Source organism: Ranitomeya imitator, chromosome 8, assembly GCF_032444005.1.
Source record: "Ranitomeya imitator isolate aRanImi1 chromosome 8, aRanImi1.pri, whole genome shotgun sequence".
NCBI lineage: Eukaryota > Metazoa > Chordata > Amphibia > Anura > Dendrobatidae > Ranitomeya > Ranitomeya imitator.
This window is the reverse complement of record NC_091289.1, coordinates 27,136,463-27,208,551: the sequence shown is the minus strand read 5'-3', so window position 1 is coordinate 27,208,551 and position 72,089 is coordinate 27,136,463.

Sequence of the window (72,089 nt, the reverse complement as noted above, 5' to 3'; positions counted from 1 at the left end):
CATCAGTATATAATTTTTTTTTTACACATGATAAGAGCTCATTTGTCTCCATTAATTATATAAAGGGTCATCAATGGCAGCTACTCCTGACTGTTTGATGGATTACCCATTTTAAATGATATCTAATAGGACCTAAATATGTTCTATGGAGGAAACAAGCAGGTGTCAGCTGTCCTCACCTTCTTTAGATTTCGTGTTGCTCTTTAAAGGTTTTATGCTTTACTACATAGGGTGTGAATGTTAATGAAACCTGAACACATTAGTAAATTAACAGATGCACTTTTTATTTTTAATTTATTTTAACATATTTATTTTTAATTTTTTTCTAAATATTTCTTTACTTTAAGGTGGGCTCTTTCTTATTAGTGTTTGGATTGATCAGTTCAATAAAAAAATGAAATGTTAAAAACGATCACTTAGAGTATGTATTAGAAATTAAGAAAATCGAATTACAAGATGAAATTATAAAAAGACGTATTGACTTATTGACGCGTAATATCAATGCTTTGGATTCATTCAATATACAAATGACTCATGATTGATGGGTAACACGCAAATAAATGAATGCATTCACATTAGTGTCAGGGCTTTCTTTATAACAGGGGCATGACAGCTATGTTGTGGCCATTTACAAATAGATACCAGGGATTCGAACGGGATCTGGCAAGTTTCATTTGGTGTTTTCATAATAAAAAAAAGTATAATTAATTATAAAAATAAATTTTAAAAAGTAGGGTAATTAAGGAAATGTATTTAAAAAATGCCAAATAATTCAGTAAGTTCACATTGCGTTAGTGGGTGTCTGCTGACGGAATCCGTTTCATAGCGGTACTAACGCTATGTAACGGATCCGTTAGCGCACCCATTGCCCCCAATTATGTAGCGGATCGCTAACGCATGCGGTACATTGGCATGCGTTAGTGATGCGCTGTTGTTTTGTGACGGACCCTCGAACGCTGCTTGCATCTGCGCTAGCGCGATCGCATAACGCGATCCCTTTGCGGCAATTGCATTAACGCAGTCTGTTAGCGTATGCGCTAAATGGACTGCACTAACGCAAAGTGAACCTAGCCTGAGAATCATAATTCTAGAAATAATCTAAAAATATATAAACCAACTTGCGATGCTATCAGCTTATCTAATCAAACAATAATCAAAAAGCATACTATAGAACCGGGACCGAAAGTTAATAAATATCGTCCCCCCACTTTCACTGTACACATATATTGGACTAAACGGACAACTCCAAAAGATATAGCAAACAAGAAAACAGAGTAAAACAGTCCCACAACGCATATTAATCTTCATAAAAGATAAATATTTTATTTATGCATACATAGCCAGTAAAATCAGTTCAGTGACGTGCCATCATAGCACAAACAGGAATCTTATCTATTGTAGGATGCATTGGCTATGTTAGGGAGTAACAGACAATCCCAACAAACTCTTTGGGTTTTACCAATTTCTAAATAGTATGTAAGACCAGTGGTCCTATGAAGATTTTATCCAAATTTGGCAAAAATTGTATATTTCTGGTGGAATACATTGTTGATGTTGATATAGACCACGGTTCATCAAAGCAATTGCATTGCAAATCTGGCGTAAAACACTTTGAAAAGTCTAAAAAATATTGCACAACATTTGGTGTTCCCATACCAATTTTGGAGGCAGAGCTGGGGTGGAATGGGGCATGGCAATGTCCATTCGTCTAATTTATCACAAGCTGTGGCATGCCTTATGCCACAAATTTTACTACAAGACAATAAACATGGAAGAGCACAGCATGAGAAGCACCAGGTGGTTTGATTGGGATGTTGCAATGGAAGGTTAGCCTCTCACCTGGAAGGGTTGTGCACCCCTGCACAACTCCGGTAGCGGACCTCTCCGTGCAATCCTGATCTGTTGCTCTGAGACTTCTCCTGTGCTGTGCTTCCAGGTCTGGTCACATGGGCCCAAGATCCAGTCACGTGATGCAACTTCACAGGATGTGACTTCACTTCAGGTCCTGTTGCCTGGAGATGAGCTCTATGGCCCCAAGCTGCTCCAGTCACAATCCCTCAAGGGTAGGGTTGAGCGAAACGGGTCGAACATTTTCAAAAGTCGCCGACTTTTGGCTAAGTCGGGGTTTCATGAAACCCGATCCGACCCCTGTGCGGGGTCGGCCATGCGGTACGCGACTTTCGCGCCAAAGTCGCGTTTCAATGACGCGAAAAGCGCCATTTCTCAGCCAATGAAGGTAAACGCAGAGTGTGGGCAGCGTGATGACATAGGTCCTGGTCCCCACCATCTTAGAGAAGGGCATTGCAGTGATTGGCTTGCTGTCTGCGACGTCACAGGGGCTATAAAGAGGCGTTCCCGCCGACCGCCATCTTACTGCTGCTGATCTGAGCTTAGGGAGAGGTTGCTGCCGCTTTGTCAGAAGCAGGGATAGCGTTAGGCAGGGTCCATTAACCACAAAACCGCTTGTGCTGCAGCGATTTGCACTGTCCAACACCACCCTCGGTGTGCAGGGACAGTGGAAGTTTTTTTTTTTTTTTTTTTCCCCTCAGCGCTGTAGCTCATTGGGCTGCCCTAGAAGGCTCCCTGATAGCTGCATTGCTGTGTGTACGCCGCTGTGCAAACCAACTGCTTTTTTCAAAGCACAAATCCTCTTGTTCCTTCCTTTCTGCACAGCTATCTTTTTTGTTTGTCCACACTTTTTATTTCATTTGTGCATCAGTCCACTCCTTATTGCTGCCTGCCATACCTGGCTGAGATTACTGCAGGCAGGGAGATAGTAGCTGCCTGCCATACCTGGCTGAGATTACTGCAGGCAGGGAGATAGTAATTGTAGGACATTCCCTGTTTTTTTTTTTTTTTTTTTTTTGGTGGGAGATTAAGATTGGCAATTTGGCATTTCTGCTAGAGTGCCATCCCTGTGTGTGCCATCTCTCTCACATAGTGGGCCATAGAAAGCCTTTTCATTTTTCTGTATTTTTTTTTGTGGGGTGTATAAATTCTCCCTGATAAAAATACAGTGGGAGATTAATATTGGCCTTTGGGCTTGTGTGCCAGTCCTGAGTGTGCCATCTCTCTCACAAATAGTGGGCCATAGAAAGCCTATTTATTTTTTTTTTTGGTTTTATAAATTCTCCCTGAAAAAAAGGGAGATTAATATTGGCCTCTGGGCTTGTGTGCCAGTCCTGAGCGTGCCATCTGTGCCAGCCCTGAGCGTGCCATCTCTCTCACAAATAGTGGGCCATAGAAAGCCTATTTAATTTTTTTTTTTGTTTTATAAATTTTCCCTGAAAAAAGGGAGATTAATATTGGCCTCTGGGCTTGTGTGCCAGTTGTGAGCGTGCCATCTGTGCCAGTCCTGAGCGTGCCATCTCTCTCACAAATAGTGGGCCATAGAAAGCCTATTTAAATATTTTTTTGGTTTTATAAATTCTCCCAGAAAAAAAGGGAGATTAATATTGGCCTCTGGGCTTGTGTGCCAGTCCTGAGCGTGCCATCTGTGCCAGCCAGCCCTGAGCGTGCCATCTCTCTCACAAATAGTGGGCCATAGAAAGCCTATTTAATTTTTTTTTTTGTTTTATCAATTTTCCCTGAAAAAAGGGAGATTAATATTGGCCTCTGGGCTTGTGTGCCAGTTGTGAGCGTGCCATCTGTGCCAGTCCTGAGCGTGCCATCTCTCTCACAAATAGTGGGCCATAGAAAGCCTATTTAAATATTTTTTTGGTTTTATAAATTCTCCCAGAAAAAAAGGGAGATTAATATTGGCCTCTGGGCTTGTGTGCCAGTCCTGAGCGTGCCATCTGTGCCAGCCAGCCCTGAGCGTGCCATCTCTCTCACAAATAGTGGGCCATAGAAAGCCTATTTAATTTTTTTTTTTGTTTTATCAATTTTCCCTGAAAAAAGGGAGATTAATATTGGCCTCTGGGCTTGTGTGCCAGTTGTGAGCGTGCCATCTGTGCCAGTCCTGAGCGTGCCATCTCTCTCACAAATAGTGGGCCATAGAAAGCCTATTTAAATATTTTTTTGGTTTTATAAATTCTCCCAGAAAAAAAGGGAGATTAATATTGGCCTCTGGGCTTCTGTGCCAGTCCTGAGCGTGCCATCTGTGCCAGTCCTGAGCGTCCCATCTCTCTCACAAATAGTGGGCCATAGAAAGCCTATTTTATTTTTTTTTTGGGTTTCAGAAATTCTCCCTGGAAAAAAAAAGGGAGATTAATATTGCCCTTTGGGCTTGTGTGCCAGTACTAAGCGTTCCATCTCTCTCTCTCTCTCAGTCAGTGGGCCATAGAACGCATATTTTTGGTTTTATTTGTTTTCTAAATTCTCCCTGAAAAAATCATTTTATTTTATTTGGTTTCTAAATTCTTCCTGATAAAATCATATTTTTTTTATTATTTTTATTTCTAAAGTCTCCCTGAAAAAAAAAAAAAAAAAACAACCAAAAAAACAGTGGGAGATTAATATTGGCCTTTCTGCTTGTGTGCCAGTCTTGACTCCTGGGTGTGCCATCTCTCTCTCTCTCTCTCTCTCTCTCTCTCTCTCTCTCTCTCCAATTGTGGTCCATAGAAAGCCTATATTTTTTTTCCTTGATTTGGGTTCTAAAATCTACCAGAGAAAATAACTACATCAATCATTGGTAGAAAAATATTGGCCTCTGGGTTTGTGTGCCACTCCTGACTCCTGTGTGCGTCATCTCTCAGTCAGTGGGCCATAGAACGCCTATTTTTGTTTTTATTTGTTTTATAAATTCTCCCTGAAAAAATCATTTTATTTTATTTGGTTTCTAAATTCTTCCTGATAAAATCATATTTTTTTTATTATTTTTTTTTCTAAAGTCTCCCTGAAAAAAAAAAAAAAAAAAAAAAAAACAGTGGGAGATTAATATTGGCCTTTCTGCTTGTGTGCCAGTCTTGACTCCTGGGTGTGCCATCTCTCTCTCTCTCTCTCCAATTGTGGTCCATAGAAAGCCTACATTTTTTTTCCTTGATTTGGGTTCCAAAATCTACCAGAGAAAATAACTCCATCAATCATTGGTAGAAAAATATTGGCCTCTGGGCTTGTGTGCCACTCCTGATTCCTGTGTGCGTCATCTCTCACTCAGTGGCCCATAGAAAGCATATAGTTTGTTACATTTGTTTTCTAAATTCTCCCTGCAAAAATCTATTTTTTTTTTTTGGGGGGGTTTCTAAAGTGTTCCTGAAAAAAATAAAAATAAAAAAAAAATAATAGTGTGACATTAATATTAACATTTGTGCTTCAGTGACAGTCCTGCGTGTGGGGCATCTCTCTAATTTGCAGCCACCAAAAAAAGAGTGTGTAACATTGGGCCTGATTTTCGCTGTGGTCTCACCAACCTGTAAAGGGGTAGCTAAATCATACTGAAGTTATAGCTCACCGTGTAAGTTGTGTGACTGCAACAAATAACGTTAGTTTGGTTACGTTTTTAAAACAATGAGGAAGTCTAGTGGAAGAGGTCGTGGCCGGGGGCGTTCATTGTCAGCTGGTAATGAGGGTAGTGGTAGTGGTGGAGCATCAGGTGGTCGTGGGGGAAAAAATATTGCACCTAAGTCTGGAGCTGTGGAGCCAGGTTCGTCGTCCGGCTACACAAGGCCTCGAACGCTCCCTTTTCTGGGATTAGGAAAACCGCTTTTAAAGCCGGAGCAGCAAGAGCAAGTTTTGGCTTATCTTGCTGACTCAGCCTCTAGCTCTTTTGCCTCATCTCGTGAAACTGGTAAAAGTAAAAGCAGCGCGTCGTTAGTGGATGTTCACGGTCAGGGACAAGTCACTTCCTTGTCCTCTTCAGCAAAAACAACAACAGAGAAGAATGCAGCAGGCGACACAACGGGTTACTCCATGGAGCTCTTTACACATACCGTCCCTGGCTTAGAAAGTGAAGCAGTTAACAGTCCATGCCCATTACAAATTGAATCTGACATGGAGTGCACTGACGCACAGCCACAGCCAGACTACTATGCTGGTCCTTTGACTCAGACCACAACATTGCCCTCGCAGGGTGCTGATCAAGAATCAGACCCTGATGAGACTATGTTGCCCCATCACGAACGCTATACCACCGAACGACACGGTGACACAGACGAAGTTGCGCAGGAGGTACAAGAAGAGTTATTAGATGACCCAGTTCTTGACCCCGATTGGCAGCCATTGGGGGAACAGGGTGCAGGCGGCAGCAGTTCTGAAGCAGAGGAGGAGGAGGGGCCGCAGCAGGCATCAACATCGCCACAGGTTCCATCTGCCGGGCCCGTATCTTGCCCAAAACGCGTGGCAAAGCCAAAACCTGGTGGAGGACAGCGTGGCCATCCGGTTAAAGCTCAGTCTGCAATGCCTGAAAAGGTATCCGATGCTAGAAAGAGTGCAGTCTGGCATTTTTTTAAACAACATCCAATTGATCAGCGCAAAGTCATCTGTCAAAAATGTTCTACTTCCTTAAGCAGAGGTCAGAATCTGAAAAGTCTCAATACTAGTTGCATGCATAGACATTTAACCACCATGCATTTGAAAGCTTGGACTAACTACCAAACGTCCCTTAAGGTTGTTGCACCCTCGGCCAATGAAGCTAGTCATCAACGCAACATCCCTTCCGGCAGTGTAGGACCACCATTTAGCGCACCACCTGCTGTATCTGTGCAGGTATCTTTGCCAGGCCAAAGCAGTCAGGGTCAGGGAATCACCAGTTTCGTAGTAGGAAACACTGCATCTAGGGCACCGGCGGCAACAATACCATCTCCCACCGTCTCTCAGTCTGCCATGTCCACCGGCACCCCCGCTAGTTCCACGATCTCCAGCTCTCCAGTCCAGCTCACCCTACATGAGACTATGGTTAGAAAAAGGAAATACTTAGCCTCGCATCCGCGTACACAGGGTTTGAACGCCCACATAGCTAGACTAATCTCGTTAGAGATGATGCCCTACCGGTTAGTTGAAAGCGAAGCTTTCAAAGACCTGATGGACTACGCTGTACCACGCTACGAGCTACCCAGTCGACACTTTTTTTCCAGAAAAGCCATCCCAGCCCTCCACCAGCATGTTAAAGAGCGCATCGTCCATGCACTCAGGCAATCTGTGAGCACAAAGGTGCACCTGACAACAGATGCATGGACCAGTAGGCATGGCCAGGGACGTTACGTGTCCATCACGGCACACTGGGTAAATGTGGTGGATTCAGGGTCCACAGGGGACAGCAAGTTTGGGACAGTTCTGCCTAGCCCACGGTCTAGTAAACAGTTGTCTGTAGCCGTTCGCACCCCCTCCTCCTCCTCCTCCTCGTCCTCCTGCAGAAGCAAGAGCTCGTCCACAGACCGCAGTCGCACAAACACTCCATCCGCACCTGCCACTGTTGCACACCAGGTCTCCCATTATGGGGCAGCTACTGGCATACGTCAGCAGGCTGTATTGGCTATGAAGTGTTTGGGCGACAATAGACACACCGCGGAAGTTCTGTCCGAGTTCTTGCAGCAAGAAACGCAGTCGTGGCTGGGCACTGTAGATCTTGAGGCAGGCAAGGTAGTGAGTGATAACGGAAGGAATTTCATGGCTGCCATCTCCCTTTCCCAACTGAAACACATTCCTTGCCTGGCTCACACCTTAAACCTGGTGGTGCAGTGCTTCCTGAAAAGTTATCCGGGGTTATCCGACCTGCTCCTCAAAGTGCGTGGACTTTGCGCACATATCCGCCGTTCGCCTGTACACTCCAGCCGTATGCAGACCTATCAGCGTTCTTTGAACCTTCCCCAGCATCGCCTAATCATAGACGTTGCAACAAGGTGGAACTCAACACTGCACATGCTTCAGAGACTGTGCGAACAGAGGCGGGCTGTTATGTTTTTGTGGGAGGATACACATACACGGGCAGGCAGTAGGATGGCAGACATGGAGTTGTCAGGTGTGCAGTGGTCGAAGATTCAAGACATGTGTCAAGTCCTTCAGTGTTTTGAGGAATGCACACGGCTGGTTAGTGCAGACAACGCCATAATAAGCATGAGCATCCCCCTAATGCGTCTGCTGATGCAAAGTTTGACGCACATAAAGGATCAGGCGTCTGCACCAGAGGAAGAGGAAAGCCTTGATGACAGTCAGCGATTGTCTGGTCAGGGCAGTGTACATGACGAGGTACCGGGCGAAGAGGAGGTGGAGGATGAGGAGGATGATGGGGATGAGTATATTTTTAATGAGGAAGCTTTCCCGGGGGCACGGGAAATTGGTGGCGTGGCAAGGCCGGGTTCTGGTTTTTTGAGGGACACAAGTGACGTAGATTTGCCTGCAACTGCCCCTCAACCAAGCACAACCGCAGATTTGACAACGGGAACTTTGGCCCACATGGCGGATTATGCCTTGCGTATCCTCAAAAGGGACACACGCATTACAAAAATGATGAACGATGACGATTACTGGTTGGCCTGCCTCCTTGATCCTCGCTATAAAGGCAAATTGCAAAATATTATGCCACATGAGAACTTGGAACTAATGTTAGCAACAAAACAATCAACTCTTGTTGACCGTTTGCTTCTGGCATTCCCTGCACACAGCGCCCGTGATCGTTCTCACACGAGCTCCAGGGGCCAGCAGACCAGAGGTGTTAGAGGGGCAGAAATCAGAAGTGGCGTTGGACAGAGGGGTTTTCTGACCAGGTTGTGGAGTGATTTTTCTATGACCGCAGACAGGACAGGTACTGCAGCATCAATTCAAAGTGACAGGAGACAACATTTGTCCAGTATGGTTACAAACTATTTTTCATCCCTTATCGACGTTCTCCCTCAACCGTCATTCCCATTTGATTACTGGGCATCCAAATTAGACACCTGGCCAGAATTGGCAGAATATGCATTGCAGGAGCTTGCTTGCCCGGCAGCTAGTGTCCTATCAGAAAGAGTATTCAGTGCTGCAGGTTCAATACTAACAGAAAAAAGGACTCGTCTGGCTACCCAAAATGTAGATGATCTAACCTTCATTAAAATGAACCACAACTGGATTTCAAAATCTTTTGCCCCACCCTGCCCGGCTGACACCTAGCTTTCCTATGAAAAGGTCTTGCCTGTGGACTATTCTGAATGACTTTTCCAATCTCGTAATTTTCTTCACCTGATTGTCCAGCATACGACATGTTTCCACCTCACGAAATGGCCAAACTCCCCACACGGGGCCGTGCTATCGCCACTTTGCGCTTGGACCCTTGAGAGTGCTGTTTGTCTGAAGAGGTGGGTGTGGCCGCTTTTGGTCGACGGCACTGCCACTGGGTCCCTCATAGTACAATAAAGTGTCTCTGGCGGTGGTGGTGCGCACCCAACGTCAGACACACCGTTGTAATATGAGGGGCCCTGTGCCTGTACCGCCGGCCACAAGACAGTTCCCCCCCCCAGCTCAAACAGTGCTCTACCACTAGCAAAATTATCTCTCACAGCTTCACCAATGTGTAGTCTAGCCGCTGACATCCTTCAATGCCTGGCACTGACAATACCATTGTTTTGACATTTTTGTTATGTTAGGCCTTCGAAGCCTGTCTGCGGTCCCTTCTTTCTACAACTACTACACTGACCAGGCCACTGCTGGCCGTGTTACCCTGGAACCAATTTAAAAGTGCCTACAGTCAGCCCAATTTTGTTATGTTAGGCCTTCGAAGACTGTCTGCCGTCACTCCTTCCACTAGACTTCCACTGACCATACACTGCTGCCCATGTACCCCTGGAACCAATTTAAAGTGCCTACAGCCAGCCCAATTTTGTTATGTTAGGCCTTCGAAGCCTGTCTGCGGTCACTCCTTCCACTAGACTTCCACTGACCAGACCACTGCTGCCCGTGTACCCCTGGAACCAATTTAAAAGTGCCTACAGCCAGCCCAAGTTTGTTATGTTAGGCCTTGGAAGCCTGTCTGCGGTCACTCCTTCCACTAGACTTCCACTGACCAGACCACTGCTGCCCGTGTACCCCTGGAACCAATTTAAAAGTGCCTACAGCCAGCCCAAGTTTGTTATGTTAGGCCTTGGAAGCCTGTCTGCGGTCACTCCTTCCACTAGACTTCCACTGACCAGACCACTGCTGCCCGTGTACCCCTGGAACCAATTTAAAAGTGCCTACAGCCAGCCCAAGTTTGTTATGTTAGGCCTTGGAAGCCTGTCTGCGGTCACTCCTTCCACTAGACTTCCACTGACCAGACCACTGCTGCCCGTGTACCCCTGGAACCAATTTAAAAGTGCCTACAGCCAGCCCAAGTTTGTTATGTTAGGCCTTGGAAGCCTGTCTGCGGTCACTCCTTCCACTAGACTTCCACTGACCAGACCACTGCTGCCCGTGTACCCCTGGAACCAATTTAAAAGTGCCTACAGCCAGCCCAAGTTTGTTATGTTAGGCCTTGGAAGCCTGTCTGCGGTCACTCCTTCCACTAGACTTCCACTGACCAGACCACTGCTGCCCGTGTACCCCTGGAACCAATTTAAAAGTGCCTACAGCCAGCCCAAGTTTGTTATGTTAGGCCTTGGAAGCCTGTCTGCGGTCACTCCTTCCACTAGACTTCCACTGACCAGACCACTGCTGCCCGTGTACCCCTGGAACCAATTTAAAAGTGCCTACAGCCAGCCCAAGTTTGTTATGTTAGGCCTTGGAAGCCTGTCTGCGGTCACTCCTTCCACTAGACTTCCACTGACCAGACCACTGCTGCCCGTGTACCCCTGGAACCAATTTAAAAGTGCCTACAGCCAGCCCAAGTTTGTTATGTTAGGCCTTCTAAGCCTGTCTGCGGTCCATTCTTTCAACTACTACTACACTGACCAGGTCACTGCTGCCCGTGTACCCCTGGAACCAATTTAAAATTGCCTACAGCCAGCCCAATTTTTTTATTTTAGGCCTTCGATGCCTGTCTGCGGTCCATTCTTTCAACTACTACTACACTGACCAGGTCACTGCTGTCCGTGTACCCCTGGAACCAATTTAAAATTGCCTACAGCCATGTGTTATTATTTTAGGCCTTCGATGCCTGTCTGCGGTCACTCCTTCCACTAGGCCTCCACTGACCACACCACTGCTGTCCGTGTACCCCTGGAACCAATTTAAAATTGCCTACAGCCAGCCCAATTTTTTTATTTTAGGCCTTCGATGCCTGTCTGCGGTCCATTCTTTCAACTACTACTACACTGACCAGGTCACTGCTGTCCGTGTACCCCTGTAACCAATTTAAAATTGCCTACAGCCATGTGTTATTATTTTAGGCATTCGATGCCTGTCTGCGGTCCATTTTTTCAACTACTACTACACTGACCAGGTCACTGCTGCCCGTGTACCCCTGGAACCAATTTAAAATTGCCTACAGCCATGTGTTATTATTTTAGGCCTTCGATGCCTGTCTGCGGTCACTCCTTCCACTAGGCCTCCACTGACCACACCACTGCTGCCCGTGTACCCCTGGAACCAATTTAAAATTGCCTACAGCCAGCCCAATTTTTTTATTTTAGGCCTTCGATGCCTGTCTGCGGTCCATTCTTTCAACTACTACTACACTGACCAGGTCACTGCTGCCCGTGTACCCCTGGAACCAATTTAAAATTGCCTACAGCCATGTGTTATTATTTTAGGCCTTCGATGCCTGTCTGCGGTCACTCCTTCCACTAGGCCTCCACTGACCACACCACTGCTGTCCGTGTACCCCTGGAACCAATTTAAAATTGCCTACAGCCATGTGTTATTATTTTAGGCCTTCGATGCCTGTCTGCGGTCACTCCTTCCACTAGGCCTCCACTGACCACACCACTGCTGCCCGTGTACCCCTGGAACCAATTTAAAATTGCCTACAGCCAGCCCAATTTTTTTATTTTAGGCCTTCGATGCCTGTCTGCGGTCCATTCTTTCAACTACTACTACACTGACCAGGTCACTGCTGCCCGTGTACCCCTGGAACCAATTTAAAATTGCCTACAGCCATGTGTTATTATTTTAGGCCTTCGATGCCTGTCTGCGGTCACTCCTTCCACTAGGCCTCCACTGACCACACCACTGCTGCCCGTGTACCCCTGGAACCAATTTAAAATTGCCTACAGCCAGCCCAATTTTTTTATTTTAGGCCTTCGATGCCTGTCTGCGGTCCATTCTTTCAACTACTACTACACTGACCAGGTCACTGCTGCCCGTGTACCCCTGGAACCAATTTAAAATTGCCTACAGCCATGTGTTATTATTTTAGGCCTTCGATGCCTGTCTGCGGTCACTCCTTCCACTAGGCCTCCACTGACCACACCACTGCTGTCCGTGTACCCCTGGAACCAATTTAAAATTGCCTACAGCCATGTGTTATTATTTTAGGCCTTCGATGCCTGTCTGCGGTCCATTCTTTCAACTACTACTACACTGACCAGGGCACTGCTGGCCGTGTACCCCTGGAACCAACATCAGAAAATATAAAAATAAGTATTTTGCTTATAAAAAAGAAAATACTGGTGAGATATCAAATGCAGACATTTTAACATTAAAAACAAACACACAACTCTAATCTGGTACAGTACTAAAAATGGCCACCAGCTACAATTACTTTCTCCTGCAAGTAGTTAACTGAAAGTTTTTTTAAATTGAAAACACACATATGGCATCCACCGAGTGTTGTCCTGTCGCGTCTTCTTTATATTATTGCCGAGAAGATGCAAAATAATGAAAATAATAAAATCATTAATTACCAAAATAATAGAGAAAGTCAACACCACATTGCAAATAAACATTCATTCCAAATAAAGAAGCAGGGCGCGTCCGAGGGTGAGTATATACCTAATAAGAATATAATCACCCTCGGACGCGCAATGCTTATTTCCAACAGCCTTCCTTCCTAAGAATCAGCCCTTCCGTCGTGTAGAGAGACGTTGTGTTACACTCCAAGGTGTTCCCCAGGTTGCCTTTCCTGAGCTTCGATCTTCCGGCTCTCGTTTAGTAGTTCTTGGAAACTACTCTGCATTAGGCCTTCAAATTGGGTATGGGGTGTAGAGAGATGGTGTGTTCCACTCCAAGGTGTTCCCCAGGTTGCCTTTCCTGAGCTTCGATCTTCCGGCTCTCGTTTAGTAGTTGTTGGAAACTACGCTGCATTAGGCCTTCAAATTGGGTATGGGGTGTAGCGAGAGGGTGTGTTACACTCCAAGGTGTTCCCCAGGTTGCCTTTCCTGAGCTTCGATCTTCCGGCTCTCGTTTAGTAGTTCTTGGAAACTACACTGCATTAGGCCTTCAAATTGGGTATGGGGTGTAGAGAGAGGGTGTGTTACACTCCAAGGTGTTCCCCAGGTTGCCTTTCCTGAGCTTCGATATTCCGGCTCTCGTTTAGTAGTTGTCGGAAACTACGCTGCATTAGGCCTACAAATTGGGTATGGGGCGTAGAGAGAGGGTGTGTTACACTCCAAGGTGTTCCCCAGGTTGCCTTTCCTGAGCTTCGATATTCCGGCTCTCGTTTAGTAGTTGTCGGAAACTACGCTGCATTAGGCCTACAAATTGGGTATGGGGTGTAGAGAGAGGGTGTGTTACACTCCAAGGTGTTCCCCAGGTTGCCTTTCCTGAGCTTCGATCTTCATGCTCTCGTTTAGTAGTTGTCGGAAACTACGCTGCATTAGGCCTACAAATTGGGTATGGGGTGTAGAGAGAGGGTTTGTTACACTCCAAGGTGTTCCCCAGGTTGCCTTTCCTGAGCTTCGATCTTCCGGCTCTCGTTTAGTAGTTGTTGGAAACTACGCTGCATTAGGCCTTCAAATTGGGTATGGGGTGTAGCGAGAGGGTGTGTTACACTCCAAGGTGTTCCCCAGGTTGCCTTTCCTGAGCTTCGATCTTCCGGCTCTCGTTTAGTAGTTCTTGGAAACTACACTGCATTAGGCCTTCAAATTGGGTATGGGGTGTAGAGAGAGGGTGTGTTACACTCTAAGGTGTTCCCCAGGTTTCTTTGCCATTGCTTCGGTCTTCCGACTCTCGTTTAGTAGTTGTAGAAAAGTACACTGCATTAGGCCATACAAAATGGGTATGGGGTGGAGAGAGATGGTGTGTTACACTCCAAGGTGTTCCCCAGGTTGCCTTTCCTGAGCTTCTATCTTCAGGCTCTCATTAAATTGTGGTTAAATGGAACAACTGCATTTGGCGTACTAGTTGGTTTGGGGCCTACTATCGGTGTCTGCCACTCCTTGCTGTTCTCCTCCACTGAACAAAGCTGTGCCGCCTGTTTACTACGGTTGCCAATTTTGAACTGCATTTCGACTACTTACTGATTTGGCCCTACTCTCTGTGTCAGCCTCTCATTCCAGTTGTCCTCCACTGCAATGCCCCCTGGTTATTCCTGTGTTACCAATTTTGAACTGCATTTAGCCCACTTTCTTCTTTGGGCCTATATCTGTGTTTCCACTTCATCGTGCCCATTGCCCAGCCAGTGATAGATGAGTCTGCTGGTACATTGACCCATAACGCAACATTCCCCGTGCACGCTACACAACAACATTGTGACCCTGCTGAAAGTCAGGTTGCTCTTCCCGCATACCATACCACCTTACACGGGGACAAAGAGGAAGGTGCAGATGAAAGTGCAGGTTCCTTCATCAGGTGGGGGGAGGAATACTAGTTGGCGACGTCACTGGCACAGGGCCTCTCATAGTACGCAAAAGTGTTGCTGCCGGTGGGAGGCGCCCCCGCCGTGCAAACACACCGCTGTACTTTGAGGGGCCCTGTGCCAGTGCCAATGCCAACGAGTGGGCCCCCCCTGCTTGCTCAGGTTCACAGCACTTGCAAAGTTGAAATACTTACCTCTCCCTGCTCCACTGCCGTGACGTGGTCCAGATTTCCTGGGCCCACTAATTACTTGAACCAGCCCTACCCCCCACAACTTTAGCCAAATGACCCCCAATTTCAAATGCCTTCCAATTATTATAAGGTAAATTACGCTTGACAAGCTTCATTAAGAAGAATGGATGGTTTTGACATTAAAATGGCCACTCTAGGTGTTTTCCTGGCCCCCACTCACTGCCGACTATGCTGCCCCATTGACTTGCATTGGGTTTCGTGTTTCGGTCGATCCCGACTTTACGTCATAATCGGCCGATTTCACTCGACCCGACTTTGGACATAGTCGGGTTTCGCAAAACCCGGCTCGACTCTAAAAAGGTCAAGGTCGCTCAACTCTACTCAAGGGGAATGTAAACATTTTTTTGGGGGGGAAAATGTGGTCAATTTAAGGAGCACTATGGCTATAGAGCACACTGCAATAGATTAGTGGTAAACAAACCTTTTATTGAACCACTACGTATTTCGGCAGCGGACTGCTACCTTCCACAACCAATGACTTATAGGTATATCATCAGTCGTATCCTTGCCTTTCATGCGGGCTCTGGCGGCTGAGCCTGCATCTTTCCCTGCACATGACAGTTGATTTGATCAGCTGTCATGTGCATCTAGTAGGCATGCGTGGCTTTGCGATCTACCCACGGCTGTTAAATGACGTTGTCAATCCGGCACTGTCCGGAAGTGCATCACAACACCCACCCATCAGTACTGGACTAAAAATATTCTGAAAATTGCTATTTTGATATATTCCAGTTAATTGAATCCCAAAAATGTCAGATTCGGTAGAACAGGTGAGAGGTGAGGCGATTATAACATTTTATTGCTTTTAAATTCTTTTCAGTCCATCTTGTTCATTGTAAATCTAGTTTCCCAGACAAATTCTTGTGAACCTGACGATTTTTCTTATCTCTATTTAATCACAAATTTCTAGAATTAATACTAGCAGTAAAGAAATAAATGTTCTAAGAAAATATTCTTCAGAATTAGTTATTTCTTGGGGAATACTAGTATTTTCTAAAAAGAGACATGCTAGGAGAGCTGACATGTCCTCTTCAAGCTCTTCCAAAGATCAATAATATTGTAGGCCAGGGAAAAAATTACTGATGAGCAATGAATTAAAAAATCCAATCCAATTAGGGATGTGCTGAAGGTGTCCCTGAGTTTGATTCTTGGTGCCCCATGGTCTTTGTTTTATCCCTTGCGTCAATTTGTAACTGGATAAATCATTTCTCATTAAATATTCAAATCAAACTTCAGTTCTTCTACACCATAGCCGTGAACTCTATTGAAAATCTGCAGTCTAATGGCGTCTAAGAATAATAATTAACATCAGCATTATCTGAACATTTCTAGCGAGAAAATTTCTTCCATGTCTCATTGATAGAGCAATGTAACAAATTACTGAAAATTAAAGCTGACTGGTTTTGTTTTATTCTTTATTTAATATAACAATATCTGCTCACTTAGTAGAAATGGTTCAATTGGGTATAAAGGAAATCATTAAAGTTGTAGCAAACTGTTGAGTTTCTTCAAAATTCTTGTACGCTTAGAAAAAGGCATTTAGAAAAGACTATTCAAAAATAATGTTCTGTAATTTATTTTTTTCTTATGATAACACTATATCTAATTTGCTCCCTAAATACCTGTGTACTCAAATTTCTTAGGTTTGTTAAATAACTGATCCAACTCAACGTAGGGGAAGACCTATCGGATACTCAACAATCACTCTTTTCATGAGCATTCTTCCTCGGAACTCTCAAGAAGGGTGATTTCTTCTGATGACATATTTCATGCCAAGTTTCGAGAAATATTGAAGATATTAAAAACACCAATGAATCAAAGATAACATTGATATGTCAACTAAGCATATAAGAAGGTCAGATTAGTTGGGTGTGTGGGTCACCACTCTGATGTTTTAACAATGAAGTTCCTTGTGTTCTTAGGTCATCGGTAAAGTTTTATCATTTCGACCTATTATAGACTTGGCCTCAATAATGGACTGATCACTCTGACAATAAATTCAACCAAACACCTTCAATAATTGCTTGATGAATTTTATGGTTTTATAGTTGTTCAAGCTGAAAGAGGACACAGGTTCATCCAGAGAATTACAATAATTCCATTAAAAAATGGGACAAACGTGCATACTGGTGTAATCCAGTTGTGCTCAAAAGTTTACATACCCCGGCATAATTTTTGTTTTTTTGGCCTTTTTTTCAGAGAATATGAATGATAACACCAAAACCTTTTCTCCGCTCATGGTTAGTGGTTGGGTAAAGCCATTTATTGTCAAACTACTGTGTTTTCTATTTTAAATCATAATGTTAACCCAAAACATCCAAATGACCCTGAGCAAAAAGTTCACATACCCCATTTTTAATACCGTATATTGCCCCCTCTAACATCAGTGACAGCCTGAAGTCTTTTGTGGTCGTTGTGGATGAGGTTTTTTTTTTCATATGGTAAAGCTGCCCATTCTTCTTGGCAAAAAGCCTCCAGCTCTTGTAAATATCTGGGCTGTCTAGCATCAACTGCGCGTTTGAGATCTCCCCAGAGTGGCTCAATGATATTGAAGTCAGGTGACTGAGATGGCCACTCCAGAACCTTCACTTTGTGCACATAGTATAGTACATAACACCCGATACGCAGATTAGTATACAGCTCATATATAACAGACCTGGGCAAACTACAGCAATTAGACCAAGATGCCCAAAGGCCCGAAACACTGGTTCACAGGCCACACCATACGGCAGTCCTGCATCCAGATTTTACAGCTATCTGCATTTTCAGGGTCTACATGGCGGTGAATATAATGATGGAGGATGGAACCAGTCAGCGTGTGCAACTGACACAGCAGACGAGATGACATCACTACTAGTGATGAGCAAATATACTCGTTACTCGAGATTTCCCGAGCACGCTCGGGTGTCCTCCGAGTATTTTTTAGTGCTCGGAGATTTAGTTTTCATTGCCGCAGCTGAATGATTTACATCTATTTGCCAGCATAAGTACATGTGAGGATTCCCTAGCAACCAGGCAACCCCCACATGTACTTATGCTGGCTAACAGATCTAAATCATTCAGCTGTGGCAATAAAAACTAAATTTCCAAGCACTAAAAAATACTCGGAGGACACCCGAGCGTGCTTGGGAAATCTCGAGTAACGAGTATATTCGCTCATCACTAATCACTACATCACTTCTGCTGTGTGGAGTGTCAGTGCACATAGCAAAGACTGGAGCAGAGCACCAGGGGGAACAGGAGCGAGGTGAGTATGTGAGTATGTTTGTTTTTGGTTTTTTAAATATGTGTATGGGATTTATTCCTGTATATAGAGAGCTATGTGATGTCTCTTATTGTATATAGGGGGCTATTTGATGGCTCATCCTGTATATAGGGGTTTTGTGAGTGCTCATGCTGTATATAGGGGCTCTGTGTTCCCCTTGTTTGTCTACCTCAGCTGTCTTTTGTGGTCCTGGGGATTGACTAATGCCACCCTGTCCTTTCCTAAGCAGGGCTTATTGCCAGAGTAAGGCAGGGTTTAGTTTCCTTCTCAGTGATAGGTGCAGAACCTATATAGGGACGTTTAGGGCAGACAGGGTGACTTTAGATCTTTCTAGGGGTCTCCACTCGCTCTTTCCCTAGTGTTGGGTGCCCTTCCCATCATCCATTTATGTTGCACTTAGCCTTTCCTACTCTATGCATAACAGCAGTGTGCCAGACAGGGAGGCGGACCCAGACACATTTCTTGCACAGGGGCCCAAAGCTGTCCGTGTCCGCCTCTGCATGATAGAGTATAGAATTGTCTTACATGATGATGCCAACTGCTTCTATTGACCCCTTTATATACACACATATACAGCTTGTCCAAAAATGAAGGTGTTCTCAATAGGGAAAGGTTAAAAGCTACAACCAAACACCCTGGTTTTCTCCATGGGCATTTTCAAATTCAATATGACCAGTGCTGTTTTACTCACTATCAACCAAACATCTAATACACAGTATTAGTGCGTTGGTGGGGTCAGTCAACGTTAGTCTAACATACATGGACAGCTTTAGGCTGTAAGGCAGTGCTCAAGGGTTAAACATCAAATACAGCCAAAAGTCACTCATATGCCCTAATTAAAGTTTAAGTTAAGTATGTCCTTTTTTTGGACATATGAATATTATAAAACTGTCCCATAATCTTGCAGGCCCAGTTGTCTCACCCACCTACTGTACTTATATTGACTACTGTAAGTCTGCCTCTTTCTGTCTTGTTTTCAGACCTTCCTGATGAGACTCTCTACAGCAAAGTTTGCACCTCCTAAAAGATGTTTTGGTACAAGTTATGCAGTATTAGCACCATGTTTGAGCCTTTCATCCAAGTTATTCCTCTACCGGATGGATCTGATTTACGTTACTCTATAGGCAGATAATGGCACTTAACATCTTCAAAGATATTTATGACCAAGCATCATAGGTGCCACCTAAGAGTCTCAAAGAACTATATGCTGAGACCTTCATTATTATTTTTTTTAATTATTTATGTCATATGACTCAATAAAGTTAGATGAAGTTGAGTTTTTCCCAACAGACTAATTGATTGAATTTATCCAGACGGTGTTAGAGAAGTCAGTCATGTTTAGTGTGAGCGCTATGAGCTGAGAGAAGGATCACTTCACACCTTATCAGTTTTATAAATTTTAGCTTCATCATTGTCACATTGAAAAATAGGGTTTGCGATGATCCACATTTTGATTGCATATGGGGCTCTTGTGGGACTGGGGATCAGTTGGCCAATATTGATAACGATAAGCATGGGATTGTGCCAGCGTCCCTCCTGGATCACTTGGAGCATGCAGTTGCTCCTTATGAACAACGTAGCTACTGATTTTGGGACTTGGACAATCATATAAACTGAATTTCAACCATAGCAGTTGGTTATATTCCATTATCTAAAAACATCTCTCATTTTTTTTACAACAGAAGGGCAATCTTTGGCCAAGGGAATATTTTGTGTACATCTCCGTATCCACATCGAACCGAGCCAAATTCATTTGTGGTTTCTAATGTTAATAAATGGCAAAGCTTAATCTGATTATGAACATTGTTTCTTTTATTCGGGAGGGGAATGAATCAGCCATGCAAGTGCATGAACAATAATGCTAATCCATCTAAACCACACTCTCCCCTGGTGGATTATATGCAAAGTGTGAGCTCAAGAAGCCCTTATACTAATGAATGTCATAAAACACTTTTATGTTTGATTTCTGCTAAAATAAAATGTGGGATTAACACTGCAGTGGCCTTGCACAAATTTTAATACATCATAACTTGGTTCTGCCTGGTTTCTAATAATCACCTCCAGTGTTCTGTGAATTATTAAGCGTTAATAGCGGTGCATTATTTGCAAGATGTAATTCACTCATAAAACATTAATCCTCAGCAGTTACCAGAGCATAGATACCACTGCTGGTTATTGAGAGTTAAAGGACGACTAAATTCCAAAACTGACATTTACATCTGTGAAGAATGAATGTCAAAACCATTAAAGGGGCTCTAAAGTTTTAATACAGATATATCTCATTTAAAGGAAGACTCCGGGAGAAAGGCAAAGAAAAAGCCAGTCCCTTATATTAGGAAACTTAGCTTAATTTTTTTCTAGCTGCATATACGAGAAGCTGGAGCCATACTTTCCAAGTCTCACAAAAAGTCTGGGTAAAGGAGAAATCTCCCTGACTTCTAGATGAGTTGAAAAAAGTCTCAACGTTGACTTTATGATCTTCCAAAACCTTCCAAAAAGAAGAGGCTTGTACATAGTGTTGCAATGCTCCATCACTAGATAAAGTACTGGTATTCAATTGCAAAGTTAAGAAGAATGGATAAGTGTGGAGGGTGAAATGGAGGAGGCATAGAGAAGACATGGTCTAGAACAGAATAGTTGCAGGACAAAAATACATATGCTGCGGTCAAAATCCTCCAAATAGGAAAGTTGGCAAGTATGACTACGATGAGTGGTTGGAGGGTTTGCAGAGGTAACGGTTGTCCCCATACTCTTGTGTGTGTGATAGGGCCCTCTACCGCCCAAGAAAGCCCCAATATTTTAACGATATATGGTGAGGTCCAAGTTATGCCTCTATCTAATAGGAATTGGAGACCATACTCAATCTTCTAAAGAGAAATCTCATCAGATGGTGCATCATAATATACATCAGCACTTCTATAGACTGATGGGACTCTGTTCTGGGCTCCACAGAAATATAAAAATTCGGAACAGATATCGATAGCCGATGAACATGTTACTAGAAACTATACTAACATACGGAGCGCAGAAACAAAGAAATGAGCATATGTTGGTATACATTTGTGCTCAAAAGTTTATATGTTTATAAGTTTTTGCTTTCTTGTCCTTTTTTCAGAGAACATAAATGATAACACCTAAACTTTTTCTCCACTCATGGTTAGTGGATGATGAAGCCATTTATTGTCAAACTGCTGTGCTTTCTCTTTTTCAATCATGACAGCCCAAAACATCCAAATGACAAGACATATTGTTTTGCTTGCGCCATTTTCTCAGTGTAACAAAGCAGAGAGGCTGCTCCTGCTGCTGCAATTGAACTTGTAATTTATTTAGCTAGAATCCTGTCCTGTGTGAAATCCATCTTCCAGCATTTAACTAGTGTGTGCTAAAACTGTGTTGCAGCCAGGAGTCCTCATTTGATAATCTAAATCATTTGAGCTAACACTGTGTTGCAGTCAGGAATCAGGAGGCCCCATTTGCTAATCAAAATCATTAGGCCTAATTTTGGGGTTCAGCTAGGAGGCCCTATTTGCTAATCCAAATCGTTTGGGCTAAAGCTGTGTTGCAGTCAGGAATCAGGAGGCCCCATTTCATAATCTAAAAAGTTCAGGCCTAATATTAGAGTTCAGCCAGGAGACCCCATTTGCTAATCAAAATCGTTATAGCTAATAATGTTGTTCAGGCACACAATCTAAGAAAATAAATAGTGATTGTTCATTTAGTAGCAGGTGACTAACAGGTCTTGGCCTAATGTTGTGAAACAGCGGGTTAAAAGAGGGGAAAGGTACATACAACATGAGTGGGAAAAAGTGAGGTTGTGGTGGAAGGGGGAATAGGCTTGTTATTCGATGTGTACGTGGGTTAAGTGTTAATGTTACTGAAAGCTCAACTGAACAAACACCGTCTTGTCCTATCCAAAGACAACTCACAACATGTTACTGCATGGGCTACTTAGCTCTCTTTCTTTGGCAGCCGCACAGCGGTACACCTTGTAGATGAGGCTCAGAAAGAGCATTTGCTCCAGTTGATGGCAAGCGCTGCATCAAGTGGCCTCTCCTCCTCTTCCTCCACCTTAACATCACACACAGTACTGTTCTCAGAGGTGGCACCCCAATCTCTCTTGTTTCCCCCCCCGTGTTAAAACTTACCAGCCACCCAACTGACTGTGGTAAACCACAGTTGGGTCAGTCTACAGAGCTGTTCACATATTCTATTCTATGGGCATCAGAGGTCTGCTCCAAAGATTCACAGAATTCAGATGAGGAAAGCATCTGCATCGTTCCCCCAAATGTTTTCCTGTTGCATCCAGGGCCGGACGAAGTAGGGTCCGAGCAGAATCCAGACCCTTGCTGCTAAACTTTCTGATTTGCGATGTGCAGACACAGTGGAATTCCACTCTGCACATGTTGCAGCAACTGTGGCAGCAGCAACGAGCCCTGGTGCATTATGTCCTTTTGCTTTGCCTGGGCCAATACAGTTGGACATAATACAAATCACGCTTGAGGAGTGGGCACAGATGAAGGACCTCTGCACCCTTCTGCAGAGTTTCGAAATTGCAACTAGAATGGTCTACGCTGAGGATGCCATCATCTGCATCACTATTCCGGTCATCTACATGCTGGACCACACTTTGAATAGTCTGCCGGAAGAGGTGGTGGTCTCAGAAGAAGAGGTGGAAGCAGAGGAGGATGTGTAAGGAATAAAAATATCTCTAAAGTCAGTCAACTACCTGTGTTACTATCCTTACATTTTTCTAAGGTTAGTGCTCTACCAATCTAATATTTGTGCCACCTGAGTGTGGCTGGGAAAAAAAAATCAGTTTTATGAGGTATCAGGGCTCCCAGAAAAGAAGCCTTACATCGCTCCTTTACCCATCCCATCTTAATTGAAACTTCAAACAAAAGCTCTAAATGCTGGCCCAAACCATGATATATCATGCATGACCCATGGCTGACTGCTTCTGTGCCATTATAAAATGTTCTACTGTGGGTCAATTGATCAGTCAACTACCTGTGTTACAATCCTTACATTGTTCTAACATTAGTGCTCTGCCAAATTGATATTTGGACCACCGGAGTGTGGCTGTGAAAAAAAATGTACCTGTTGCATGCCGTATCAGTGTTCCCAGCAAAGCAGGCTTACATTGGTCCCTAACCAACCTCGTCTTAATTGAAACTTAAATTCAATATCTGTATATGCTGACCCAGACCCTGATAGCTCATGCATGGCCCATGGCTGACTGCTGCTGTGCCATTAGCAGAGAAAAGGGAAGTACATTGGCAAATCCATCCAGGATATGAATAAAATCTGTCTTTATTGAAAAGTTGATTAAAATATAGTAAAATGAATCCTCAGGAGACCTCGGGACCTGAGGTCTCCTGAGATTTCATTTTACTATGTTTTAATCAACTTTTCAATAAAGACAGATTTTATTCATATCCTGGATGGATGTGCCAATGTACTCCCCTTTTCTCCACTATTTGCCTGTGATCACTAGCTGGTGCGGCACCCTCAAGACAAACTTCAGCTGGAACAATGATCCAGCTATTCACAAGCTTTCAAAACCTCCCTCCTCCCTACTACCATTACTTTTCTATAAAATTTCTACTGTGGGTCAACTGATGCCAATTTTCCTGGAGTCTGCCCCTAATTTTTGGAAATGTTTGGATTCCAAATTGGGTCTTCTATATCTGACTTGCCTGAATTTGGCAGACCTCTCAGAGCAGCAGGTCTATACCAGTCACTCATCCACCTGTTACTGACCATTGCTTAAGCTATAAATGCTGGTCCAAGCCCTGTCCGATGCATCGATGCTGCGCAATAATGCTATTTGTACTTTTGGTCAATTGATGCCACTTTTCCTGGTGTCTGCCCCTTATTTGAGCTGTGTAGGAAGCTTTTTGGCCTCCCTTAAAGTGTTGTGTATACGTTTTGATTTTGCCTCCCGATGAATTCAATGGGGTTTGGGTACGTTCGGCAAACATCGAGACGGTCACAAAGCCAAACCGAACCTTGAAAGGATTGCTCATCTCTAGTCACCATGCAATATTACACCTTTTATAGCAGACACCCTCTAAAGAGATTTGCCAAGATGTGGCATTGGGCTTATACACTTTGATCAAAGTTTAATTAAACCCTAATACTCCATTTTGAAAGTTTTCCGTAGCTGCAGTGAGGTCTATGCCTTTTTTTTACAATTATGGTATATTGTAAAATGCTACAGTGTTTTAGAGAAAAGATAGTTTTATTCAACAGTCAAGGGTTGTGAAAAGAGTCCTGGCATGGAACTTTATGTGACCTGCTCCCATGCATCCATGTTTTATCCTGCTTTAATAAAGATGTTTTTATGGGACAGAGAATGCCACCTTTACATCCTTCATGCAGTTCTATGAAGACTTCTCTTCTGGGTGTAGTACTCGTTGATCCCGGTGTTGAACAGCTTGAATCAATTTCATTCTCAATGCAGAGTTATGAAAGTTTGAATGGTGCTGGATTTTCTCTTTTGTGGTTAGGTTCCCCTTAACAGGTTCCCTTTAAATGAATATCAGGTGGGTGGGGACCTATTTAGTTGGGGTCTTCTTTTTACATTTTGGGCACTTCTCCCCTGCTCATAATCTAGTAACAATTGTTGATGATGTATAAAACTTACTTTTTTATTTTGTCCTCAAATCAAAGCTCAGTCTCCAAAAATTGGGTCTAAATTCTGTAAGAAAAAAAAGTGTAAAAATGGATATTATAAAAATAAATGCCCCAAATTAAAAAGAAAAATAATAATTTAACTTGGAGAGATCCTAAGTGTTTAATTAGAAAGTACCGTAATTTGTTTTAAACTCCTATGTGCTGCTAGTAGCGGGGGGTATAATTGCTGTGTAATCAGCTAAATTTGCTGCTTTTTATCTAATTATAAAATTAAATATTCAAAATATTAAATATTAGGACACAGTTCAAATTAGACTTGAACTCCATTTGTTTTGGTTGATTTTCTAAAAAGTCATAAACATGAGATATACCAAACACAAATTAAAGTCTAAAGGCCAAAGATGTAAATGTGACATAGACTCCAAAAATGAAAAGGTTAAAATGAACACAAAAAAAAAAAATCAAACTGAAAGTCAACACTTCCTTTTTGCAAAAGTTCAAAGCCGCTTTCCTTGTATCAGTACTTGAAATGGTCCAAAGCAGTTAATTCAGAGGCTGCCAAAAAGTGATCAGAGCTACAGATAAGATTTATTACATAACACTTCTATATAACCCACTTGGGTCACAGAGACTCTTAAGCAAAATTGTTCCTTAAAAGTTGTGCAGTACACGACTGTTCTGGGGAAAGATATTGCCAGTACATTACCAAACAGCAAAAATACTAAACTTGAAAGGGACTATTTTAAAAGAAATGTACTGTGTGCCTCAATCCATCAGTGACTTACGGTACTTTGGGTAGGGTTGACTTCTTAATTATATGGAACTCTTGCCAAGACTCCATCTAACCATCTTGCTTCAAAAACACTTTTGGTTGGATACCTGCAACGTGCCCATATCCAATTCCATGAATCCTCAGCACGACCAGGAATTTTGTAATATTCTAGCACCCCCACAGTACCCCATATTTTGGGTCAGATACAAAATAATAATAAGAGTTTGAACACCCAGTTTTCAATTTCAGGAATCAAGGACCTTGAGTTTCTTGTCCCTACAAGAGTTGCATAACTTCTTTTCAAAGAGTTTTCAAGTCCCTGAAAAAAAAAATGCATGAGAAATGTTTTCACATTCCTATCCTTAATCTGATCTTGTACTGGTGACTTACTGGTCCCTTCAACCGTTTTTGTTTGCCCTACTTCATGAATGCCTGCAATGTGCCCACATCCAGTTCCCGGGATTCTCAGCACTGTAGGGATTTTTTAATGTTCTAGCACCACCATAGTACACCACATTTTGGGTCAGATGCAAAATATTAATGAGTTTCTACATTGACTTTACCCAAGTTTCAATTTCAGGAATCAGTGACCCACAATAGTTGCGTAACTTGTTTTCGAAGAATTTTCAAGTCTCCTCAAAAATTGCAAAAAGAAATAGAGTCATAGAATCTTAGAATAATAATAATAATCTTTATTTTTATATAGCGCTAACATATTCCGCAGCGCTTTACAGACATTATCATCACTGTCCCCGATGGGGCTCACAATCTAAATTCCCTATCAGTATGTCTTTGTAATGTGGGAGGAAACCAAAGTATCGGAGGAAAGCCACGCAAACACGGGGAGAACATACAAACTCCTTGAAGATGTTCTCCATGGTGGGATTAGAACCCAGGACCCCAGCGCTGCAAGACTGCAGTGCTATCCACTGAGTTGAAGGGACCTCCAAGGTCATCTGGTCCAACTTCCTCATCAATGCAGGATTCACTAAACCATCTCAGACAGTTGTCTGTCCAGCCTCTATTTGAAGATTTCCATTGAAGGAGAACTTACCACCCCTCGTGTTCCACTCATTGATCACCCTCACTGTCAAAAAACGTATTCTAATATCCAATCTGTATCTTCGTCCTTTCAGTTTCATTCCATTGCTTCTAGTATTTCTTTGTTCAAAGGAGAATAAGACATGTCCCTCTACACTGTGACAGCCCTTGAGATATTTGTAGGCAGCTATTAAGTTCTCTCAGTATTCTCATTTGCAAACTAAACATTCCCAAATCATCTAACTGTTCCTCATAGGATATTGTTTGAAGACCGGTCACCATTCTGGTAGCTCTTCTCTGAACTTGCTCCAGTTTGTTCATGTCTTTTTGAAAATGTGGGGCCCAAAACTAGACACAGTATTCCAGGTGAGGTCTGACCAAAGAGGAGTAGAGGGGGATAATGACTTCACGTGATCTAGACTGACGTTTTCACGTTCTTATCCCTCACTGGTTCTCCACTGTTGGTTTACCAGTCCCTTCAACAGTCTTTGTTCTCCCTACTTTTTAGACGTAATAGCTACAAAAATCAGCTTTTATTCTGATGGACAGACCATGGAATTACTGAGGGGGGACATGTCTGTTTTGCATGTGTATTTCTGTACCTGGCCCAAGGCTGAGCAGGTTTTAGTCTGAGAGGGTGTTCATCGTAATATGGTGAGATAGCCACTTTAAATGGTCACCGCTGGTTAAACAAACTTTACAAAAATGAATAGTATAACCAAATATAAAAAGCTTCATTATAAAAATATTCATTTTCTCTACTTGTGGGACACTTCTAGCCCGCCCACTATGCCTCCTGAACTCTTAACTCTAAAAACCTACTAAAAGTCATCTTCCTCCAGAGAAAGACTAACAGCTAAAAAACGGTTCAGATTACAGTTTTTATTGAAGTCTTTGGAAATGAGAGCAGGGAGGCACAGAGTAAGAACCAGACTAAAAGAGAGAGGCACAGAAAAAAATATACCCCAGGCTGGATTCACAGCTACACTGTTTAGTTCTGCTGTATAATGTCCTGCATGCTGCAACTGTATATGACTATGGGTTAAAGTATATAAAGAGAGATATTATAGCAACCAGTCTTCACCCACTAGCTCAGAGACAGCTAAAAATTAGAGATAGAGCCTGCATTGGGACAACTTGGTGTATAATTCAGTTGCAAGTCTACTGGATCCATCTATGTGCTACAGTAGATAGAGAGGGAAAAGCAGGAACGTGTGTGCTATGTAGGGAAAATATTATAGCAGCTTCTCTAAGGCGAGGCTTACATCATGTTTTACTCTACATTCAGTGACTCGATGGGGGCTTACGTATGGGCTGATGGACTGATGGGCTGACAAGGCCATTGATTGTAATAATGCAGAGCCGTCCTCTATTGGACCTCAGTTTCAGCAGTATCTGCTGTTGGGGCTGGCAAAACGCACCAAATAATATTAAGGAAGATATAAGGTGCGTTCGCAGCCCTGGGTCCACCATGCAGAGATGATACCTGCTGCTTGGTATTGGCGTACAGTATATGGCGGTATATTGTGAACACACATGGGGTAGCTTCACCCGGAATGTAAGGAAGCGAACCCTGTTGTGTCACAGGACCGCAATACCGCAGAATGAACGCTAGTGTTTGGTCACAGGACTCTACCCCAAGGACAGGGTTAGAGTCCCTCTAGATCCACTAGCGCTTGGCGCCGCAACTACGGTGCCAGGATAAAACTAAATGCAAATAGATTTAGTGCACTAGATGCACGCAGCACCGCTCTGGCAGATGCCACTAACCACCCTAACTAGGGCCTGGAAAGCGCACGGCGCCGCACTGGCGAACGCTGCTGAAATGACACAGTATTTTGTGATCTTGTGCTGGATTGCACAGTCTGGCACTAGTCAGCTCCAAACACCCAACCACATACAACAACACTAGGAAAAGGGATCATTAGGAGCTTTCACCAGATACAGACATCCACACACACACGGTATTAGGTTTATACTAGCGCATGGCTGAGTGGCCATGCGAACCTTTTATAGATGCAGCCTTCCGGGACCTTCCCAGTGGTCCAATCAGAGCTGCTACAGGACCTGAGCATGTGACCTCCGGCCTCCAATGAGAGGTCATCCCAAGGGCATATTCAGTAGACGAAAAGCAGGACTAAGTCGCTGGAGCGTCTGCTCACCGCTGATCATTGCTGGTTCTAATGGCTGAACCTGGGATGGCAGCAGTAACCAGACGCACAGTATCAGTTTGAGCCAGATGCTGGGACCGATGTCTCTGCTGAGAAGGCTCCTCTGTGGCAGACGACATGGTTCGAGATTCCCCCTGTGCAGCGGCGAGAACTCGACACCTAACATCTGCTTAGTTAAGTCGGGTTCCAAGATGTGGTTGATGGTGTCTTGTAGCCCACCTTACATAGGTGGATACACCCAAAAATAAAGTCCAACAGAGCCCACATCTGCATTATTACAGGCAATGACCCCATCAGCACATGCGTCTGAATCCCGTTTTCCAGGGCTTCAGAGTCCAGCCTCGGCAGAGCCACTGACCGTGGAGCAAAACGTGATGTGAACATAGCCTCAACCCACTAGCTTAGAGACTCCTAAAATATAGAGATAGAGCCTACAGAGGGAAAAACTGGTGAAAAAGTCTTAAAATGGGTTGGAAAAAATGGTATTTCTGATATGCACAGCTTAAAAGCTTATTCGGAAAAAAAAACCCTAAAAATATAATTAATTATGCCTTAAGAAACATCTTGCATGCATGATCCAATGTATCTCTTTATTTTCCTATGGAAAAGCACAACAAATGGAGCAGAGTGGTGACATTCTCAGTCTTGTGTTGCCATGTGTGTGGGGGTGGCATCTTATGAATTCAGGAATATGTCTCTCTGGCTCTTTCTTCATTTTCTTGATATTCTTTTTACAACCAAATGTGAAATGCTTCTAAAACTCACGACGTGAAGCTATTAATCTCAATGTGAGCTTCAAATTCAATCTTTCTGTAATATTCAGCATTGATTGCTGCAGAAAATCTAGTGAAACATATTTACCGACGGAGAATTACTTTTGTTTTAAAATTCTTCTGCGTTGATGAGAACTCTGTCAATGTAGTGATCAATGTGTGGGGATCTACTCCTGGGACAATAAACTGAATGTTCATGCTTTGTTTGACATCCTGCATATCCTAATTTTATGGGTTTTCACTTTTTAAAGGGGTTTTGTTCATCCAGTCAACCTCTTTTCATGGACATTGAAGAAGTCCCTGCTGTATGATTTGGGATGTGACCAATGGGATCACCAATGACCAAGAGCACAAACTCCAATGGCCCCATCAAGTACTTTTAATTGCATGGCACCACCCTATATCCATGTAATTTGTTATGAAGCTTTGTACCACTATCACAGGAACTTGCAACCTTGTCTATAAGGCCCAGAGGTCTCACGGCATCATATTGACTAAAATTCCGACACAACACTGGGCAGATAGAAGTGATTTCCTGGAATCAGATGGACATTCTTAGTTATCGGTTGCTGCTTCTGCCCTAGGGTTATCGTCTTCTTCAGTAGGAAATTGAAGACATCTGGGTGGTCAAATATTGTCACTCATGCACAGTTGAGATTATCTTGCCATATGTACAATTTTTACGCCTTTCGTCGAAAGCATCATCATGATGAGGCACAACGTCACCATGATGCCACCCATACTCCTTTGCTTGACCCACCAATGATGACACCATACACCGACAGAAAAAGTAGAAAGGGCGCAAAGACAAGGTACAGCAGGAAGGGGAAACAGGTATTCATTGAAGAAGAGGAAAGAAGGGAACTGTTGCTCCCAGTCAGTAAAAGCTGAAAACTGCTTCATGAGAAGACAAAAGAGCCTACAACTCTGGTAGGAATTCTGAAATCTGCAAAGCCTAAGGCTCAGTTTACATTAGACAATGTTCGGCATCAGGGGCAAATTCAGACAAAAGAGTCCTCCTGTGCAAGAACAACAAATGGGCCCTTTGCGGTCCACAAATGTGTTTTAGACGGAAGCTTCTTGCTACTTTGGAGGTGGAAATGGTCTCCATTACCTTTTGAGTCCCTTGTGTCCATGATGTGTTCATCCCAGTAAGTCACTAAACTACTGCTGATTAGCAACTTATTTGCTGATGGGCGGTCGTTAAGTAACCTGTTTCCATAGGCAGACCGTCCCCTTGGGTGGAAAGGAAAAAGTGGAAAAATCAGCACTGATTTTGAAAGATTGAAAGAAATCATGTTTTTTTTGTCCTGAAGAAGTATGGTACATCGAAACGTGTAGACAAAATAAACAAACGCACATTACTCTAGTGTTTACCTGGATTTATTACATCCACCAGCAGCGCAGATTTTTCCACTTTTTCCTTTCCACACTATTCTACATATTCCCTGGACCCGTGGTCGTGGACATGCTGCATCTAGGATTACATACTCATTCAAATATTGAGTGATCAAAACATAATCAGGCTAACATAACCTATATTTGTTTTATCCATTTTAATCAGATAAGACCCTATTACACTTTTCTCTAATCCTTAGTATTTCCTGCTGTATGAAGGAAGCAGTTCCAGAACGGAAAAGTAATTTTGTAGCTTTTATTTTTACGCGTTTCCTGCTGGCCCTGAGCCGCTTATCAAAATGAAACTATTTTTGAAAAAGGGCTTGGTACGAGCAAAAAAACATGTAAAAATAAAAAGTACAAAATTATTTTTCTATTCTGAAACTGCTTCCTTTTTACAGAAGCGTAGTCTGCTCTGAAACGTCAATTTTCTTTTCTGCATGTAGATCAGGAGAGGAGACTGTCAGTCATTACATGTCTCACACTAGTAATTCCTCCTCTAATTTATAGTAAGCTCTGGAGGCAGATTCTCAAGGAGATCTATGTCCGGCACATAGATCTTAACAACTCATTTACATATTAAGAAAAACGAGGCTTTCTTTGGAATGAGACATCGGATTGCAAGCATCAATGTATCATTGTACTCAACTTTCTATGACGTACATACCCGTATAGATGACTTAGGATAGAGTTGATCCTACTAACAGATTCCCTTATAGGTTGTGCTACACTGGTTGGAAGGGGCATGGGCTGATTTATTTTCACCTTGTCCCATAAGCCTTTAGCGGAAACCATCCATTAGGCGAGGGGGGCAGCATTGTTGCAGTTATACTGTACTTACTAATGAACTTTTTCTGGTAAGTATAATGGGAGTCATTAAAATGTAGACTATTTCTGTAGTCCTGGCTCTGTATTCATGATCTAATGCTATGAGTCCAGCCAAGGTCGCATGGAGGACACAGAACAAAGTAGTAAAGTGACTAATTATCATTATTGAGGGAATTGGCTGTCTTATACACTGCACTTGTAACTGGAACATCCAGCCTGGGTGCAGTGACGGCTGTCGTAAGTAGGGTCTTAGTCCTTGTCGAATCAAGACTCTCTATGCTACAGCGGTACTATATGTGGTGTGACAAAGTCACTGGTAAAGTACTGGAGCTGAGATATGTGTCACTGCGTTTAATGATGCCAGTGATATAAAGCCAGAGTAATTTCCTCCAGCACAGTAAGTATTGTGAGATTTAAGCTAAAGTTGCATAAATGGTGGGTTGGAGAATGTCCACCTTATCTCCACCTGCAGAGTCAGCACTGTCATGTGATCAGTCATATGGGTGAGGAGTCACAAGGCCTGGAATTAAATAGCTGGGCTCAAGAGGCAGTCTGGGTGTTGAGTGTCTGGAGAGTTATACTCCAGAGAAGTGGGTCCTGCTAAGCTAAGCTTTGCTGTTTTGCTGTTTTGCCCAGAGGGCCGTGTTTATTTTGTGCTTAACCTTTGGTTTATCACGTACTTAATAAACCAAGTGCATCTTTCAAGCCGCAGTGTTCCAGACGTGTTTACCTCCATGTGCAGCCGAGTGAGCCGATCTACCACAGTGGTCATTATGGGGTTCATTAGTACAGTACATGTTTCAACAAATACTGGAATCGAATGCTGTGTACAGATGCTGTACTATGGTTGATACAAAGGATTTTACGCCTTCATTGACAAATTGATGAGATCAGGTATTGCTTTAACACTGGGGCTCCAAGCTACACCTCTGATCTCATCCAAGAAATGAACCACAGAAAATAGTTTTGTATGTATCAGAATGTGGCCAGGCAAGATTTCGGGATTGAGCCAAATAAAAGCTAAAACACAGGCAGTCGGAGATTAGAGGCACAGAGGAAAGGGAGTCCTGCCCGTAGCGAAACCATGGAAGAAAGAGCCCTGTTTTTGATGTTTATGCTCCCTTTGCTTAAGTTATCAGGAGCTCTTGAGTATAAACAAAGGAAAGTTCACCCCTCGGTACAAGGGCCGATGCGAGCGGAACGTGAGAATAGTTCAGAGACGTGGAGCCGGGGAGATGCTAAAGGTTCATTGGGAAAACAGCAGGGGATGAACTTCAATGGATAATCCAGATAACCGAGCTCATCCAAAAAGACAGCGGACATGCTTTTAAAAGACTTGGCTTTCCAGCACTTGGTTATGGACTGCAAGGAAAATATATATTTGTTTTCTGCTGTCAAAAGATCTTTTAACATATTTACTCAGTGAATCTTCTGGTTAGAGATCAGGCAAAGACTCTACATCAAAGAACTTTTCATAAAAGAAGTATATTATTTATTTATCAGAGGGGCAATGAGACATCGTACGAGAGAAATGTGTTATATCTTCTATAAATCTTTAAATATCTTCATTAAAAAAGTTTGTCAGGTTAAAGATAGTTAATCAATATCAGACTGGTGGGGGTCTGATATCCGCCACCTCCACTGATGAGCTGTCTAAAGCTACCCTGGTGGATGGAAGTTCATTCTGTACGGAACAGCTCAGCTCTGTACACTGTGTAGTGGCCATTCTTGGGTACTGCAGCTCAGCTCTGTATACTATGTAGTGATCATTCTTGGGTACTGCAGCTCAGCTCTGTACAATGTGTAGTGGCCATTCTTGGGTATTGCAGCTCAGCTCTGTACACTGTGTAGTGGCCATTCTTGGGTACTGCAGCTAAGCTCTGTACACTGTGTAATGGCCATTCTTGGGTACTGTAGCTCACCTCTGTACACTGTGTAGTGGCCATTCTTGGGTACTGCAGCTCAGCTCTGTATACTGTGTAGTGGCTATTCTTGGGTACTGCAGCTCAGCTCTGTACACTATGTAGTGGTCATTCTTGGGTACTGCAACTCAGCTCTGTACACTATGTAGTGGTCATTCTTGGGTACTGCAGCTCAGCTCTGTACACTGTGTAGTGGCCATTCTTGGGTATTGCAGCTCAGCTCTGAACACTGTGTAGTGGCCATTCTTGGGTACTGCAGCTCAGCTCTGTACACTGTGTAATGGCCATTCTTGGGTACTGCAGCTCAGCTCTGTACACTGTGTAGTGGCCATTCTTGGGTATTGCAGCTCAGCTCTGAACACTGTGTAGTGGCCATTCTTGGGTACTGCAGCTCAGCTCTGTACACTGTGTAATGGCCATTCTTGGGTACTGCAGCTCAGCTCTGTACAATGTGTAGTGGTCATTCTTGGGTAGTGCAGCTCAGCTCTGTACACTATGTAGTGGCCATTCTTGGGTATTGCAACTCAGCTCTGTACACTATGTAGTGGTCATTCTTGGGTATTGCAACTCAGCTCTGTACACTGTGTAGTGGTCATTCTTGGGTACTGCAGCTCAGCTCTGTACACTATGTAGTGGTCATTCTTGGGTACTGCAGCTCAGCTCTGTACACTGTGTAATGGCCATTCTTGGGTACTGCAGCTCAGCTCTGTACAATGTGTAGTGGTCATTCTTGGGTACTGCAGCTCAGCTCTGTACACTATGTAGTGGTCATTCTTGGGTACTGCAACTCAGCTCTGTACACTATGTAGTGGCCATTCTTGGGTATTGCAACTCAGCTCTGTACACTGTGTAGTGGCCATTCTTGGGTACTGCAGCTCAGCTCTGTACAATGTGTAGTGGTCATTCTTGGGTACTGCAGCTCAGCTCTGTACACTATGTAGTGGTCATTCTTGGGTATTGCAACTCAGCTCTGTACACTATGTAGTGGTCATTCTTGGGTACTGCAGCTCAGCTCTGTACAATGTGTAGTGGTCATTCTTGGGTACTGCAGCTCAGCTCTGTACACTATGTAGTGGTCATTCTTGGGTACTGCAACTCAGCTCTGTACACTATGTAGTGGTCATTCTTGGGTACTGCAGCTCAGCTCTGTACAATGTGTAGTGGTCATTCTTGGGTACTGCAGCTCAGCTCTGTACACTATGTAGTGGTCATTCTTGGGTACTGCAACTCAGCTCTGTACACTATGTAGTGGCCATTCTTGGGTATTGCAACTCAGCTCTGTACACTATGTAGTGGTCATTCTTGGGTACTGCAGCTCAGCTCTGTACAATGTGTAGTGGTCATTCTTGGGTACTGCAGCTCAGCTCTGTACACTATGTAGTGGTCATTCTTGGGTACTGCAACTCAGCTCTGTACACTATGTAGTGGCCATTCTTGGGTATTGCAACTCAGCTCTGTACACTATGTAGTGGTCATTCTTGGGTACTGCAGCTCAGCTCTGTACAATGTGTAGTGGTCATTCTTGGGTACTGCAGCTCAGCTCTGTACACTATGTAGTGGTCATTCTTGGGTACTGCAGCTCAGCTCTGTACACTATGTAGTGGCCATTCTTGGGTACTGCAGCTCAGCTCTGTACACTGTGTAGAGGCCATTCTTGGGTACTGCAGCTCAGCTCTGTACACTATGTAGTGGTCATTCTTGGGTACTGCAGCTCAGCTCTGTACACTGTGTAGTGGCCATTCTTGGGTACTGCAGCTCAGCTCTGTACACTGTGTAGTGGCCATTCTTGGGTATTGCAACTCAGCTTTATACACTGTGTAGTGGCCATTCTTGGGTACTGCAGCTCAGCTCTGTACACTATGTAGTGGCCATTCTTGGGTACTGCAGCTCAGCTCTGTACACTGTGTAGTGGCCATTCTTGGGTACTGCAGCTCAGCTCTGTACACTGTGTAGTGGCTATTCTTGGGTACTGCAGCTCAGCTCTGTACACTGTGTAGTGGCTATTCTTGGGTACTGCAGCTCAGCTCTGTACAATGTGTAGTGGCTATTCTTGGGTACTGCAGCTAAGCTCTGTATACTGTGTAGTGGCCATTTTTGGGTACTGCAGCTCAGCTCTGTACACTGTGTAGTGGCTATTCTTGGGTACTGCAGCTCAGCTCTGTACACTGTGTAGTGGCCATTCTTGGGTATTGCAGCTAAGCTCTGTACACTGTGTAGTGGCCATTCTTGGGTACTGCAGCTCAGCTCTGTACACTGTGTAGTGGCCATTCTTAGGTACTGCAGCTCAGCTCTGTACACTGTGTAGTGGCCATTCTTGGGTACTGCAGCTCAGCTCTGTACACTGTATTGTGGCCATTCTTGGGTACTGCAGCTAAGCTCTGCACAGTGTGTAGTGGCCATTCTTGGGCATTGCAGCTAAGCTCTGTATACTGTGTAGTGGCCATTCTTGGGTATTGCAGCTCAGCTCTGTACACTGTGTAATGGCCATTCTTGGGTATTGCAGCTCAGCTCTGTACACTGTGTAATGGCCATTCTTGGGTACTGCAGCTCAGCTCGGTGCACTGTGTAGTGGCCATTCTTGGGTATTGCAGCTCAGCTCTGTACAATGTGTAGTGGCCATTCTTGGGTACTGCAGCTCAGCTCTGTACACTGTGTAGTGGCCACTATTGGGTACTGCAGCTCAGCTCTGTACACTGTATAGTGGCCATTCTTGGGTACTGCAGCTAAGCTCTGCACAGTGTGTAGTGGCCATTCTTGGGCATTGCAGCTAAGCTCTGTATACTGTGTAGTGTCCACTCTTGGGTACTGCAGCTAAGCTCTGTATACTGTGTAGTGGCCATTCTTGGGTATTGCAGCTCAGCTCTGTACACTGTGTAATGGCCATTCTTGGGTATTGCAGCTCAGCTCTGTACACTGTGTAATGGCCATTCTTGGGTACTGCAGCTCAGCTCGGTACACTGTGTAGTGGCCATTCTTGGGTACTGCAGCTCAGCTCTGTACACTGTGTAGTGGCCATTCTTGGGTACTGCAGCTCAGCTCTGTACACTGTGTAGTGGCCATTCTTGGGTACTGCAGCTCAGCACTGTACACTGTGTAGTGGCCATTCTTGGGTACTACAGCTCAGCTCTGTACACTGTATAGTGGCCATTCTTGGGTACTGCAGCTAAGCTCTGCACAGTGTGTAGTGGCCATTCTTGGGCATTGCAGCTAATCTCTATACTGTGTAGTGGCCACTCTTGGGTACTGCAGCTAAGCTCTGTATACTGTGTAGTGGCCATTCTTGGGTATTGCAGCTCAGCTCTGTACACTGTGTAATGGCCATTCTTGGGTATTGCAGCTCAGCTCTGTACACTGTGTAATGGCCATTCTTGGGTACTGCAGCTCAGCTCGGTACACTGTGTAGTGGCCATTCTTGGGTACTGCAGCTCAGCTCTGTACACTGTGTAGTGGCCATTCTTGGGTACTGCAGCTCAGCTCTGTACACTGTGTAGTGGCCATTCTTGGGTACTGCAGCTAAGCTCTGCACAGTGTGTAGTGGCCATTCTTGGGCATTGCAGCTAAGCTCTGTATACTGTGTAGTGGCCACTCTTGGGTACTGCAGCTAAGCTCTGTATACTGTGTAGTGGCCATTCTTGGGTATTGCAGCTCAGCTCTGTACACTGTGTAATGGCCATTCTTGGGTATTGCAGCTCAGCTCTGTACACTGTGTAATGGCCATTCTTGGGTACTGCAGCTCAGCTCGGTACACTGTGTAGTGGCCATTCTTGGGTACTGCAGCTCAGCTCTGTACACTGTGTAGTGGCCATTCTTGGGTACTGCAGCTCAGCTCTGTACACTGTGTAGTGGCCATTCTTGGGTACTGCAGCTCAGCTCTGTACACTGTATAGTGGCCATTCTTGGGTACTGCAGCTAATCTCTGCACAGTGTGTAGTGGCCATTCTTGGGCATTGCAGCTAAGCTCTGTATACTGTGTAGTGGCCACTCTTGGGTACTGCAGCTAAGCTCTGTATACTGTGTAGTGGCCATTCTTGGGTATTGCAGCTCAACTCTGTACACTGTGTAATGGCCATTCTTGGGTATTGCAGCTCAGCTCGGTACACTGTGTAGTGGCCATTCTTGGGTACTGCAGCTCAGCTCTGTACACTGTGTAGTGGCCATTCTTGGGTACTGCAGCTCAGCTCTGTACACTGTGTAATGGCCATTCTTGGGTACTGCTGCTCAGCTCTGTACACTGTGTAGTGGCCATTCTTGGGTACTGCAGCTCAGCTCTGTACACTATGTAGTGGTCATTCTTGGGTACTGCAGCTCAGCTCTGTACACTATGTAGTGGCCATTCTTGGGTATTGCAACTCAGCTCTGTACACTATGTAGTGATCATTCTTGGGTACTGCAGCTCAGCTCTGTACAATGTGTAGTGGTCATTCTTGGGTACTGCAACTCAGCTCTGTACACTATATAGTGGCCATTCTTGGGTATTGCAACTCAGCTCTGTACACTGTGTAGTGGCCATTCTTGGGTACTGCAGCTCAGCTCTGTACAATGTGTAGTGGTCATTCTTGGGTACTGCAGCTCAGCTCTGTACACTATGTAGTGGTCATTCTTGGGTATTGCAACTCAGCTCTGTACACTATGTAGTGGTCATTCTTGGGTATTGCAACTCAGCTCTGTACACTATGTAGTGGTCATTCTTGGGCACTGCAGCTCAGCTCTGTACAATGTGTAGTGGTCATTCTTGGGTACTGCAGCTCAGCTCTGTACACTATGTAGTGGTCATTCTTGGGTACTGCAACTCAGCTCTGTACACTATGCAGTGGCCATTCTTGGGTATTGCAACTCAGCTCTGTACACTATGTAGTGGTCATTCTTGGGTACTGCAGCTCAGCTCTGTACAATGTGTAGTGGTCATTCTTGGGTACTGCAGCTCAGCTCTGTATACTATGTAGTGGTCATTCTTGGGTACTGCAGCTCAGCTCTGTACACTATGTAGTGGCCATTCTTGGGTACTGCAGCTCAGCTCTGTACACTGTGTAGAGGCCATTCTTGGGTACTGCAGCTCAGCTCTGTACACTGTGTAGTGGCCATTCTTGGGTACTGCAGCTCAGCTCTGTACACTGTGTAGTGGCCATTCTTGGGTACTGCAGCTCAGCTCTGTACACTGTGTAGTGGCCATTCTTGGGTATTGCAACTCCGCTCTGTACACTGTGTAGTGGCCATTCTTGGGTACTGCAGCTCAGCTCTGTACACTATGTAGTGGCCATTCTTGGGTACTGCAGCTCAGCTCTGTACACTGTGTAGTGGCCATTCTTGGGTACTGCAGCTCAGCTCTGTACACTGTGTAGTGGCCATTCTTGGGTATTGCAGCTAAGCTCTGTACACTGTGTAGTGGCCATTCTTGGGTACTGCAGCTCAGCTCTGTACACTGTGTAGTGGCCATTCTTAGGTACTGCAGCTCAGCTCTGTACACTGTGTAGTGGCCATTCTTGGGTACTGCAGCTCAGCTCTGTACACTGTATAGTGGCCATTCTTGGGTACTACAGCTAAGCTCTGCACAGTGTGTAGTGGCCATTCTTGGGCATTGCAGCTAAGCTCTGTATACTGTGTAGTGGCCATTCTTGGGTATTGCAGCTCAGCTCTGTACACTGTGTAATGGCCATTCTTGGGTATTGCAGCTCAGCTCTGTACACTGTGTAATGGCCATTCTTGGGTACTGCAGCTCAGCTCGGTGCACTGTGTAGTGGCCATTCTTGGGTACTGCAGCTCAGCTCTGTACAATGTGTAGTGGCCATTCTTGGGTACTGCAGCTCAGCTCTGTACACTGTGTAGTGGCCATTCTTGGGTACTGCAGCTCAGCTCTGTACACTGTATAGTGGCCATTCTTGGGTACTGCAGCTAAGCTCTGCACAGTGTGTAGTGGCCATTCTTGGGCATTGCAGCTAAGCTCTGTATACTGTGTAGTGGCCACTCTTGGGTACTGCAGCTAAGCTCTGTATACTGTGTAGTGGCCATTCTTGGGTATTGCAGCTCAGCTCTGTACACTGTGTAATGGCCATTCTTGGGTATTGCAGCTCAGCTCTGTACACTGTGTAATGGCCATTCTTGGGTACTGCAGCTCAGCTCGGTACACTGTGTAGTGGCCATTCTTGGGTACTGCAGCTCAGCTCTGTACACTGTGTAGTGGCCATTCTTGGGTACTGCAGCTCAGCTCTGTACACTGTGTAGTGGCCATTCTTGGGTACTGCAGCTCAGCTCTGTACACTGTGTAGTGGCCATTCTTGGGTACTACAGCTCAGCTCTGTACACTGTGTAGTGGCCATTCTTGGGTATTGCAGCTCAGCTCTGTACACTGTGTAGTGGCCATTCTTGGGTACTGCAGCTCAGCTCTGTACACTGTATAGTGGCCATTCTTGGGTACTGCAGCTAAGCTCTGCACAGTGTGTAGTGGCCATTCTTGGGCATTGCAGCTAAGCTCTGTATACTGTGTAGTGGCCACTCTTGGGTACTGCAGCTAAGCTCTGTATACTGTGTAGTGGCCATTCTTGGGTATTGCAGCTCAGCTCTGTACACTGTGTAATGGCCATTCTTGGGTATTGCAGCTCAGCTCTGTACACTGTGTAATGGCCATTCTTGGGTACTGCAGCTCAGCTCTGTACTTTGTGTAGTGGCCATTCTTGGGTACTCCAGCTCAGCTCTGTACACTGTGTAGTGACCATTCTTGGGTACTGCAGCTCAGCTCTGTACACTGTGTAGTGGCCATTCTTGGGTACTACAGCTCAGCTCTGTACACTTTGTAGTGGCCATTCTTGGGTACTGCAGCTCAGTTCTGTACACTATGTAGTGGTCATTCTTGGGTACTGCAGCTCAGCTCTGTACACTGTGTAGTGGCCATTCTTGGGTACTGCAGCTCAGCTCTGCACACTGTGTAGTGGCCATTCTTGGGTATTGCAGCTAAGCTCTGTACACTGTGTAGTGGCCATTCTTGGGTACTGCAGCTCAGCTCTGTACACTGTGTAGTGGCCATTCTTGGGTATTGCAGCTAAGCTCTGTACACTGTGTAGTGGCCATTCTTTGGTATTGCAGCTAAGCTCTGTACACTGTGTAGTGGCAATTCTTGGGTATTGCAGCTCAGCTCTGTATACTGTGTAGTGGCCATTCTTGGGTACTGCAGCTCAGCTCTGTACACTGTGTAGTGGCCATTCTTGGGTATTGCAGCTCAGCTCTGTATACTGTGTAGTGGCCATTCTTGGGTACTGCAGCTAAGCTCTGTACACTGTGTAGTGGCCATTCTTGGGTACTGCAGCTCAGCTCTGTACACTGTGTAGTGGCCATTCTTGGGTATTGCAGCTAAGCTCTGTATACTGTGTAGTGGCCATTCTTGGGTACTGCAGCTCAGCTCTGTACTCTGTGTAGTGGCCATTCTTGGGTACTGCAGCTAAGCTCTGTACACTGTGTAGTAGCCATTCTTGGGTACTGCAGCTAAGCTCTGCACACTGTGTAGTGGCAATTCTTGGGTATTGCAGCTCAGCTCTGTACACTGTGTAGTGGCCATTCTTGGGTATTGCAGCTAAGCTCTGTACACTGTGTAGTGGCCATTCTTGGGTATTGCAGCTAAGCTCTGTACACTGTGTAGTGGCAATTCTTGGGTATTGCAGCTCAGCTCTGTATACTGTGTAGTGGCCATTCTTGGGTACTGCAGCTCAACTCTGTACACTGTGTAGTGGCCATTCTTGGGTATTGCAGCTCAGCTCTGTATACTGTGTAGTGGCCATTCTTGGGTACTGCAGCTAAGCTCTGTACACTGTGTAGTGGCCATTCTTGGGTACTGCAGCTCAGCTCTGTACACTGTGTAGTGGCCATTCTTGGGTACTGCAGCTCAGCTCTGTACACTGTGTAGTGGCCATTCTTGAGTATTGCAGCTCAGCTCTGTATACTGTGTAGTGGCCATTCTTGGGTACTGCAGCTAAGCTCTGTACACTGTGTAGTGGCCATTCTTGGGTAGTGCAGCTCAGCTCTGTACACTGTGTAGTGGCCATTCTTGGGTACTGCAGCTAAGCTCTGTACACTGTGTAATGGCCATTCTTGGGTACTGCAGCTCACCTCTGTTCACTGTGTAATGGCCATTCTTGGGTACTGCAGCTCAGCTCTGTTCACTGTGTAATGGCCATTCTTGGGTACTGCAGCTCAGCTCTGTTCACTGTGTAATGGCCATTCTTGGGTACTGCAGCTAAGCTCTGAACACTGTGTAATGGTCATTCTTGGGTACTGCAGCTCAGCTCTGTTCACTTTGTAATGGCCATTCTTGGGTACTGCAGCTAAGCTCTGTACACTGTGTAATGGCCATTCTTGGGTACTGCAGCTCAGCTCTGTTCACTGTGTAATGGCCATTCTTGGGTATTGCAGCTCAGCTCTGTACACTGTGTAGTGGCCATTCTTCGGTATTGCAGCTCAGCTCTGTACACTGTGTAGTGGCCATTTTTAGGTACTGCAGCTAAGCTCTGTACACTGTGTAGTGGCCATTCTTAGGTACTGCAGCTCAGCTCTGTACACTGTGTAATGGCCATTCTTGGGTATTGCAGCTCAGCTCTGTACACTGTGTAGTGGCCATTCTTAGGTACTGCAGCTAAGCTCTGTACACTGTGTAGTGGCCATTCTTAGGTACTGCAGCTCAGCTCTGTACACTGTGTAGTGCCCATTCTTGGTATTGCAGCTAAGCTCTGTACACTTTGTAATGGCCATTCTTGGGTACTGCAGCTAAGCTCTGTACACTGTGTAATGGCCATTCTTGGGTACTGCAGCTCAGCTCTGTTCACTGTGTAATGGCCATTCTTGGGTATTGCAGCTCAGCTCTGTACACTGTGTAGTGGCCATTCTTCGGTATTGCAGCTCAGCTCTGTACACTGTGTAGTGGCCATTTTTAGGTACTGCAGCTAAGCTCTGTACACTGTGTAGTGGCCATTCTTAGGTACTGCAGCTCAGCTCTGTACACTGTGTAATGGCCATTCTTGGGTACTACAGCTCAGCTCTGTACACTTTGTAGTGGCCATTCTTGGGTACTGCAGCTCAGTTCTGTACACTATGTAGTGGTCATTCTTGGGTACTGCAGCTCAGCTCTGTACACTGTGTAGTGGCCATTCTTGGGTACTGCAGCTCAGCTCTGCACACTGTGTAGTGGCCATTCTTGGGTATTGCAGCTAAGCTCTGTACACTGTGTAGTGGCCATTCTTGGGTACTGCAGCTCAGCTCTGTACACTGTGTAGTGGCCATTCTTGGGTATTGCAGCTAAGCTCTGTACACTGTGTAGTGGCCATTCTTTGGTATTGCAGCTAAGCTCTGTACACTGTGTAGTGGCAATTCTTGGGTATTGCAGCTCAGCTCTGTATACTGTGTAGTGGCCATTCTTGGGTACTGCAGCTCAGCTCTGTACACTGTGTAGTGGCCATTCTTGGGTATTGCAGCTCAGCTCTGTATACTGTGTAGTGGCCATTCTTGGGTACTGCAGCTAAGCTCTGTACACTGTGTAGTGGCCATTCTTGGGTACTGCAGCTCAGCTCTGTACACTGTGTAGTGGCCATTCTTGGGTATTGCAGCTAAGCTCTGTATACTGTGTAGTGGCCATTCTTGGGTACTGCAGCTCAGCTCTGTACTCTGTGTAGTGGCCATTCTTGGGTACTGCAGCTAAGCTCTGTACACTGTGTAGTAGCCATTCTTGGGTACTGCAGCTAAGCTCTGCACACTGTGTAGTGGCAATTCTTGGGTATTGCAGCTCAGCTCTGTACACTGTGTAGTGGCCATTCTTGGGTATTGCAGCTAAGCTCTGTACACTGTGTAGTGGCCATTCTTGGGTATTGCAGCTAAGCTCTGTACACTGTGTAGTGGCAATTCTTGGGTATTGCAGCTCAGCTCTGTATACTGTGTAGTGGCCATTCTTGGGTACTGCAGCTCAACTCTGTACACTGTGTAGTGGCCATTCTTGGGTATTGCAGCTCAGCTCTGTATACTGTGTAGTGGCCATTCTTGGGTACTGCAGCTAAGCTCTGTACACTGTGTAGTGGCCATTCTTGGGTACTGCAGCTCAGCTCTGTACACTGTGTAGTGGCCATTCTTGGGTACTGCAGCTCAGCTCTGTACACTGTGTAGTGGCCATTCTTGAGTATTGCAGCTCAGCTCTGTATACTGTGTAGTGGCCATTCTTGGGTACTGCAGCTAAGCTCTGTACACTGTGTAGTGGCCATTCTTGGGTAGTGCAGCTCAGCTCTGTACACTGTGTAGTGGCCATTCTTGGGTACTGCAGCTAAGCTCTGTACACTGTGTAATGGCCATTCTTGGGTACTGCAGCTCACCTCTGTTCACTGTGTAATGGCCATTCTTGGGTACTGCAGCTCAGCTCTGTTCACTGTGTAATGGCCATTCTTGGGTACTGCAGCTCAGCTCTGTTCACTGTGTAATGGCCATTCTTGGGTACTGCAGCTAAGCTCTGAACACTGTGTAATGGTCATTCTTGGGTACTGCAGCTCAGCTCTGTTCACTTTGTAATGGCCATTCTTGGGTACTGCAGCTAAGCTCTGTACACTGTGTAATGGCCATTCTTGGGTACTGCAGCTCAGCTCTGTTCACTGTGTAATGGCCATTCTTGGGTATTGCAGCTCAGCTCTGTACACTGTGTAGTGGCCATTCTTCGGTATTGCAGCTCAGCTCTGTACACTGTGTAGTGGCCATTTTTAGGTACTGCAGCTAAGCTCTGTACACTGTGTAGTGGCCATTCTTAGGTACTGCAGCTCAGCTCTGTACACTGTGTAATGGCCATTCTTGGGTATTGCAGCTCAGCTCTGTACACTGTGTAGTGGCCATTCTTAGGTACTGCAGCTAAGCTCTGTACACTGTGTAGTGGCCATTCTTAGGTACTGCAGCTCAGCTCTGTACACTGTGTAGTGCCCATTCTTGGTATTGCAGCTAAGCTCTGTACACTTTGTAATGGCCATTCTTGGGTACTGCAGCTAAGCTCTGTACACTGTGTAATGGCCATTCTTGGGTACTGCAGCTCAGCTCTGTTCACTGTGTAATGGCCATTCTTGGGTATTGCAGCTCAGCTCTGTACACTGTGTAGTGGCCATTCTTCGGTATTGCAGCTCAGCTCTGTACACTGTGTAGTGGCCATTTTTAGGTACTGCAGCTAAGCTCTGTACACTGTGTAGTGGCCATTCTTAGGTACTGCAGCTCAGCTCTGTACACTGTGTAATGGCCATTCTTGGGTATTGCAGCTCAGCTCTGTACACTGTGTAGTGGCCATTCTTAGGTACTGCAGCTAAGCTCTGTACACTGTGTAGTGGCCATTCTTAGGTACTGCAGCTCAGCTCTGTACACTGTGTAGTGCCCATTCTTGGTATTGCAGCTAAGCTCTGTACACTGTGTAGTGGCCATTCTTAGGTACTGCAGCTCAGCTCTGTACACTGTGTATTGGCCATTCTTGGGTACTGCAGCTCAGCTCTGTACACTGTGTATTGGCCATTCTTGGGTACTGCAGCTCAGCTCTGTACACTGTGTAATGGCCATTCTTGGGTATTGCAGCTCAGCTCTGTACACTGTGTAGTGGCCATTCTTAGGTATTGCAGCTCAGCTCTGTACACTGTGTAATGGCCATTCTTAGGTATTGCAGCTCAGCTCTGTACACTGTGTAGTGGCCATTCTTAGGTACTGCAGCTAAGCTCTGTACACTGTGTAGTGGCCATTCTTGGGTATTGCAGCTGAGCTCTGTACACTGTGTAGTGGCCATTCTTAGGTATTGCAGCTCAGCTCTGTACACTGTGTAGTGGCCATTCTTAGGTATTGCAGCTCAGCTCTGTACACTGTGTAGTGGCCATTCTTGGGTACTGCAGCTCAGCTCTGTACACTGTGTAATGGCCATTCTTAGGTATTGCAGCTCAGCTCTGTACACTGTGTAGTGGCCATTCTTAGGTACTGCAGCTAAGCTCTGTACACTGGGTAGTGGCCATTCTTGGGTATTGCAGCTGAGCTCTGTACACTGTGTAGTGGCCATTCTTAGGTACTGCAGCTCAGCTCTGTACACTGTGTAGTGGCCATTCTTGGGTATTGCAGCTCAGCTCTGTACACTGTATAGTGGCCATTCTTGGGTACTGCAGCTCAGCTCTGTACACTGTGTAGTGGCCATTCTTGGGTATTGCAGCTCAGCTCTGTACAGTGTATAGTGGCCATTCTTGGGTATTGCAGCTCAGCTCTGTACACTGTGTAGTGCCCATTCTTGGGTATTGCAGCTCAGCTCTGTACACTGTGTAGTGCCCATTCTTGGTATTGCAGCTAAGCTCTGTACACTGTGTAGTGGCCATTCTTAGGTACTGCAGCTCAGCTCTGTACACTGTGTATTGGCCATTCTTGGGTACTGCAGCTCAGCTCTGTACACTGTGTAGTGGCCATTCTTGGGTACTGCAGCTCAGCTCTGTACACTGTGTAATGGCCATTCTTGGGTATTGCAGCTCAGCTCTGAACACTGTGTAGTGGCCATTCTTGGGTATTGCAGCTCAGCTCTGAACACTGTGTATTGGCCATTCTTGGGTACTGCAGCTCAGCTCTGTACACTATGTAGTGGCCATTCTTGGGTACTGCAGCTCAGCTCTGTACACTGTGTAATGGCCATTCTTGGGTATTGCAGCTCAGCTCTGAACACTGTGTAGTGGCCATTCTTGGGTATTGCAGCTCAGCTCTGAACACTGTGTAGTGGCCATTCTTGGGTATTGCAGCTAAGCTCTGTACACTGTGTAGTGGCCATTCTTGGGTACTGCAGCTCAGCTCTGTACACTGTGTAATGGCCATTCTTGGGTATTGCAGCTCAGCTCTGAACACTGTGTAGTGGCCATTCTTGGGTATTGCAGCTCAGCTCTGAACACTGTGTAGTGGCCATTCTTGGGTATTGCAGCTAAGCTCTGTACACTGTGTAGTGGCCATTCTTGGGTATTGCAGTTCAGCTCTGTACACTATGTAGTGGTCATTCTTGGGTATTGCAGCTCAGCTCTGTACAATGTGTAGTGGCCATTCTTGGGTACTGCAGCTCAGCTCTGTACACTGTGTAGTGGCCATTCTTGGGTACTGCAGCTCAGCTCTGAACACTGTGTAGTGGCCATTCTTGGGTATTGCAGCTCAGCTCTGAACACTGTGTAGTGGCCATTCTTGGGTATTGCAGCTCAGCTCTGAACACTGTGTAGTGGCCATTCTTGGGTACTGCAGCTCAGCTCTGTACACTGTGTAGTGCCCATTCTTGGGTATTGCAGCTCAGCTCTGTACACTGTGTAGTGCCCATTCTTGGTATTGCAGCTAAGCTCTGTACACTGTGTAGTGGCCATTCTTAGGTACTGCAGCTCAGCTCTGTACACTGTGTATTGGCCATTCTTGGGTACTGCAGCTCAGCTCTGTACACTGTGTAGTGGCCATTCTTGGGTACTGCAGCTCAGCTCTGTACACTGTGTAATGGCCATTCTTGGGTATTGCAGCTCAGCTCTGAACACTGTGTAGTGGCCATTCTTGGGTATTGCAGCTCAGCTCTGAACACTGTGTATTGGCCATTCTTGGGTACTGCAGCTCAGCTCTGTACACTATGTAGTGGCCATTCTTGGGTACTGCAGCTCAGCTCTGTACACTGTGTAATGGCCATTCTTGGGTATTGCCGCTCAGCTCTGAACACTGTGTAGTGGCCATTCTTGGGTATTGCAGCTCAGCTCTGAACACTGTGTAGTGGCCATTCTTGGGTATTGCAGCTAAGCTCTGTACACTGTGTAGTGGCCATTCTTGGGTATTGCAGCTCAGCTCTGAACACTGTGTAGTGGCCATTCTTGGGTACTGCAGCTCAGCTCTGTACACTGTGTAGTGGCCATTCTTGGATACTGCAGCTCAGCTCTGTACACTGTGTAGTAGCTATTCTTAGGTACAGCAGCTCAGTGCTGTACACTGTGTTGATGCCATTCTTGGGTAACGGAGGTCAGTTCTGTACACTGTGTAGTGACTGTTCATGGGTAACATAGTAACATAGTAACATAGTTAGTAAGGCCGAAAAAAGACATTTGTCCATCCAGTTCAGCCTATATTCCATTCTAATAAATACCCAGATCTACGTCCTTCTACAGAACCTAATAATTGTATGATACAATATTGTTCTGCTCCAGGAAGACATCCAGGCCTCTCTTGAACCCCTCGACTGAGTTCGCCATCACCACCTCCTCAGGCAAGCAATTCCAGATTCTCACTGCCCTAACAGTAAAGAATCCTCTTCTATGTTGGTGGAAAAACCTTCTCTCCTCCAGACGCAAAGAATGCCCCCTTGTGCCCGTCACCTTCCTTGGTATAAACAGATCCTCAGCGAGATATTTGTATTGTCCCCTTATATACTTATACATGGTTATTAGATCGCCCCTCAGTCGTCTTTTTTCTAGACTAAATAATCCTAATTTCGCTAATCTATCTGGGTATTGTAGTTCTCCCATCCCCTTTATTAATTTTGTTGCCCTCCTTTGTACTCTCTCTAGTTCCATTATATCCTTCCTGAGCACCGGTGCCCAAAACTGGACACAGTACTCCATGTGCGGTCTAACTAGGGATTTGTACAGAGGCAGTATAATGCTCTCATCATGTGTATCCAGACCTCTTTTAATGCACCCCATGATCCTGTTTGCCTTCGCAGCTGCTGCTTGGCACTGGCTGCTCCAGGTAAGTTTATCATTAACTAGGATCCCCAAGTCCTTCTCCCTGTCAGATTTACCCAGTGGTTTCCCGTTCAGTGTGTAATGGTGATATTGATTCCCTCTTCCCATGTGTATAACCTTACATTTATCATTGTTAAACCTCATCTGCCACCTTTCAGCCCAAGTTTCCAACTTATCCAGATCCATCTGTAGCAGAATACTATCTTCTCTTGTATTAACTGCTTTACATAGTTTTGTATCATCTGCAAATATCGATATTTTACTGTGTAAGCCTTCTACCAGATCATTAATGAATATGTTGAAGAGAACAGGTCCCAATACTGACCCCTGCGGTACCCCACTGGTCACAGCGACCCAGTTAGAGACTATACCATTTATAACCACCCTCTGCTTTCTATCACTAAGCCAGTTACTAACCCATTTACACACATTTTCCCCCAGACCAAGCATTCTCATTTTGTGTACCAACCTCTTGTGCGGCACGGTATCAAACGCTTTGGAAAAATCGAGATATACCACGTCCAATGACTCACCGTGGTCCAGCCTATAGCTTACCTCTTCATAAAAACTGATTAGATTGGTTTGACAGGAGCGATTTCTCATAAACCCATGCTGATATGGAGTTAAACAGTTATTCTCATTGAGATAATCCAGAATAACATCCCTCAGAAACCCTTCAAATATTTTACCAACAATAGAGGTTAGACTTACTGGCCTATAATTTCCAGGTTCACTTTTAGAGCCCTTTTTGAATATTGGCACCACATTTGCTATGCGCCAATCCTGCGGAACAGACCCTGTCGCTATAGAGTCACTAAAAATAAGAAATAATGGTTTATCTATTACATTACTTAGTTCTCTTAGTACTCGTGGGTGTATGCCATCCGGACCCGGAGATTTATCTATTTTAATTTTATTTAGCCGGTTTCGCACCTCTTCTTGGGTTAGATTGGTGACCCTTAATATAGGGTTTTCATTGTTTCTTGGGATTTCACCTAGCATTTCATTTTCCACCGTGAATACCGTGGAGAAGAAGGTGTTTAATATGTTAGCTTTTTCCTCGTCATCTACAACCATTCTTTCCTCACTATTTTTTAAGGGGCCTACATTTTCAGTTTTTATTCTTTTACTATTGATATAGTTGAAGAACAGTTTGGGATTAGTTTTACTCTCCTTAGCAATGTGCTTCTCTGTTTCCTTTTTGGCAGCTTTAATTAGTTTTTTAGATAAAGTATTTTTCTCCCTATAGTTTTTTAGAGCTTCAATGGTGCCATCCTGCTTTAGTAGTGCAAATGCTTTCTTTTTACTGTTAATTGCCTGTCTTACTTCTTTGTTTAGCCACATTGGGTTTTTCCTATTTCTAGTCCTTTTATTCCCACAAGGTATAAACCGCTTACACTGCCTATTTAGGATGTTCTTAAACATTTCCCATTTATTATCTGTATTCTCATTTCTGAGGATATTGTCCCAGTCTACCAGATTAAGGGCATCTCTAAGCTGGTCAAACTTTGCCTTCCTAAAGTTCAGTGTTTTTGTGACTCCCTGACAAGTCCCCCTAGTGAAAGACAGGTGAAACTGTACAATATTGTGGTCGCTATTTCCTAGATGCCCGACCACCTGCAGATTTGTTATTCTGTCAGGTCTATTAGATAGTATTAGGTCTAAAAGTGCTGCTCCTCTGGTTGGATTCTGCACCAATTGTGAAAGATAATTTTTCTTGGTTATTAGCAGAAACCTGTTGCCTTTATGGGTTTCACAGGTTTCTGTTTCCCAGTTAATATCCGGGTAGTTAAAGTCCCCCATAACCAGGACCTCATTATGGGTTGCAGCTTCATCTATCTGCTTTAGAAGTAGACTTTCCATGCTTTCTGTTATATTTGGGGGTTTGTAACAGACCCCAATGAGAATTTTGTTACCATTTTTCCCTCCATGAATTTCAACCCATATGGACTCGACATCCTCATTCCCTTCGCTAATATCCTCCCTTAAAGTGGACTTTAGACAAGACTTTACATAGAGACAAACCCCTCCTCCTCTCCGATTTTTACGATCCTTTCTAAACAGACTGTAACCCTGTAAGTTAACTGCCCAGTCATAGCTTTCATCTAACCATGTCTCGGTTATTCCCACTATGTCAAAGTTACCTGTAGATATTTCTGCTTCTAGTTCTTCCATCTTGTTTGTCAGGCTTCTGGCGTTTGCGAGCATGCAGTTTAGAGGATTTTGTTTTGTTCCAATCTCCTCGCTGTGGATTGTTTTAGAAATGTTCTTACCTCCCTTCTGAGTATGTTTTCCTGGGTCGTCTTTGTTCGAGTCTAATGTTTTTCTTCCCGTCCCCTCTTCTTCTAGTTTAACGCCCTCCTGATGAGTGTAGCGAGTCTTCTGGCGAATGTGTAGTGCAGCTCAGCTCTGTACACTGTGTAAATGTCATTCTTAGGTACTGCAGCTCAGCTCTGTACACTGTGCAGTGGCCATTCTTGGGTACTGCAGCTCAGTGCTGTACCCTGTGTTTTGCCCATTCTTGGATATTGCAGCTCAGCTCTGTACACTGTGTAATGGCCATTCTTGGGTACTGCAGCTCAGTTCTGTATACTGTGTAGTGATTGTTCATGGGTACTGCAGTTCAGCTCTGTACACTGTATAGATGTCATTCTTGGGTACTGCAGCTCAGCTCTGTACACTGTGTAATGGCCATTCTTGGGTACTATAGCTCAGCTCTGTAGACTGTGTAGATGCCATTCTTGGGTACTGCAGGTCAGCTCTGTAAACTGAGTAGTGGCCATTCTTGGGTACTATAGCTCAGCTCTGTACACTGTGTAGTGGCTATTCTTAGGTACTGCAGCTCAGCCTCTGTACACTGTGTTGATGCCATTCTTGGGTACCGTAGGTCAGTTCTGTACACTCTGTAGTGACTGTTCATGGGTACTGCAGCTCAGCTCTGTACACTGTGTAGATGTCATTCTTGGGTATTGCAGCTCAGCTCTGTTCACTGTGTAGTGGCCATTCTTAGGTACTGCAGCTCAGCTCTTTACACTGTATAGTGGCCATTCTTGGGTACTGCAGCTCAGTTCTGTACACTGTGTAGTGGCCATTCTTGGGTACTGTAGCTCAGCTCTGTACACTGTGTAGTGGCCATTCTTGGGTACTACAGCTCAGCACTGTACACTGTGCAGCGGTCATTCTTGGGTACTACAGCTCAGCACTGTACACTGTGTAGTGGTCATTCTTGGGTACTGCAGCTCAACGCTGTACACTGTGCAGTGGCCGTTCTCAAGTAGTGCAGATCAGCTCTGTTTGAAATAAATGTGACTTACCGTGCCCCATGCCACTCACTATATAATGTACTGGACTGGACTGCTCTGGCTTCATGCATTGTGTACTTTGGGAGCTACAAACAGTTGATGGCTGGGGGTGTTAGGAGTGGAACAATTAGAAGAAAAGTATAATAGAAACATATGCACCACTTCTGTATTTATCACCCACTCCTGGTTTTGGCTTGCAAATACTGATGTAAAATACTGACCAAATACTGCTAGTGTGACGGCAGACTTACGTGTCGAGTTCCCGCCACTGCACAGCGGGAATCTTGAACCATGTCCGCTGTGGTTTCCCATTCTACTCCAGCCACATTGGATCCTGCTAAGCAGAAACGTCGGTCCCAGCGTCTGGCTCAAGCTGATACTGTGTCGCTGGTTAATGCTGTCCTTCCAGGCTCAGCCATCATAACCAGTACTGATCAGCGGCGAGCAGTCGCTCCTGGGACTAAGTCCTGCTTTTCTTCTTCTGAGCATGCCCAAGGGACGACCTCCCATTGGACATCGGGGGTCACATGCTCAGGTCCTGTAGCAGCTCCTATTGGACCACTAGGAAGGTCCCAGAGAGATTCCACTATAAAAGGTTTGCATGGCCGCAAGGCCATGCGCTAGTATAAACCTGTTATCGTGTGTGTGTGGAAGTATGCCTGTTCTGGTGATTGATCCTTAATCATTCCCATTCCTAGTGTTGTTGAATGCTCGTGAATGTTGCAGCTACCTAGCCCCTGACAGTGCTATCCTAGACACAAGAGCACAATCCTACTGCGTCAGACCAGCAGCGACTGCCAGTGCAGTGCCATGCGCAATCAGTGTGCTTTCCTGGCCCTAGTAAGGGTGGTTAGTGGCATCCGCCAGAGCGGCGCTGTATGCACTCTGTGTGGTAATCTTTAATCAGTCCTGACAACCGGTCAGTGCAGGGTGGGATCTCCCGCTTGATCTCAGCATCTGACTCAGGGCGTCCTCAGTCGTGGGCTCAAAAGCCACCGAGGGTCAGAGTGAGATCAATCACCAGCATAAAGGGGGTGAATTTCAGGTATCCCACTAGCGTCCATCTGCTGCACCCTGTGACTGCTAACAGGGCACAGCATTTCCTTTGTTTCCCTGCGACTCTGTGAAGCAACAGAGTTCGCATCAGTTCATACCGGGTGTCGGAACCCAAGTTTATTCTGGCATAGTACCGTCATGTAGTGCCGCCATTACCTACCAGCAAGTTCCATCTCTGCATGGTGGACCCCGGGTTGCGAACGCACCTTTTACTATCTTTATATTTATTCGATGCGTTCCGCCAGCCCCAACAGGGCGTGCACAGTCGGCCCCTCATCGATCATAAGAATAGGTCATCAATATCTAAATCCTTTAAAACCCATTTAAGGCTGCGAGTACAGTTAATTTTTATTAATACTCATTCTTGTATGTATGTAATTCTCACAGGCATTCACAAGGGGAAGAGGAGTAACTGATGACAAGTGACCTAGATGCAGCCTAATGTTGCCGAATTTAGCATTGTCCTGATGTCTCAGTACATGATGTCTCTGCACCCGCAGAAATGATCATATAGATTCATTAATTCTGTAAGGAAGAAACTTCTTGATCGCCAAGTGGCTATGAATATGAAGTAACGCGCACATATCCTGATTATCCTGTGACTTGTAATTTTCTCTGTGTCAAAAAAGTGGATGGAGATGTACGGATTATCTACAAGGACAGCATGGCTGGCATTTAATAAGTGCACTTTGGGGGCAGTGGGGCTTTCTCACTGGCACTGTATTGAGCACTCTACTTAGCGATGAGGCTGTCAGTATATAGGAGTTCTTTGAATAACAAACTTTCTTCTCCCTACTCCTGGCACACCAATGGCAGGGCAGGATTGCTGATCAATGGGGGCACATGGCACCCCAATAAAATCTCTATTATTCAAGTGTCCTTTGCCAGTAATTGTACTGTGTTCTCTACTCCCGGTGCTTTTATTTTGGATTTGTCCATCGTGTTCATGCCCTGCTTTGTCCCTCAATGCTTTATTGAACCTCTTGGACTTGATCCCTGGACTGTCTAATTATTCTTCTGTCTGACATCTCAGCCTGACCCCCTGGACTTGATCCCTGTTATTCTGATGAGGAACTGTTGAGTTTCACCTGGTGGGGCAGATTCTCAAAGCCTTCGTTCTGTAAGAGCAGATGGAAAGTAGCACAGAAAGATGATGCAGGGGGTTCCGGATGGAACTTTGGAGGCCGAAGAGACGAGACGGCCACTGAAGATATAATGCAATAGTGTGACAGCAGAAGTTCACTGAAGTGGTGTAGCATAGTCCAGTGATGTAACCGAGTTAAGTAGGTCAGATGATTCTCAGTAGTGATGTAGCAGAGTCCAGATATGTAGCAGAATTGACTATGCCAGGAGTCATGATCTGGCAATGCAACACAGCTGGGCATATCCAAAAGGCACGCAGTGACAAGTAGTAGAGCCAGTGAGGTAGCAGAGCTGGGGTGTCTAAAGGGACACAGGAACTAGTAGAAAAGCCAGCAACTTTGCAGAACTGGGAGGAACACAGTGTCAATGTAATGGTCTAGCAGAACTGAGCAGGTCAAGAAGAGTCACAGTTTAAGAAACTGAAGCAGTGAACAAGACCCAGAGTGATAGAAATCAGTCATCTGAATTCTCAGTAAGAGCGTGGCTAGGAAAAGTGATGTCAAAGGACCAGACAGAGACAACCACTGCAGAGGAAGGAAGGACTGCTAGACACTGGATCCAGTAGCGGTGAACCCGTCAACCTGTCATCCTGGTTTACGATCCTGTTTCTCTGCTATTGATCCAACTTACTGATACCTCTTCCTTCTGCTTGGTCCACTGGCCATCAGCTAGTCTGTGAACAAAACTGGGGGCTTCTGCAGAGAAGGACATACCCTTGAGCACTGATGAAAGGGTGAATAACAGAGTGCCCCTGGGCCTACTATATGTAGTGGATTGTGCCACATCTGTCCATAGTTGTCTACTTTAGTTGAGTGGAATTATGGAAGGACTAGAATAGAGATACTAACTATAGCTGGCAAAGTTGTGGTGTTATTGACTGCTGCAAAGAATAGTAAAAAAAACCCTGAATCCAACTAGTAAAATTGCAGGGTACAAAAAATTGCTGGCTAAAGAGAATATGTGTTTTGGTGACTTCTATTTGAATCTCTTAACTATTATCTTCACAATATAATAAGTACACCCCCCATTAAATTAATGATTTGTGAGCTGCAAAATGATGTCGAAATATTAATTTAAGGAGTTGTCAAGGACTAAGAAGGCTTAAGTCATCAATATCAGATTTGTGGGAGTCCAGCATCCTGCATCTACAACAGCCAGCTGCTTTTGGTTCCTGTGGCCACCAGAAGTTCTCACCAGTACAAGGTGTGGTGGCTATTTTTTGTTATTGCCGCAAAACTAATAACTGAGATGAATGAGGTGAATGAGTGATGATCTACAGCAACCAAGAATGGCCATTACAAAGTCTACCAAGCTGTTGTATACCAGATGTGTTCATTGTCTATTTCTAGTGGTCACGACGAGAACTAGTTGGAGCTGATCATGGAACTGCCAGGTGTCTGATAATTTCCGATCTAATATTAATTACCTATTTTAGGGATAGGTCATTATTTCAGTCCCAGACAATACCTTTAAGGAATATTGCAGGAATTATGATGCTTGTATTTTAAGCAGTGATTTCTATTATTTTGGTCTGGACATACTGTACACATGTAGTTTGGGTTACAGAGAAGCATAAAAATAATCACCCACAAACACTCTTAGTATATATTGCATTCACTCAGATGTCGTCCCAAACAATAAAAAAAAATCTTTAAATATTATATAAATATATCCTTAGCTACAATAGCGGAGAAGGTCACATTTCCCCTTTAACAGAAATGTCACACACTCACAATAGACGTTTAAAAGAATTGTCTTCCAAGAATTCAAAGTTTGTTCAGCAGTTTTGTTGGACAAAGTTATCCTGCTGTGGCGAGAAGATAAAAGTCACTCTTTCCGGCAAGAGAAGCCTTCATGCGGATCTCCCACCGACTAAGGGCAAGTAAAAATGCATAAAAAAATGGCTTCCCCGAGGAGACAAGTTATAGGTCGTGGACTCTGACTTTCTTTTTTCAGGCTACTGTCTTGTACTTCAGAAAATCGAGAAACTGAGAAAACAAAAGTAACAACTTTTTGGAGACTGATCTCATTGTACTGCCGTGAAGACTTTGTTAGGTAAGTCCATTGGTTTCCTCTGCCGCCAGTCTACTAACTTTTTACACTGGGAGAACATACAATCTCCTTGCAGATGTTGTCCTTGGTGGGATTTGAAACCCCAATATTTCTATTCCCCTTTTTTCAAATTTGGTCCCCCAAATACATTTTTTGAGATTGGCATCTATATGAAAATTAGACAAAACTTCTGTAGTGCCTTGTACAGGGTCAGGAGGACGGAACATGATACCGGCATTATCTCTTTGAAACAATATATCTTGCGCCGCACCTTCATGCCTTGAACTCTGTATCTAAAGGTACCTTCACACTCAGCGACGCTGCAGCGATCTAGACAACGATGTCGATCGCTGCAGCGTCGCTGTTTGGTCGCTGGAGAGCTGTCACACAGACAGCTCTCCAGCGACCAACGATCCCGAGGTCCCCGGTAACCAGGGTAAACATCGAGTTACTAAGCGCAGGGCCGCACTTAGTAACCTGATGTTTACCATGGTTACCTGCGTAAACGTTAAAAAAACAAACACTACATACAGTACTTACCTTCAGCTGTCTGTCCTCCGGCGCTCTGCTTTCCTCTGCACTGTCAGCGCCGGTCAGCCGGAAAGCAGAGCGGTGACGTCACCGCTGTGCTTTCCGGCTGGCCGGCGCTGACACAGGATGCAGGAGGAGTGCAGAGAAGCAGAGCGCCGGGGACAGACAGCTGAAGGTAAGTATGTAGTGTTTGTTTTTTTAACGTTTACGCTGGTAACCATGGTAAACATCGGGTTACTAAGCGTGGCCCTGCGCTTAGTAACCCGATGTTTACCCTGGTTACCAGTGAAGACATCGCTGAATCGGCGTCACACACGCCGATCCAGCGATGTCAGCGGGAGATCCAGCGATGAAATAAAGTTCTGGACTTTCCTCAGCGACCAACGATCTCCCAGCAGGGGCCTGATCGTTGGTCGCTGTCACACATAACGATTTCCTTAACGATATCGTTGCTACGTCACAAAAAGCAACGATATCGTTAACGATATCGTTATGTGTGAAGGTACCTTAAGTCCGCTTTATTCTGAGTCTTCCAATGACACATTTAATTTTACTTAGTAGTCTTCTAATTTGAGTCAAGGAAAGATAACAGTTTAACTTTGATTTGGCCCTAAATCAGTTTAGAAGATGGTTGAGGAGAAGAGAGATAACTCATTCCGCAGTCTGCTATGTGTAGTACATAAATTATGTAGAAGCCAAACACATCAACATTTTTAATTAAACAATAATGCTAAAATAATTTTTAGGACAAAATCTGCATATTTAAAAAAAAGGCCCCAAAAGAGTTTCATATTTTAGATATTGATACTTTATTTGACTTTTTTTTACTTTAATGAATTTTTTTTTAGATAAAAAAAGCATTTTTTCAATTGAATTCAATTAAAACTTTTGGCTTCTTTATTATCTCTCCACATTACATTACATTGTTTACGGCCATGTTATTTGCATTTTTCTGATTTCTTCGCAACTGATTTATGACCACAAGGTTCAGTGCAACTTTGATGTGATCTGTGATCGTAAATCCGCATGGATGAGCTTTGAAAAAGAGCAAAAAAAAAGAGTTGCCCTCTCCCCATCAGAAAGAGCTCACTAACAGTTCTAACTTAACTCATAGACAATGCAACATGGAGTTTATAAAAGGTGAACAGCGCTAAAATAATAGCCCACAATGCATGTATTTAGGCTAAAAAAATGCCCTTGAATGAGTCCTTTAAGCTTATCAAATTCATAGGAAAAGTAAAGCAAGCAGCAAGCAGAAGTGCCATTTGTATTACCTGCCAAACAAAGTAGGAAAAAAAAGAAGTTATTCAAGCTCTAAATGAACAAATTATATTTTTTAAACTTTTCCTACTAGTTGTAATAGGATGATGATATAATTTTACATTGCTAGACAAGGCGCCTAATAGAAAAAGCCTAAAGTGTTAATTATACAGTCCTGTAATTATGCTACCTGCTATAATTAAATAGGAAGTTTTACTAAACAAGTAAGATCCATTAATAGTCGCAGGGCAATAGGAAACTAAAAAGAACAATTGTAATCATGCTTCCAAAATTGAATTTGCTCATTATAGATAAAATATATTTCTCCGCCATTGTTATACTCATCATAGCAAATAAATGGGCTCAATATAATTACCACTATAAAAACAAAACTCCATTTACAGCCAATTCCATTTTTTTCTCGTTCAATTACTAAGAAAAAAACTTGTTAGGTAACGTGAAATTTAGGAAAATGTGGAAAATGTTCCTGTTTCGCAATGGTTATCTAATCAGGTACAAAATGGCTAAAAATGGTGTTAAGTAAACTAGGAAGCATAGGCTGGGAAGACACTGATCCTTTAAAGAAGGCTTATCACTTTCTTAAAAAAAAGTTTAATACCTTGTAAAATGCCCTGCGCTTCCCTGATTCGGTCACTTTTTTCCATTTTACTCTATGTCGCTCCATTGCAGAGATATTCACATTTGTTGCTTTTTGAGCATAGTATGTGAAATTTCTGCTTGTTGTGCAACTGGATGTTTCTTTGTGGTTTTCTCTCCTCCCTTCTAGATGCTGCCAAAGTTTAGCAGTCTCAGATACTGCCAAGCTGTGAATGGCAGCACCTGGGGGGGAGTGTAAGATCACGCCCCTCGAAAAGACTCTAAAGTTGCACTACGTGCAGAAATTACACATAATGCACTCCGAAATGAACAAATGTGAATATCTCTACAATGGAACAACGCAGCGCAAAATGGAAAAATGCATCAGAATCAGGGAATCTCAAGGATTTCAACAAGGTATTACACATTTTTTGGGAGCAAATGACAGGTCCTTTATAGAACAGCGCCACTATTATACCTGACATATCTATAATTGCAGAGGACAAGATTGGACATGTGTAGCTCTTTTGGATAAAAAGTAGTCCTGTTTTTCTAATTCGGTTCAACCCCTTTTATTTACGTTAGGCAGTGTAGAATGTAATGCGATAGGGTATCCCTGGCACAATGTTTCAGTTGTAACAGTTGATATTTTGGTTCAGTAACTCATTACCTAATGTCCTGCCCTAATTGTACATTTGGAAAATGTCTTTATCAATATTTGATGTGACCCTCTGTTCTTAGCACAATGCAAACAAAGAGCATAAACAACACTTAATCACTTATCCAAACCCGATGGGAATTTTGTTATAATAATGTGTATTATATGTTTTTTATATTTGTTATTTTATTTGTAGTTTTATTTTAACTCTTAGAAACATAAAAGTCGTCCAAATATTCAGGTCAGGTAGTGGCACACAAGGTTTCGTTTGGCCAGATTGCAATTGTTCGGGATTCCAGTACTTAATGTATAAGCAGGGAAGAGCTGCTAATATAATACTCATCAGCCAGTCACTGAAGTTTAAGGGTGGAAGAAAATTCCACCCATAAATATTCCGTCGAGTAAATACGAAAGGGTTCTTTACAGTTAGAGCAATTAGACCCCTTGGAATGCCGATCCACGTTGTCTTTAGTCTATGACGCACAATAGCATACCTACATTTTGACATAATTTGTGACAACTATTACTTAAAGGGGAAGTCTGTTGTGAATTCCGCTCTTGGGCTCCCTCCGGTGGTTGTAAGTGGCACTTTTGAGAGTTCTGCTCTTGGGCTCCCTCTTGTGGTTTCTAATGGTATGGCTGCTCCTTGGAGTTAGCTGTCATCAGCTGCCTCCACTTATCGTCTCTTCTGCTCCGCTATTTAAGTCTGGCTCTTTCTTCAGCCTGTGCCACTTGTCAATGTTTCCTGGCTGGATTCACATCTCTGCTTGGATTCTCCTGGTTTCCTGACCAGTTCTGCAAAGATAAGTTCTGGCTTTGCTCATTTCAGTCCACATGTTGTGGACTTATTGTTCTGTGCATTCTATATTTGTCCAGCTTGTCAGTATGGATTTTTTCTGTTAGCTGGAAGCTCTGGGAAGCAGATTTACCCTCCACACCTTTAGTCAGGTGTGGAGATTTTGTAAACTCTGTGTGGATTGTTTTGTAGCTTTTATACTGACCGCACAGTATCCTTTCCTGTCCTATCTATCAAGCTAGACTGGCCTCCTATGCTAAAATCTGATTTCATTTCTGCGTATGTTATTTTCCCCTCCTCTCACCGTCAATATTTGTGGGGGGCTATCTTTCCTTTGGGGATTTTCTCTGAGGCAAGATAGGCTTCCTGTTTCCATCTTTAGGGGAAGTTAGATCTTAGGCTGTGCCGAGGGGTCTAGGGAGCGTCAGGTACCCCCCACGGCTATTTTTAGTTGCGCTGCTAGGTTCAGGGTTTGCGGTCAGTACAGATACCACCTCCTTCAGAGCTTGTCTCATGTTGTTCCTAAACCACCAGATCATAACAGAAGTCCAGGTTTGGCATGAAATTCTGCAGTCTTTCTGAGTGACTACAGACTTGTGAATCCTCAGTGCGCACTGTCAGGATTCTCCGGTGCTGGCAGTCAGACCGGGCTGTCATGTGATTGCAAGTATGTTATGCACATACTCCTGGCCATATTCTGATTAAATATGCTAGGCATCATTCACTTCACGTCTAGTCGTAATGTGTCTAGGAGTCTGCACATCACATGCTTGAGGTCATATGACTGCCCGCTCCTGGAGACATCATGGGAAGACCCTGAGAGCATGCACTGTGCACTGATAGTCTGCTCTCCTAATTTACTTGTCAACAATGGTAACGCCCTCATTTTTTAAACAAGCTCTAGAGGCAGATATTCAGAGAGATCTATGTCCTGCCCATAGATCTTAACAGCTCATTTACATATTAAGAAAAATGTGTATTTCTCTGGAATAAAATATCTGATTGCAGATATCAAGGTATTGTTTTATTTAATTTTCTAGGAGCTACATGCCCATATAGACTGTTGTGAATTCTGTGGCAGAGCTCCCTCCTGTGGTCACAAGTGGTACTTCGGCTGGTTCTCTCTGTGAGCTTCCGTTGGTGGAGGAAAGTGGTACTGCGGCTTCTGAGTTTCCTTCCTCAGGTGATGTGGTGAAGTCGTTAGGTGCTGCTCTTTTTAACTCCACCTAGTGCTTTGATCCTGGCTTCCAGTCAATGTTCTAGTATTGGACCTGTTTCCTCCTGGATCATTCCTGTGGCCTGCTGCTCTGAATAGCTAAGTTCCTCTTTGCTATTTGTTTGCTGTTTTTTTCTGTCCAGCTTGTCAATTTGTTTTTTACTGCTTGCTGGAAGCTCTGGGACGCTGAGGGTGTACCTCCGTGCCGTTAGTTCGGTACGGAGGGTCTTTTTGCCCCCTTTGCGTGGTTTTTGTAGGGTTTTGTGTTGACCGCAAAGTTACCTTTCCTATCCTCGCTCTGTTCAGAAAGTTGGGCCTCACTTTGCTAAATCTATTTAATCTCTACGTTTGTCTTTTCATCTTAACTCACAGTCATTATATGTGGGGGCTGCCTTTTCCTTTGGGGTATTTCTCTGAGGCAAGGTAGGCTTATTTTCTATCTTCAGGCTAGCTAGTTTCTCAGGCCGTGCCGAGTTGCATAGGGAGCGTTAGGCGCAATCCACGGCTGCCTTTAGTGTGGTTTGAGAGGATTAGGGATTGCGGTCAACAGAGTTCCCACGTCTCAGAGCTCGTTCTTGTTTTTTGGGTTATTGCCAGGTCACTGTATGTGCGCTGACCTCTATGTCCATTGTGGTACTGAATTACCTTTCATAACAATAGACAGCTTAGGGGGTTGATACTACTGACAGATTCCCTTTAAACCAACTTATCATGCTGCTGCAATGCAGGTAGAAGCAAGCTCCACTGGAGGGCGATAGAGTGAAAGGGGGTCTGCACACACATGGAGCAGACCTGCCATGCAGCAGTGAGGCTACCACCAGTTGGCAGCAGAATAGTCAAACAAGCCGGGTCAAATCCTAGACTGTAGCACTGTACCAAAGGAATAAGCAAACTCAGGGTCAGGGACAAGCCAAAGGATCAGCAATGGTCAGGAGCAGATATGCCAAAGACAAGAGACTAAAAGAAGGTCAGGGTCCAAGCCGAGTTCAAGTACCAGGAAGTCCAAACACAAAGAGGAAACACTGAGTCGGGACAGGGAGAGGGGAATAACACAGACACGGGTCAAGTCAGGAATCACAAGCAGGACAAATCAGCATGAACCAGAGTCAGCTACTCACGCCGTAGGCAGAACTATAACTGACATCGCCTGCAGGAAGCAGCGGCAATAAATAGCAAACCTGAACCCAGACTGAGGCTGAGCAAGGTTAACCCCTGACATGACCAAATCGGGAACATGGAAAAACAGGACTTAAAACCCGGTCTGGATCATGACACAACTACATTATATTACAAGACCAGCAAAAATGTAATTTTTTACATTTTTTTCCAATGTTTCCCTATTCAGTACTGACAAACATTAAGAACAGTCATAGCCATCCCATTTTGATGTTTTGAACAAGGCTAATATGTCCCACACAACAAAAAGTTGGCAGAACAGATGGAATTATAAAAAAAAATGACCTTTATCATGCATTTTGCTCCAAATGCTGTAGTGCATTGGTAAAAAATAAATATTCTAACTAATTAATAACAAATATACAGAGCAGATTACATACAAAAAAAATGCAATGTAAAAATATATAAACTTAATAAAATAAAAGAAAATGCGTAAATGTATTTGAGAAAGTTGCAACTATGAGAAACACTAAGTACATTGATTGATTGTCCCCGTCAGGGAAAAAAAGATACAAAAAAAATAAACCTTTTCAGCAATATAACGATGGCATTTGCCAAGAGGAGCAGATTCAGCAAAGCTTGGTGTGGATGAAACATTTCGGTCGGCAGTGTTCCAGTGATTTTCTGAACAGAATACAATTGTGGAAAAGGAAATGAGCTTCTCAGAACACATTTCAAAAGTGAACAAGCTGTCAAGGAACCTCGAAGAAGTCCAACAGAGACAGAAGGAAAGCGAAATCGTGTGGGACATTGAGTGGGCACATCCGTAGAACATGTCGACTTCAAACGCTCTGCATCGTGGAAAAGGAACAAAATGTGTAACTTTTTAGGGCAGTGTGGAGGGGGGGAAATTTGGTTAAAATATTAGACAAGCATCCTACAACTTGCTTTGTTAAGTAATTTTCTTTTCCCGTTCTTCTCTGCTCCTCATCATCCTCTCTCAATTCCAGGAGAGACGTCTTCGCCATGTTTGCCACTTTAATCTGTACTTTTTTCCCAGTGACATTTTCTTCCCGCTTGTGAAGACGACACAGTGTCCGTTTCTAGACTGGAATCTCTGGCAGTTCATGCTGTTCCTATTTATTTATATCCAGAGACACAAAGAAGTTATATCTTAATGGTGGAAAAAAAGAGAACGTCTGAGGCTTTTATTTGTCTTATCGGTGTGATATTGAGGCTTAAAGGGAACCTGTCACCCCGTTTTTTCAGATTGAGATAAAAATACTGTTAAATAGGGCCTGCGCTGTGCGTTACAATAGTGTATGTAGTGTACCCTGATTCCCCACCTATGCTGCGAAATACATTACCAAAGTCGCCGTTTTCGCCTGTCAATCAGGCTGGTCTGGTCAGGTGGGCGTGGTGACATCGCTCTTTTCTTCCCCAGCTTTCCGTTGGTGGCGTAGTGGTGTGCGCATGTCCAAGTTCCGCACGTGAAGAAACAGCGCACGATCTGCGCTGTTATCCCTGTCATCGGTGGGGGCGGCCATCTTCCTGGGGCCGCGCGTGCGCAGATGGAGTGTTCTGCTGCACGGGGCTTCAGGAAAATGGCTGCGGGATGCCGCGCGTGCGCAGAAGAGATCGCGGCGGCCATTTTCCCAAAGTTGAGTTTGCATCTCGGCTTTGGGAAAATGGCCGCCGCGATCTCTTCTGCGCACGCGCGGCATCCCGCGGCCATTTTCCTGAAGCCCCGTGCAGCAGAACACTCCATCTGCGCACGCGCGGCCCCAGGAAGATGGCCGCCCCACTGATGACAGGGATAACAGCGCAGATCGTGCGCTGTTTCTTCACGTGCGCGCAGGGAATTCGGAACTTGGACATGCGCACACTACTACGCCACCAACGGAAAGCTGGGGAAGAAAAGAGCGATGTCACCACACCCACCTGACCAGACCAGCCTGATTGACAGGCGAAAACGGCGACTTTGGTAATGTATTTCGCAGCATAGGTGGGGAATCAGGGTACACTACATACACTATTGTAACGCACAGCGCAGGCCCTATTTAACAGTATTTTTATCTCAATCTGAAAAAACGGGGTGACAGGTTCCCTTTAAAGGGATTTTCCAACGAAAAAAAAGGTAATTTTGATCAAGATTTTAATCGATAGATCTTTAGATAAAAATACGTTTCACAATTGGATGTGTTTAAAAAAATGTTCCTGTGCTGAGATAATCTTATAAATGTGCCCCTGCTGTGTACTGTGTAATGGCTGTGTCTGACCGTACATGGTCTGATCATACCACAGCCCCTGGCAGGGGGGAAGCAAAAGAGAGAATACAGACAGGAAAGCATGAATCACAGCTGATTATTGCTTTGAGCTAAGACATTGCTTAATAACAGGCAGTGAAATGTTCTGCCTCATAAAAATTATCAGCTGTGATTCCAGGCTGTCCTGTCTGTATGCTCTTTTGCTTCCTCCCCTGCCCAGGCGATGTGGTATGATCAGACCATGTACGGTCAGACACAACCATTACACAGCACACAGCAGGGGCACATTTATAAGATTATCTCGGCACAGGAACATTTTTTTTTACACATCCAATTGCGGAACTTATTATTTCAAGAGCTATTAATTAAAATGTACTTTGTTCGAGGGAAAACCTTTTTAAATAGGACCAGTCAGCTCTATTAGATACAGACTCAATTGGAAAGAGGAATGGTAACCTTCAGTTTTCAAATTTGTAATATGTTTTCCAGGAAGAATAACAGAGGAACCGTAGAAGCCTTTCTCCCCTTTGGATCTCTTACTTCTTAAAAGAACCCGATTCTCTTGCCCTCAAATTATAGTCAATTTGAAGAGCTGACCTCCATCCCCCCACTCTTAAAATTAGTGATGACAATAAATCAATAGATCAATAAATCAATATGGATCAATAGATCAATAAACATATTTTTACTTATCAGGAGTCTTCTAGCCTCCATTTATATTCAATTTGAAGAGCCATCATCCATCACCACCCTACGGAAGGAGGATAACTTTCAATTGTAGGTAAACCCCTTTAAATGATAAAAAGAGAAATTATAAAATTCTACATCCATCTCTAGGGGGAGCTAAAGAGCTCCTTGCATACAAATTATAGATTCATGCTTAGCGAGCGCCCTCTTGTGGTGGCCAAAATGAATTGCTTAATTTTTCTCTAGGGCTGTATTGAAGATTTGGAGCACTAAATCAGAAAGTTGAAACACTAACCCATGACAATATGTTATAAAATTAGTTAACGATTCAAATTCTGATGAATAGTAAATAAAAGATATATTTTGAGCCAAAAAAATATAATAATATCGTAAATAGGAAAAATGATTAAAAATGATGGCTAAGTTAAAAGTAGAGCAGTCGGTTCTTTGGAGTCTCTTTTTAGCAGCTTGAACTTTTGCTAATCTATCATAAAAGTCAATACTCTTCACATTATTACATTATTCCCCAGAGCTTCAAATTAAACTATTTGTACAAGTGATAAGATTGTAATACTAAGATTAATTTCCTTATTGAACAAAAAATATTCTGTGAAATAATAATGACAAAATGCATTAATGTCAAAGATAAAGGCTGCAGAACCCAAAAATGTCTTTATTGTAATAAACGAGAAGAGGAAAAATGTGAGTATCTCATCGGCTGATGTGACATATCAATTCTCATCCATAAATAAAATAGATAAAGTAGATGGAAAGAAAGACATTGAAGGCTTAAAAGGAAGCTATTATCCAAAAATTACCTATTGTTTATATCAAGATTTTGTGTTAAGAGTATTTTTTTAAAGTTTTTTGACAATGTTTTTCTAATTTTTTTAAATAATAAAATCTGTATTAACATTTTTTTAAAAAATAGAAATCTTGCAATTTTCACTCTGGCCACTGGGGATTTTTTCGAACCTACAGTAATTTCCTGTTGTTTCAGGAAACAACACAAGTACATAGCTGCTACGTTCAATGTGTTTTCAAAAAATACAGTTGTGCTCAAACGTTTACATACCCCGGGAGCATTTTTGCTTTTTTGGCCTTTTTTCAGAGAATATGAATGATAACACCGAAATGTTTTCTCCACTCATGGTTAGTGGTTGGGCGAAGCCATTTATTGTCAAACTACTGTGTTTTCTCTTTTTAAATCATAATGACAGCCCAAAACATCCAAATGACCCTGGTCAAATGTTCACATACCCCATTTCTTAATTCCGTATATTGCCCCCTCTAACATCAATGACAGCTTGAAGTCTTTTGTGGTAGTTGTGGATGAGGTTCTTTATTTTCTCAGATGGTAAAGCTGCCCAATCTTCTTGGCAAAAAGCCTCAATTTCCTGTAAGTTCCTGGACTGTCTAGCATGAACTGCACGCTTGAGATAAACCTCTTTTCAGGCATCAGTTGTCTTTTTGCCGGCAGCTGCTACAATATGTCGAAAAATTCTCAAGCAAGAGATGACGCTTCTGGAAGGCTAACCTCAATTAATATTCTGGTAGGTAGTGCATCAGCCAAAATATAACCATCTGATCCAGACTTTAAAGGGTTATCCAGCCTTAGGATACAAGTCTGGATTCTGGATTCAAATCACTGGATTCTCCAGTGTCGGCGCCAGGAGCGGGTGGTCATGTTACTGCAAGCATGTAATTTGCATACTTCCTATCACATTCTGACTAGACATGTTTAGCTTCACTCAATACACTTGCATTGAATGATGTTGCACCCATCTAGTAGGCATGTGACCGCATGAAGGCAAATTACATACATGCAGTCATGTGCCCACCAATCCTGGTACCGGCACTGGAGAATCTTCATAGCGTGCAATGCGCACCTTTTGAGGATTCATAATTCTGAAGTTTTGTAGACTAAAGCCGGACAACCCCTTTAAGCTATGAATGTCGATGAGAAAGGTAACTGTCATGCCGTTAAGGGCGATAAAGGGGCAGGATGGCGTACTAGGACTCGCACCTGTCCCTGCCACTATAATGGGGCCCTGACTTTCGCTTATCTCAGGAGTACCTATGATGGTTAGGAGGCCTGAGCCGCCAGCGTATCCCTGTCTCTTGTGCAGGCCCTATCAGTGGCCCCCTCTCCCCCCCAGGGAAGAGGACTGCACCAGTGTATAAATACAACAATAAACAGGGTATACAGACAAGGTAACTAAAAGTCTCAAACTCACCAAATGCTCACACAACCACAGAGGTAACACATAGAAGGGAAGAGAAGGAAAAAACTAGGAAGGAAAACAGGTTTAACATGCAACCAAAACAGCAGACACAAATCTCTGTAATAAACCTCCAAGCTCCAAATACTACGCTCCTTCAACCTCCAAGCCAGGCAGCAGAACTGATCACTGACAATAGCTGTAGTCAAGGCTGGGTCTATATAGAGGAGGAGATTACAAAATCACTTCAGCTGAGAGACCCAGCTCACAGCAACAAGGTTAACTCCTGCACTGCTGGCACAAAGCAGCCAGGTCAGAATACAGGAGAAGAGCTTCTGTTCACTGTGTGTGAATGAGACCCAGAGCGCTGCGGTTCTCTGGAACCTCTCTGTCGCGGTAGCCCCGTGACAGAAACACATTGATTGAAATGATCCATCTTGGCGCCATACTGGTTTATTGTTTGATATAATACTAAGTTGTGGGTCAGAACCTCAGTGAACTTTAAATTATCAAGTATGTTTTGGATGAGTAATAGCTAGGGGTTGGTAGGACAACTAGGGGTTGGTGGTAAATCAAACTCAATTCATTAGGAAATAGGAGGACCTAATCCATATGCTTTAATCACATGTCAGTACCTACACAATGGAAGCCTATGAAAGAGATCAAGATGGAAGGGTGATAGAGCGGAGGAGGAACAGTGGTGTTATGTCAAATGACGGTGTGTGTTTTTTATAACAATCTTTATTTGATGAGACAAATTCGACAAATCAAAAAAAATCAAAAAATTTATGTTGTGGGTGTGGTTTTAGCAACCACTGCTGCTCTTTTCAGAACTGTGCAGCGGTAGTTGTTTTCTTTTGAAGTTCATGGATACTTAACAACGCAAAATACCGATTAATTTTTTTGTTGTTGTTTTTTTTTTACACTTGACAAAGATGTCAGTAATGCATTGAAACACGTACTGGACAATAAAGAACTCTCTAAGGCTATGTGCACACGATGCGGATTTGCTACGGATCCGCAGCGGATTTTTCCACGCAGAAACGCTGCAGATCCGCACTGTGATGTACAGTGCAATGTTATTCAATGGGAAAAAAAAAAAGATGTGCAGATGGCGCGGAAAAATCAGTGCGGAATTGCTGCGGATTTCAAAAGAGGTGCATGTCACTTCTTTTGTGCGGATCTGCAGCGTTTCTGCACCCCTTCATGTTAAAAATCCGTAGTGGCAAAAACTGCAGAAAATCCGTACAAAATTCGCAGGAATTCCGCATAAAAAACGCACAAAATCCGCATAAAAACCGTGGCAAATCCGCTGCTGCGGATTTTGTGCAGAAAATTTTGCACCTCTTTTCTTGCGTGTGCAAATAGCCTAAGAGTCTCTGCCTGGCAAAAAAAATGCAAAAGTATATTTAGTGAGCCATGTGGGTTCAGTTCCTTCCCCCAAAAAATATATATATTTTTAGCTGGCCCATGTTCTACATTCTCTATTTCATCTTCCATTAGGCACCATTCAGATTGATAACTGGTTGTGACAAATGCCACCTTGGGTAAGTATGACGGATCTATTCTGACTCCTTGAAGATGGATCCCGAACAGTTACATCAAGAAGATAAATTATCTATTACGAGCACGCCAGTGAAATTCATTGAATAATTCTTCGTACGTTTCTCATGGCGTAGATTTGTATGACTTATGCTTGATTCACAGCAATCTGTTAAAAAAAAAAATGCTTACCCTGGATGTTCTCCGGTGCAAGTCCGAGGATGGAGGAATAAGTAGGAGTTTATTAAAAGATAATCATTCCGAGAACCGGTTATGAAATCATTTTCTATTATTTAACATCTTTTTGAATGAAAACATGGCCTTCAGAAAAACATACATCTCTGGCTGTCGTGGGACTTGCTTTTTTTTTATAGTATACTAGATCAATGTTCAAAAGTTTTCAATAACCAAAGGCACATTTTGCAGGTACTTGGTAAATATATAATATACTTATCTATACTCCTAGGAATTATTCCAGGAAAAATGAGAAATGCAACCACTGTGCAAATCCAGAGTTCAATTGAAAGTTAAAAACGAAGCAGATTTTATTTACAGGCTCCATCAGTTATAGCAAAGCTCAAGCATAAAAAGGTTGAAATTAGTAATGGCATGGCACAAGCTGCCTTTCTTTTCCCTGTCGTCAGCTACATGCTAATACAGTTTCAAAGGGAAGCTGTCACCAGATTTTTGCCACCTAATCTGATAACGACATAAAGTAGAAACTGAGACACAGATTCCAGTGATGTGTCACTTACTAGGCTGCGTGCTGTAGTTTTCGTAAAATCGTTGTTTTTTCATCAGATAATTACCAGAGAATTAGTAAACCTGCTGCCATTTAGTATTGTGCATTTATAAGCTCTGTATAACCTTGCCCCCAACATTGATTGGTAGATTTCTGCCTATGCACAGTGTACACCGAGAGTTGCCAATCAGTGGTGTGGGGGTGGGGTTATGCAAAGCTCAGCATTCAGAGACCGGCTGTATCTGCAGCAGAGAAAACAGTGGTTTTATAACTTCAGCAAGCAGCCCAGTAAGTGATACATTACTGGAATCACAATTTCTGTCCCTACATCATGCTGCTCTCAGATCGGGTAATAAAAACCTGGTGACAGATTCTGCTTAAGTTGAATCATGTCTGATAATGTAGTTGATAGGGAGACTGATCAGTTGATAGAAGGAAATTGCTATATAGCCATATTTTTAATGGAGTCATTGGGCTGGTGGTTTATTGCAACTAGGCTAATTGCTGCGGTAACTATAAAATTGTCATTTAAAGAGGAATTATCAAGTTCTTAAGCTGCTTTAACTTGCAAGTTTTCAACTAATTTGCTTTTTCCGTCTGCTGTCATTCTCCTGCAATGGCAGCTTTTATCTTTTATAGTGTACAGCTCATTTCTATGGAGCATCACCTTCAAGCAGTAGTTACATTCCAGGAGAGAGGTTAACTCCTAGCATACCAGCCACCTCTCTCCAGTCCATTGATTAACATGAAGCGTTTAGCTGCTTATCTTGCTCTCATCTTCTGAAGAGATGCAGTAATGAATCACCAGCCCCAAAGGATACAGAGCAGATCTGCTAATCCTGGCTTTCTGCTTTCGCAGTTCAGATCTGTGTGCTTGTTCATATGCCTTGCCATCTCAATGCGTAAATACAGTGATAACAGTGCACATGCTTTAGAACAAAGCACTGAGGGCTGAATGCGTTATAGTAGAAATTTTTTGCTTCGCTTTATAGCTCTACTTATTCTACAGCTTTTCTATTCAGCAGTTGTCACTCCAGGAGGAGAGTCGGCCCTGCCAGAAACACATAAGTAAGCATACTGTAGGAAGACTCTCACAATTTCTCCACTCAAGAAGACTCTCACAATTTCTCCACTCAGTATGTCTTGAGCACCATGAGTGACAGATGAGCCATCCAATCTAGTGCAGGGGCATGGTGAGCTATCGGTAGTTTGATAGACTAATATCCAATTTGGGACTGAGCTGAGCCTCTTTTAGGTTTTCTCTCTTCTAAGTGATTGCCCAGTTGCTTATCTAAGCTGTCTGTCATAGATCTCTGCCAATCATAGCATTTGCTCAGTGGTACTATTTGCCTTGTATTCCTGTGCTCTTTTTGTTGATTTATTGCTGCCGGATCTTGGACCTCATACTGACCTTCCATTTCCTTAGCTCCTTTGCTCTGATCCGCTATATTCCTGGTATTCAGACCTTGAATAAAGACTTAACTACACCTTTGTCTTTCCCCTTTAGTTTATGACATGCTCTCAGGGCATCTGACCCAGGAACATTTGACTACCCTGTCTCACACTTTGTCCATGAGTAGTGACTAGCTTCTCATTACTCTTGGCTATATACTTTTTTCCTCAGCAATTGATCCAGTTTGTACATTCTGTGATTCTGTGATCTGGTGGCGATTGGTGAATCTTACACAGAAGGTCCAGGCCAGGCAGCATCAGAAACTAGAATCTTCACAGAACCAGCTGCAGCATCAGATTTCTAGTATCACGGGTGGTTCCCAAAACTCTCCATTACTGACTGTAGTTATGACTATTGTAACTTCTGATGGGCAGTTGGTCTCTCCCAAACCAGTAGTGGTGCATACATTTTCAGGGGAGAAAGACCAGTTTAGGGTATTCAGTAAGAGCTGTAGACTATCTTTTACCTCACGACCCAGGTCTTCAGGGATGGAGTCCCAGCAAGTGGGATTAATCATGTCCCTACTGCAAGGGAGCCCTCAGACTTGACGCCTTAGGGCTATGATGAACCTTGCAGGGTCCAGGTCGCAGAGGCAAAGATCATGAATCTGACATAGGAGAACCGCACCCCTAGGGACTATAGTTCCTGGTAACAGCAAGAGTCCTCTAAGGTTCTGTGGAATGATGCAGCTCTCAGGTGCCAGTTCCACAGAGGTCTTTCTGATACTCTTAAAGACGCTCTGGCTCTGCATATTCCACGTTGTTCCTTGGGGAAGGCCATGACTCAGGCCATTTGAATGGATCAAAGAATTCGGGAGTAGTGTTGAGCATTCCGATACCGCAAGTATCGGGTATCGGCCGATACTTGCGGTATCGGAATTCCGATACCGAGATCCGATACTTTTGTGATATCGGGTATCGGTATCGGATCAATAGGGATGTGTAAAATAAAGAATTAAAATAAAAAATATTGATATGCTCACCTCTCCGGTGGCCCCTGGACATCATGCTGCTAACCGGGAGGCTTCTTTGTTTAAAATGCGCACCTTTAGGACCTGGGAATGACGTCCCGGGTTCTGATTGGTCGCGTGCCGCCCATGTGACCGGCACGCGACCAATCAGAAGCCGTGA